At 36.7% G+C, this 62,126-nt stretch overlaps 5 protein-coding genes across 5 annotated transcripts; all 5 read right to left on the bottom strand.

Annotated features, from left to right (window-relative positions):
- Window positions 1-1,912: 1,912 nt before the first annotated feature.
- On the bottom strand, window positions 1,913-2,863 carry LOC118528779 (olfactory receptor 52A5-like). Its single transcript, XM_036081408.1, is given in 3 exon segments — window positions 1,913-2,191; window positions 2,193-2,824; window positions 2,827-2,863. Coding segments are annotated over 3 exon segments (948 nt in total).
- Window positions 2,864-12,821: 9,958 nt separating this feature from the next.
- Window positions 12,822-13,760, bottom strand: LOC118528780 (olfactory receptor 52A1). The gene has a single exon (XM_036081409.2). The coding sequence runs from the start codon at window positions 13,758-13,760 to the stop codon at window positions 12,822-12,824; it is 939 nt and encodes a 312-aa protein (XP_035937302.1).
- Window positions 13,761-33,297: 19,537 nt separating this feature from the next.
- On the bottom strand, window positions 33,298-34,233 carry LOC118528795 (olfactory receptor 52A1-like). Its single transcript, XM_036081422.2, has one exon. It carries the CDS (start codon window positions 34,231-34,233, stop codon window positions 33,298-33,300), a length of 936 nt encoding a protein of 311 aa, XP_035937315.1.
- A 9,670-nt stretch (window positions 34,234-43,903) lies between these two features.
- Window positions 43,904-44,864, bottom strand: LOC118528777 (olfactory receptor 51I2). Its single transcript, XM_036081405.2, is given in 2 exon segments — window positions 43,904-44,531; window positions 44,533-44,864. Coding segments are annotated over 2 exon segments (960 nt in total).
- A 7,497-nt stretch (window positions 44,865-52,361) lies between these two features.
- Window positions 52,362-53,321, bottom strand: LOC118528778 (olfactory receptor 52Z1P-like). The gene is given in 3 exon segments (XM_036081407.2): window positions 52,362-52,723; window positions 52,726-53,075; window positions 53,077-53,321. Coding segments are annotated over 3 exon segments (957 nt in total).
- Window positions 53,322-62,126: the final 8,805 nt, after the last annotated feature.

Raw genomic sequence — 62,126 nt, 5'->3', positions numbered from 1 at the left:
GATAAAATGTTGGTTGAAAAAGGGAAAAAGAAAAATTCAAAAAAAAAAAAAGAGTTTAAAAAAAAATAACTTTGAAAGACTAAAGAATCATGGTAAAAAAGCCATGGATTCTATGTGCAGTATTCCCCTAGTGCTGGAGTTCTGCCGTTCTCATTGATTGGTAAAGTTGGTCTGGGCTGGCTGTTCTTGCTGATCTTCTGGGGGAGTGGCCTGTTGCCCTGGTTCCCAAATATCTTTGCCGGAGGCGGAATTGCCCCGCCCTTGCCGGGTCTGGGCTAAGTAATCTGCTCGGGTTTGCTCTTGGGAGCTTTTGTTCCCTGCAAGCTTTCAGTACAGCTTTGGAGGCCGAGAGTGAAAATGGCAGCCTCTCAATCTCCGCCCTGGAGAAGCCGAGAACTCGGGGCCCCACTCCTCAGTGCACCCCCAGAGAAAAGCAGTCAGTCACTCCCGTCTCCCCTGTCTCCGGCCGCACTCCGTGCTCACCCGGCCTGTGACTGAGCGTTTCTATCTCTGGTACACGACCCCGTGTGGAGTCTCCAAACCCTGCAGATCCCTGCAGTGCGCTCCCGCACCGCTCCTTCCCGGGGAGGAAGGGGAGTCTCCCCGGATCTGCCGCTTTTTGGGTCCCTGCTGGAAGAGCAGTGGCCCGACTGTGCTGCGGATCACGGTGTATGGCAACCCTGAGCTGAGAGCCCGCGCCCGGCTCTGTCTCTGCAGCTGGCTTCCCTGCTCCGATACCTGGGAACTCTGCTGCACTCAGGCACCCCCAGACTTTCTGTGACCCCGAGGGTCCTGAGACCACACAGTCCCACGAGGGTTCCACCCCTCGCTTAGCTACTGGATTGACGTCCCTCAGCGGAGCGGACTTCTAAAAGTTCCGATTTTGTGCTCCGCTGCTCTATCACTTGCCAGAAGCAGCTGACGGAGGCCCCCTCCCCTACCGTCTATCCTCCCAAATATCACCTCGGATTCACTTCTCCTCACATCCTACCTTCCAGAAAGTAGTCGCTTTTCTGTTCAGAGAATTGTTGCTATTCTTTTCTTCAATCTCCTGTTGAGTTTGTAGGTGTCCAGAATGGTTTGATCCCCACCCAGCTGAATTCCTGAGACCAGGCGAAATCCAGGTCTCCTACTCCTCCACCATCTTGCTCTGCCCCCACCAATTTGAGAATATTGATGTATGACATGATCCTTGGAAGAAACTGGAATTGTGCTATTTTCTGTAATTTTGTTTCTATGTATGTCTTAGTGTTGCCAGAGAGGAACCCCTACATTTAAACAAATAGGACAAAAACACAGGAATAACAGAAAATTGTGAATTCAGGCCATAAGAGAATTTTTTTCTTATATGAATAGCAAACCATTGTTCTTAACTATTTCATAGTTGTTGAACACCTCATTCAATTATGAGCATCTAAATTTTTTTCTCATTAAATGTCAGTTTTTATTTATTTTTTCATTTTTTATTATGTTATGCTAGTCACTGTACAATACATCATTAGTTTTTGATGTAGTGTTCCATGATTCATTGTTTGTATATAATACCCATTGCTCCATGCAATAGTGCCCTCCTTAATACCCATCACTGGGCTAACCCATCCCCACGCCCCTAAAACCCTCAATTTGTTTCTCGGAGTCCATAGTCTTTCACTGTTCAGCTTCCCCTCTGATTCCCCCCCCTTCATTTTTCCCTTCCTTCTCCCAATGTCCTCCATGCTATTCCTTATGTTCCACAAATAACTGAAACCATATGATAACTGACTTTCTCTGCCTGACTTATTTCACTTAGCATAATCTCCTAAAATTAAGTATTTTTTTAACTTAAATGTTTCTGGAAGATATTAACTTTTCACCATATTGATGTTCCTACATTAGATCAACCTAAAATGTCTATAGAAGGAGCCAATAATGATCAAGATGGATTTTTGGAGAAAAATATTTTCAGGACATGGTCACAAATTTGTTTGGTCTTCACGCCATAGACTATAGGGTTGAGGAAAGGAGGGACTAACAGGTACAGGTTTGATAAGAGAATGTGAACATATGGTGGTATGTGAGCACCAAACCTATGTGTGAAGAAAGAGAAGAAGGCAAGGAGGTAGAACTGTAGGAAGACACAGATGTGGGCAATGCAGGTATTAAAGGCCTTGAATCGTGCCTCCTTCTGGGGCAACTGAAACACAGTGATAAAAGATTTGAATGTAAGACAAAGTGATGAAGATTATGTCAAACCCTAAGATACTGAAGGCAACAAAAAGACCATATATCTTGTTGATCCGGACATCTTCAGTGGCCAGCTTCACGATGGCCATGTGCTCACAATAAGTATGGGAGATGACTGTAGTTCGGTAGAGTTTAAGACGACATTTGATGAGCACAATGGATGGTGCTATAAGAATAGCAGCCCTGAGTGTCACCCCAACTGCAATGTGAGTCAAGGATTGTTGGGAGAAGATGGTGGCGTGTCTCAAGGGGATACAGATGACCACATGGCGATCTAGGGCCATTGCCAGTAGGATGCCTGATTCAATTGCCTGGAATGAGTGAATAAACCACATTTGTAGAAGGCAGGCTGCAAAGGAAATCTCTGGCAAATGAAACCAGAAGATGCTTAACATTTTGGGAAGAATGCAAGTGCTAAGTGCAATGTCTGTGGCCCCCAGCATGGCCCAAAATATGTATATGGGCTTATGGAGGCTGTGCTCATATTTGATTATACCTAAAATTAGGGAATTCCCAATCACAGCAAGGAAATACATGACACAGAATGAAATCCCAATCCAATGCTGCACTAACTCCAGCCCAGGAATCCCAGTGAGTGTTAGGATGCAGGCATGAAGACAGAACCATTGGGTATGAGCATGATGATTTGGGCTGTAGAATCAAGTAATAGTGTTGCTGTTTCATCTTCTATTCCCTGTCAAGACATGGGAATATTATTTTTACATGAATAAAAAATAAGAAGAAATTACTTTATTTTAGCAAAGTATACTTTAGTTAGGTAAAGCATATTCTATCTTCTCCTTCCTTTATTTATCAAAATTAAAATAAGACTACATGCTTTATTTTAGCAAAGCATACTTTAGTTAGATAAATGATGGTAATCTTCTCATTCCTTTTTTTATTATTGAATTACAGGTGACATTGAACATTTTCTAAGCTTAAGGTGCACAACATGTTGATCTGATACATTCACATATTGCAATGTGAGTGCCATTATAGTTTAGCTAACATATCACATCACATTATTCTATTTTCTTTTTTGTGGTGGAAATGATTAAGATCTAGTCTCTTAACAAGTTTGATGCTTTTGATGTAATATTATTGTTTATAGTTACTATCCTGTACATTAGATCTCTAGGACTTATTTATATACTAATAAAATATCTCCTGTGTTTCCTCTCCCCTCAGTCCCTGGTATCCACAATCGTATCTGTTTTTATGAGTTTGGTTATTTGTTATTATTGAAATGTAATTGATACATAATACTTTAGTTTCAGATACACAACATAGTAATTCAACAAGTCTATACATACACTATGCTTTGCTCACCACTCATGTAGCTACTACATGTCACCATACAACCTATTACAAACCATTGACTATAATCCCCATGCTGTACTTTTTATCCATGTAATTTACTCATCTCATCATTGCAAGCCTGTGTCTCCCACTCCCCTTCACCAAATCGGCCACCCTCAAGACCCTGCCTCTCTGGCAACCATCAGTTAATTTTCTGTATTTATGGATCTGTTTCTGCTTTTTATTTGCTTATTCATTTGCTTTGTTTTTTAGATTCCATATACGTGGAATCATATGGAGTTCAGCTGTTTTAAGATTCCACTTACATATAGGTGATATCATACATTATTTGCCTTTCTCTCTTTGACTAATCTCACAGCATAATGTACTCAAAGTTTATTACAATTGTCACAAATAAGAGGGTTTCCTTCTTTCTCATGTCTAACTAAATTAATAATCAGACAAATGTAAGTCAAAACCACAATGAGATATCACCTCACTCCAGTTAGAAGACCTGTCAACAATGAGTCAAAAGATAATAAGTATTGGGGAGATTTATGAAAAAGGAACCATCACACTTAATTGGTGGGAATGCAGCAACTATGGAAAGCAATATGAGGGTTCAATGAAAATTTTGAAAAAATGATCTACATATAATCTGGCAATTCCACTTCTGGGTATATATCCAAAGGACAGGAAAACAGAATATTGAAAAGATATATACAATCCCATGTTTACTGCAGCATTATTTACAGTAGCCAAGATATGGAAACAACCTTAGTGCCCATCAGCATATGAATGGATAAAGAAGATGTGGCATATATGTGCAATGGAATATTATTCATCTTATTTTTTCCTTTAATGACTCCTTTCAGATTTTCTCTTTTCACAAAGTCATTGTAAGAACAACCATCAGGTTCTGTGTTTCTGCATGCCTTAATCATTTTCAATGACAAAAATTAAATGGATCATATGGTTTCTTTCTAGTCCATGACTAGTGGACCAAACAGATGCTTTTTATCTTATGTTTACTCCTCATCACCTATGCTTATTGTGTGACTTGAATACTGGCATTGAGAAAAAATTATTTAATACAGAACATACACATTTTAAGAACTGGACTCCACCTGGGCTAACATAAAGCATCCACAGGGATGGTAGAAATTCTGCTGCTCATAATCAGAAGACAAATTTGACCAGAATATTTTTCAGTTTTGCAACTCACCAGCTTGACTTCTCAGGATAGTGTCTTCATAGTCTGATCCTTCTCCAATAGCCTCAGAATGTTTCCAACCTAATTTGTCAAACTTTCTATGTTTTTCCAAAGCCCATCCATATATCATGCAAGCTTTCCAATTTATTCTCTCTGAAGATAAATCAATCCTGACTGTTTTCTTTGGCAGTCCCTGTCAGATCTTGTTCTTACTATGCCCTGCTATTCTCATACATCTTGTATTTAATCCCAAGCACCAGTCTGTGTCCTCTGCTCTTCTCTCTCCCCAACAACAACCACCATTACCCCCCTAAGCCTGAAAAAGCATTGATTCTTAAATATTTTATATAACATAGATTATCTATGAACTTAGATTCTCTCTAACCATATAAGATTACCTAGAATTCACCTCAGGTCAACTGCAGGTACATTCCTTTTCTTCAAATGTATTCAACTCTAAGAGAGGCTTTCCTTTTTTTTTTTTTTTTTTAATTATGTTATGTCAGTCACCATACAGTGCATCATTAGTTTTTATTAAATACGTACTATATCATTCATCGTCATAAAATCTTCAGACATTTTAGGGTATTTTATCTTGTTAACTTATGATATTGATGTTATGACCCTATATTATATTAATGGAAAACTAAGACTTTTTGTTGTAATAGGTGAATCTGCTTGGATCCAAATTGCATGGCACACTGATTGAGAAAGAACAAAAAATAGTGTGTGTCATATGAGATTTTATAATTATGCTTCAGTAAGGATATGGAATATATATCAGTGTGTAACTTTATCAGGGGAGTTGTACAAAAACATACAGCAAATTTTAATCAGTTTCTGCCTGTTTAAATTCTGATGGGAAAAAACTCCCACATACCCTCCATATTTTTACCAAATAATTATAATACATACATTACACACATTTACAGTATGTTACATGTCTGATATAAAATCACATTTTCAATGCCATATCATCCACATACTGGCTAACACTCTCTGCAGTTTGGCTCAAAAGTGTATGCTACTGTCTTTATCAGCAACATTCATTTGGGAGACTTAACATGACCATGTGGGTCAGAGTTGTCCTAGAGAATCCTTACAGGATAGTGTGCAAAATGAAGCTCGATAGCAGTATGTATCATGAGTAATCAGAAAAAGAGAAAGAAAATGAAGAAGGTAGAAAATAAACAAAGGAGCAGGTAAATAAAATAGAAAAGCATGCCTTCAACCTAACAGATGAAAAATCATGTGAAAAAGGTAGTTACTTTTCTTCCTGATGGTTTTATAACTCCAACTTCATGAGGCCTAATTGATATTCTTCTAAAACAGGTTTTCTCCTTCTCAGCACAACTGGCATTTTTAGTCAGATAAATTTTGTGTCCTGGGGTAATTTTCTATATTGTAGGAGGCTTAGCAGCATCCCTGACTCCCACCCACTAGATGCCAGTTGTTCTTTCTTGTCATGAAAATAAAAAATGTCCCAGGCATTGCCAAATGTCACCTGCGTGTATGGGGCCCAGATCCTTCTCTAGGGTCTTCCTCTAGTCAGGTCTACTTTAAAATCTATCACCCATTGTGTGATCAACTGACTCAGAAATATTCTGAACAGCAACATGAAACAAAATATTCATGTTTGAGAAATCAGCTATTGTAAGACTCCTGCTTTTTTATCATCCTGCCATCTTCTTGGATCATAAAAGGGTTTGTGTTCTCTTTGAAACCAATCCTCCATTTTCCCACACTCAGTGCAGAATCTAAGGCTCAAAGACTTACCTGGAATCATCTGTGGTAACATATGTAGAAGCCACAGAGTGAAAATCTTTTGGTGTTTCAGATAGTGAGGATGGCTGTTTTGTACTATAGGAGCCACCTGGGGGATTTTTTGCACCAGTCACTGATGGGCTTTAAATTAGCCTGGGACAAGGGTGAAAAGCAGGCAAAATATGGTTCAAAACCCAGAAGAATTTATCTCATAGCTGATCTGCATCTAATAAAAACTCTCAAATCCTGGTGTCCTTGGGGACTGGGAGCCAAACTGACCATCCTTTCAGAAACTTCTAAGACAAGACAGTGCCCTAGGACAACACAAATAGTCAATTACACTTTTATACAAAATAATGAGCCAATGAAGGGAAATGAAAACATCTCAAGGTATTCAGACTAATCAGTATAGACATGCTGACAGAGAGCTAAATGGAATATTTCTATGTGATATAGAAATTAAACCCTCTTACACTGTTGGTGGGGATGCAAGTTGGTACAGCCACTCTGGAAAACAGTATGGAGGTTCCTCAAAAAAGTTGAAAATAGAGCTACCCTATGACCCAGCAATTGCACTACTGGATATTTACCCCAAAGATACAGATGTAGTGAAACGAAGGGGCACCTGCACCCCAATGTTCATAGCAGCAATGTCCACAATAGACAAACTGTGGAAGGAGCTGAGATGTCCTTCAACAGATGAATGGATAAAGAAGATGTGGTTTATATGTACAATGGAATATTACTCAGCCATCAGAAAGGAGGTATACCTACCATTTGCACTGACATGGATGGAAGTACAGGGTATTATGCTAAGCAAAATAAGTCAATCAAAGAAAGACAATTATCATATGGTTTCACTAATATGTGGGATATAAGAAATAGTTCAGAGGATCATAAGGGAATGGAGGGAAAAGTGAATGGTTAAGAATTCAGAGGGAGCCAAACCATGAGAGACTCTTAACTCTGGGAAAAAAACTGAGCGTTGCTGAAGGGGAGGTGGGTGGGGGAATGGGGTAAATGGGTGATGGGCATTAAGGAGGGCACGTGATGTGATAAGCACTGGGTGTTATAGGCAACTGATGAATTATTGAACACTACATCTGAAACTAATGATGTACTATATGTTGGAAAATTGCATTTAAATAAAAAAAGAAATTGTCCCATTCATTTAAGACTCTCATGAAATGATATTATGCATTTTCAGATTTTAGTGCCAGTCACTTTATATATATCAACTTCCCAGCTATGAACTATTATGGCAAGTGTTTACTTAGTTGACAAAAAAGGGGGGGTTGTGATTTTAAGCTTTGATAGCAGGAGGAAATGAAAAGATTCTGAATCTGTGTGGTGCAAGGAGAAGTCTAACAAGAATGCATTACATGCATCTGCCTAAGAGACATGATGGTCTTACTTAGAGTTAGATGGTTTTTGTCCTGTGTCATTGCATCTGGCATTATTTAGCAGACATATTCTTCATGCACTGAAAGATTCTCTGACTCCCATCTTGCTTTTAAACTGCCACAAAATTATCTTCATCCTAGAATATGGCTGCTTTGTGTACTGGGTTACTTCACAGTGGCTTAGGGGAGTTAGTTGTGTGTATTTCTTTCCAGCTCTGCACTCAGTGATGTCACATGGTAGACTGAAATCAACCACAGCATAAATATGTAAATCAAAAAACAAAGTATATCAGAATGCCAGCCACCCAACAGAGTAGCACCTAATGAACTCAAAATAAAGTAAGATATTTTCAAAGAAAACAAAAGAAATAGTTTTCAGATAGAGTATGAAGTAGGCTGAGGTGAGGTCAGCAGGTTCTGAAATTGATGCACTACTCTCTGTATAGAGAATTATAATATTATAAACATATTGAATGACCCACAAGATACCTTTGGGAAATGCAAAAAAATTTTTGAACCTCATAGAATCATAATGCTACTGAATGTTGGAGACAAAATTACTCTTAGATACTGTTTAGTTAAAACCCGTGAGAACTAAAGGGGAATAGGATTTTTTAGAAACAATGTGACTCCTTATTTGGTGACAGATACAATTCCTTAGGACTCCTACATTAATAAAAATAATTACTTCAGAGTAATGTAATAGGAGCTACAGAGTGCAAATTTTCAGAAGTGGCTCTTCATTCTACATGTGTTCTAGAGAAAACAAGAAACAAAAGTTTAATTTTTATTTATTTTTTTAAAGATTTTATTTATTTATTTGAGAGAGAGAGCGAATGAGAGAGAGTATGAGAGATGAGAGGGTCAGAGGGAGAAGCAGACTCCCTGCTCAGTGGGGAGCCCAATGCAAGACATAATCCTGGGACTCCAGGATCATGACCTGAGCCAAAGGCAGTTGCTTAAACAACTGAGCCACCCAGGTGCCCAAAAGTTTAATTTTTAATACAACAGTGTTAGAAATGAAGTTGAATAGCTTTTACTGCAATGGTTAATAAAATTTATCAAGCGAGAAGTTACAAGTTTAAATGAATTATGGCAAATACAAATAGCAGGACCTGGCCATGCCTATATTATTTGTGGAATTGTCTGATTTAAAATGGGAGTCCTTACCATGCAGAGAGGAGAAGATCATGTGGCCAGAGTCCTGACTGCCAGGTGCAAGAGTAGACTCAGATACATATGTGCAATGACATTCATTCACAAAAGAATAAAAAGAAGTTCTGATATGCTACAACATAGCTGAACTTGAAAACTTTATGCTATGTGGAAGAACCCAGACATAAAATGCCATGTATTATATGATATATTTTCTTGAAATGTCCAGACTAGTCAAATCCATAGAGTCAGAAGGTAGATGTGTGGTTTTCATAAACTGGGGACAGGATGAGTGGCTAGTGCCTGGTGATGGAATGGGGTATCTTTATGGGATCACAAAAATGTTATGGAATTAGAGAAGAGAGAGTAACACAATTTTTTGAATATACTAAAAACCAGCGTCTTGTACACATTAAAGGGTGAATTTTACAGTAGTCCATGGACACTTTTCTACCAAGAAGAAGAAGGGTGGAGAGGAGCCAATGTTGCAAGTTATTCTGCCTAAATGCAGGGCCTGCAAAAAGCCAAAAGGGTCAATACATTATTGCTCCTTCATCTGAAAGCAAACACTAAGAGTGAAAGTCAACTCCAGCACCTGATGTGTCAAAACTCAATATTATGAAGACCCCTTTCTGCTTCTGAAATCACTCTTGAGGAATAAAGCCCTTGAAAATATTAATTCAATATATTTTTATCAGATTTTAAACACACAATAAAAAATGAACACAAATCAGAAAATGATCAAATGAAACAATAAAGTAATTCAACAAAAGGATATACAAGTGGAAAAAAGCTGCAGTTATTGCACTCTTTATTAATGTTAATTATAAAGAGAATCATATTTCACCCAGCAGACCATCAAAAGCTTAAAAATCTCAATCACAACCAGTGTTTGAGGATTCAGACATAAAGTGCTATTAGTCATTGTTATAATTAATGCAATCTCTTTGAAGGATCATTTTGAAGTTTCTAGAAATCATTAAAATTACCAATACAAAATATATTTTTCTTTTTCAGGCAATTTCCCGTTCGAGAATGTATTCTATAATTGTCTCAGCCCATGTGTGGGAGGATAGAGAGTCCTGGTTATCCTCTTGTCCTTGCAATGACCCATTTGTTTTCCTTTTTTCCCTTTTCAGGTCTCAGATTGGAGCTGGTCCTGATAATTTGAAGGCCACAATAATGGGACAATCTGGACTCTAGACCAGATATTTTATGCCATATTGACAATTGAGGATGGAAGAAATAATTTCCAGTTTCACATTCTGTCTCCCCATTGCTTTCCTATTCCCACTATTTTTAGGATCACCATCAGGACTAGTAATTGTTAGATATATTTCAAACTTCTCCAGATAAGCTTGGAATTAGAGTGGACCACCTATCCTGGCCTGCTGTTTGTTTTTGGATAGCCCACTAGCTGAGAACAGTTTTTACAGATGAACTCTTGAGATCAATGTGGTGATGAGGAAAGTCTAACTTTCAGTCCCACTTAAGCAGAGTGTTATCCCTCAGAAAAAAAAAAAATGAATTCCATTCTTCTACTTTAGACTAAATTATAGAAAAACTACCCAATTAGGATTATCATTACCCATATAAGATTTTGAATATCATTAAAATTTTTGTGCAAATATGTTTTCTCTCTTGCTATCCAAATACCTACTTAGTAGTTTTGAATTGCCTCTTTGCCCACAAAGCTTAAGTTATGTATTTGTTTCTTTTCATAGAAGGTTGCTGAACCCTGGCTAAAACATTAAGAAATTACGTCTGATACTATCTCAGTTTTATTCCTAAAGAAACTATGTTATCTAAAAACAACAATCCTACTGACAATCCATTATAATAATATCATACATTAATCATATAACAAATATTGACATTGAAAACATTTTTCAAAAGATGTCCCAAGACATCCCCTAGATTTACAAATAGTAACCCTCAGCAGTCATTGATATGTGATGAGCCTGAATCCATTAAACAAGCCAGAGTATCACCCATTTATATGACATGCAGTCTATTTTATAGATGCATTGATTTTAATGCCATAAATCAAATTGTGGCTATCTGCACACATATGCATATTTTCCATCATTGTTCAGTATATGATCTATGATCTGGAGTTTTCAGGAATAGTCCACTAGCCTTAAGCTCTGAAATTGTTAATCTTAGTTAAAATACCCCATATCTTCATTAATTTAGTAGCCTTATCTGATTAAAAAGCATGATGCCTTATATCCACCGAGAAGATATGCCATCACATGCCTGATAGATACACACACACACACACACACAGACATTTACATTTATACATGCACACAAAAAACATGTGCTTACCTTATGGAGAAAACCTTTAATGACACATAATACTTTCAGAATAAAGTTCAACATCTTTGCAGAGTGTCCTTGGTCATTCCATTTTTTTTTTTTACTTGGAGTATAGCTGACACACATGTTACATTATTTCCAGGGGTACAGAATGGTGATTCAGCAAGTCTAAACCTTATGGTGTACTCACAGCAAGTGTAGCTACCATCTGTCACCCTACAAAGCTGTTAGAATACCCTTGACTCTGTTCCTAATGCTGTACTTTTTATCCCTGTGACTTATTCATCCCATAAGTAGGAGCTGTATCTCCTGCTCCCCTTTACCCAGTTTGCCCTCCATGACCATGTTTGATATCATAGTATCTGTGTCTCTCCTAATCGTATCTTAACATTGAAAAAAAAATCTGTGTTGTTACATTAAGCACATTCTCTAGTTCATGTCTCCTCTATCATCTACATGGCATGGTGTGTCCTTCCTTACTGGGCCAACCATTCATTATTTCTCAGGAACCAGGCTTCCTAATTAAAAACCAAAAAACATAATTTTAACTCTCCTGCTGCTGCTTTCAGTTGGATTTCAATGTTCCCTTACCTCTCACTCAGTGCATACAACTACAACTTCTTGTTCCTTTCCCTCTCTCTTTGTTTCTCTCTTCTTCCCTCCCCAAAATACAAGGAAACAAATCCATGAAACTTAAGCATTGTGTCAAATTTACCATTCTGCCACTATTCCCTCTTACAATATTTAATATACTGTGCTTTAATAACACTTGACGAAGTAATAAAGAAAGAACTGGTGTAGGTAAAGAAAAGTATGGATGTGCAAAATGGAGCACTTGATTTCTCATGATTTTTGCATCTGGAAATTCCTGAATGACTCTAGAGATATACTGAAATTTTTATATTATTATCTCATTACATCTATAAAGGTTTGGTTTTTGTTTTTACATTTGTTTGTTTGTTTTGACACAACATACTTAAAATACACTTCCTCAAAAAATTTTTTTAGAGGACTAAAACATTCAAGACATACCAACACTTTGTTTTTATTGAGTACATGGACACTCTAGAACAATGGGTTTGGATGCATTTAATTCAGTAATAGATGCATATTTGTAAATCCTTTGGGAGAAGAATCCATAGAAGAGGAAGCTAAACTAGGGACTAAAAAATAGAAGAGAAAAGGAAACATCATATCTTCACTATTTTGTCTTTGTGTTTCTCCTCTCATTATGCAGTAGCATCCAGAAACCCACTGAGTGATAGTTGTCACAGAGTATGATGATGTGAAAACAATCTAAAATGCAGGCAAATTTCACAAAAGAATTAAATAGAAAACGAAGCCACCTCAATTAATGTTGTTTTTGAAATATTTTATGAAGTTTTGGGATATTGTTTCTATTGCATGAAGGGGAAAGCTGCTGGTGTTAATCACAGTAGATTTTATGAACACAACATCTTTACCACATGAATGTGGATCTGCTTGGTCTTGGCACCATAGACAAGTGGATTGAGAAATGGGGGGACCAGCAAGTAGAGGCTAGAAAAGAGGATATGGATATAAGGGGGAACATGAGCACCAAACCTATGTGCGAAGAAAGAGAAGAAGGCGAGGAGGTAGAACTGGAGGAAGACACAGATGTGGGCGATGCAGGTATTGAGTGCTTTCCACCGAGCCTTCTTCTGGGGCAAACGAAAAACTGTGATAAATATCTGTATGTAGGACAAAGTGATGAAGGTGAGGTCGAACCCAGCAACAGCAAATGCCACAAACAAACCATAGATTTTGTTGACCCGCACATTTTCTGCAGCCAGTTTCACGATGGCCATATGCTCACAGTAGGAGTGGGAGATGATGGTTGTATGGTAAAATTGAAACCGGCACTTTATGAGTACTAGGCATGGGGCTACCAGAATGGCAGCCCTGAGTGTTACCATAGCCCCTATTTTGGTAATCAGCTGGTGGGTGAAGATGGTACCATGTCTTAGTGGATAACAGATGGCCACATAACGGTCCAGGGCCATGGCCAGGAGGATGCCTGACTCTATGCACTGAAATGAGTGGATGAGCCACATTTGAAGCAAGCAAGAATCAAAATAAATCTCTGGCACATGAAACCAGAATATGCCAAGCATCTTGGGCATAATGGTGGTTGCAAGTGCAATATCTGTGACTCCTAGCATGCCTATGAAAATGTACATGGGCTCATGGAGGCTGCTCTCTGACTTGATGGTGATCAGAAGCATGGAATTTCCAATCATAGCAATGAAATATATGGCACAGAATGGAATCCCGATCCAGCACTGCACAGACTCTAGGCCTGGGATCCCTATTAGTGTCAATACAGAAGGCATGAAGACTGTAATATTGGAGATGGGCATAATGTCTTTGCGTCTCCAGAAGCAAATGAAAGAATTATCTCAGTCAGTGGTGCTTTCTCTTCTACTCCTCTATTTTTTATCCGAAGTCATCATAGTGAGTCTCTCTGATTTTGGCTGAACTCTAAGATTATATCATCCATCTCATTTATATTATTGAAGGAAAAATATCCATAGATAAACCCCACTGTTTTCAGGAAGGACATCCAGAAGCACTGTAGCACAATAGTGATTATGTGCATGGCAGGCGAACTGCATTAGAACCAGCCAGGTCACATGGGTAATGGGACTAAACTGATGACATGTTATGTCATTCTGGACTGTGGACAAAATAATTACACTTGTTTATTTTGCTTGGAAAGGGCATTTGAGGTCAGAGTTTGATGAATTTCTCCATATCCCACATTCCGGCTACCCAATAGTACTGTTACTTCCCACTGTCTCTGGGTCTGGAACTGACACCTTGGACCAGCAAATCCTACTCTGACCAGTACATTAGTAGAAAAAACTGCCTATGAAAAGAAGAGAGAAACAGCTGACACCTAAGAGCACAATATATTTAGATATCTTTATCTATTTATATCATTTGTACCTATGTAATATTGGATGTCCTTTCAAAAGAAAGTAAAGGAACAACTTTGGAAAAGATCATCCAAACCCTTGCAGTTTTGATGAGAATGGGTCAAAATTTCATGCCATTTTTACATCTCTAGTATGAATGTATTTTATTTTTCCCATATACAAAGAACTGAATTCCTGAAAATTTGTTGTGTGCTTAAAATACCTGACATTCTGTAAAACACATTTCCGAACACCTAGAGGGGAAGAAGAATCTCTAGAAAGCAAGGAAGTTCAGAGTGACAAAATATACAGGCAAGAGAACTCATTCTTGATGACTACAGGGTATAGGAAAATGAGTAAATTGGTTATTCATGGAATAGAGGCTGGATCTTGGGTTTGAACTGTTCAGAGCTACAATTAGCGTGAAATTGGCCAAATTAGGTTTATTAATTCTTAATGAAATATAGATCATTTGAACACTTAAATCATTTTGTGAGCTCAGTCACAAGAAATGAATAGAAAGTAAAGGGGTGAAAGGATAGGTTCCCCAACAGGAGTCATATATAGAAGTACAAATACAAGACAGAGAGTGGATTTGGGATAGCAGAAAGATTCAGGAGAGGGCTATAGAGCAACTAATGAAAATTTAATCACCTCAGTTGATGACAGAATTTTCTGAAAACTGGGCTCTTAGTTCTTATATGAGAGTTCTTCTCTGATAAAGATCAGTATTGCATGGAGCACTGGGTGTTATACGAAAACAATGAATCATGAACATTACATCAAGAACTAATGATGTGCTGTATGGTGACTAACATAACATAATAAAATAAAATTTTAAAAAGATAAAAAATAAATTTAAAAAATTGCATATCTGGGGCACCTGGGTGGCTCAGTCAATTAAGCATCTGCCTTCGGCTCAGGTCATGATGTTGGGGTCCTGGGATCAAGTTCCATATCAGGCTCCCTGCTCAGCGGGGAGTCTGCTTCTCCCTCTGCCACTCCCCACCCCTCTTGTGCTCTCTCTCTCAAATAAATAAATAAATAAGCTTTAAAATTTACAAATCTAAAATCATGAAATTCTCAAGTTGTACAATAGAAATATTTGCTACCCTGTAAAAAACAGGGTTCAGTTCTGTCATTCTTTCCTAGACTCTCCAACAGTGTTGCTTTATTTCAGCAAGCTCATGATCACCTAACCTTATACTGAATGTCACCAAATATGCCAGTTACTCAAGAATAGCTGTGGTTTATGCAGCTAAAACTCTAGTGAAGGGTCATAGTCAGAGTGATCATTTATGAAAAAAGGTGGTATTCAGCCAACATGTATTTAGGATAGACTAATCAGTCAGTCAGCTAAGTTTTGATTTCCACTGTTTTGCTCTCCAGTGCTTCATTCTACACATCTGTAGATCACAGATTGCTTCTCATAGGATTGACTTTTTCCTTTCTCATAGTTAATCAGATTTAGAATAGGAATCCTTTAGTAACAATCCCATTGTCTGACTTATTCAAGAGAAGGAACTGCCATGGGAGCACTACCTGTACTATATGCTCAGATGGTACAGACGGTGGGGAGGCAGGTGGGAGAGGACATAAGTGAGTACAGGGCAGATGGGAAAGAGTGCTTATCTTTAGAAATGCTGGTAGTGAAACATTAAGGGGTAAACTTCCTCTCCCTTTGTTGTTGGGAACGAGTTATGCTCTTACCAGACACCTGAAGACCATCGTCAATCTTCATAGCATCATCACTCATTGCTCAGCTGTCATCCACTCTTCCTCCTCCTGAGATTCCCATCTCATTCCCTTGTATTTGTGCTGGTAATGCCCCTTTCTTCTATCTGCACCTTCTAGAACAGCCCCTTGTAAACATCATGAACTCTGATCCATTTGCTACTGGGACTATCTGCTAATATGTGGATATCTCTGGGATAGCATTTCCTGCTTTTTTTCTGTCCCTGCAAAGCAGACCTGCTCTTTCTTCTGTAAGTCTGTCTGAGATCATGTGGGTGAGTTCATCCTCCAACAAAACTCAAAGCAAGTTCTGTAATTTGCTAGACACAGCATAAATTTATTAAGCTTAAATTGGCCACCAATTATAATGTTTCCCAGTGAATGTGGAGAAGGAGGAGGGCTGAACATGAGATTTCCTAACCACTAGCCCAAGCCACCAGGGACCCACTAGCTCAGAATGAAGTTCTCTTGGGTCCATCCACAGCTAATATCTCTGAAGTCAATTTAACAACTTGCAGAGTCATCTTGGTTTCCTCATTTCTTTTTCCCCACAAGGTAAATGCAGAGAAATTAATACACTCAATTTATATTTTTAAAGTTTCTTACAAGATAAGGAAATGTGTAAAAAGTAAGTAATAAAACTTACTTTTGTCAGTTTTTTGCTGCTGTCCTCATTTGGAAAAAAATCTAAAGAACACTTAAATGTAGGCTGTTCCTATGCCAATGAATTCTATATAAATAAGTATCCTTGTGACCCTTCTTTCATTGAGACATTTCTGGAAAGGAAATCTGCATCCACAATGGCTCTTTACCACACATTTAACTCTCATTCTCCTGCAGTCTCATTCATTGGATTTTTATCTTATTGAAGCTATTTTTGTGAATTCAGTAATATTCTCAGAATGACCAGTTATGATGGACATTTCTAAATCCTTCTGTACTGAGCTCTGAGCCAATTATTGCACATTTGATGAAATTTTTCTCCATCCCTCCCTTTGTGACTTTCTCCTTCTTTTCTTCCACTCTTCCTTCAGAATGCAGGTGTTTTATGCCTCATAGATATGGAGGAATCATGCCATTTACTCTTGATGCAAGTAAAAAGAAGATATGATAAATGCATTACAAATTTTAGAAATTTGGGGAGAAGAATTCATATATCTTTTATTATGAGAACAAATGATGAATTCAAAGAAACACTTATGCACATAGTACCTTTCTCCTTGACATGATTCACCTGGTTTCTAGACTTGTGTGTTGCTAACCTTAAGAGGTACTTGAGGTAATGTTGAGATGCTGGCAAATTTAGGAAGTAAATACTTTCATCAATTACTGATTCAATTTCTTTGCTAGTTTTGAGTCTGTTCAAGTTTTATATTTCTTCCTGTTTCAGTTTTGGTAGTTTATATGTTTCTAGGAATTTATACATTTCTTCCAGGTTGTCCAATTTGTTGGCATATAGTTTTTCATATTTTCATAATATTCTCTTATAATTATTTGTATTTCTGTGGTGTTGGTTGTTATATCTCCTTTCTTGTTTGTGAATTTATTTATTTGGGTCCTTTCTCTTTTCTTTTTGATAAGTCTGGCTAGAGGTTTATCAATATTATTAATTTTTTTCACAGAACAAACGCCTGGTTTCATTGATGTGTTCTATTGTTTTCTTAGTTTCTGTATCATTTATTTATGCTCTAATTTGTATTATTTCCTTCTTTCTGCTTGTTTTAGGCTTCATCTGTTGTCCTTTTTCTAGCTCCTTTAGGTATAAGAATAGGTTGTTGGAGATTTTTCTGGCTTCTTGAGGATAGGCCAAATACTTTCCTCTTATGACCACTTTTACTGCATCCCAAAGGTTTTGAGCCATTGTGTTTTCATTTTCATTTGTTTTTATGTATTTTTTTTATTTCTTCTTTGATTTCCTGGCTGACCCATTCATTTTTTTATTCTGTTCTGTTAGCCAACATATAATGCAGCATTAGTTTTTCATGTAGTATTCAACGATTGATTTGTTGCGTATAACACTCAGTGCTCATCACATGTGCCCTCCTTAATACCCATCACCCGGTTACCCCATCCCCCATCCCTATCCCTTCTGTAACCCTCAGCTTGTTTCCCAGAGTCCAGAGTCTCTCATGGTTTGTCTCCCTCTCTAATTTCTTCCCATTCAGTTTTCCCTCCCTTCCCTCATTGTCCTCTGTGCTATTCCTTATGTTCAACATATTAGTGAAACCATATGATAATTGTCTTTCTCTGCTTGACTTATTTCACTTAGCCAATCCCCTCCAGTTCCATCCATGTCAATGCAAATGGTGGGTATTCATCCTTTCTCATGGCTGAGTAATTATCCATTGTATATGTGGTTCATACCACATTCAATTTTTAGTAGCATATTGTTTAACCTCTGTGTATATGTGGTTTTACCAATTTTTTTCTGCTGGTTGACTTTTAGTTTTAAACATTGTGGTCAGAAAAGGTGCATGGTATGATCTCAATCTTTTTTGCATTTGTTGAGGTCTGTTTTTTGACCTAATATGTGATCTGTTCTGGAGAATGTTGCATGTGCACTCAAAAAGAATGTGTATTCTCCTGTTTTAAGATGGAATGTTCTGAATATATCTATTAAGTCCGTCTGGTCAGTAGGATGGAGGAGAGCATTTGTAATTTCAGGTAAAATAAGGGATAGAGACAAAAGGGTAACGGACCTTAAAAGCTTTTTCCAGAATTTTCTATGTGAAGGAGAGAGATACAATGGTACTGATTCTTGTTGAATGGAATTGATTCAGAGGTCAGATTGACATGTGAGCTAATAATCACCTTATTCTTGAGTCACCAATGAATAATTTAGACTAGTTTATCATTTCCTACCTTATTTTTCTCTTCTATGGATTTTATTTAAATTTTGACACTCTCCAAAGTTTTATCCTCGGTTCTTTTTACCCTCAAACTAATTTGCTTGTAATTCTATCTACTCCATATAATGTAGTTATCAACTTCCTTATAGCAACTTCTATAACAATATTTCCAACATGAATTTTCTCACTCCATTTATTTTGTACCAGAGACATAGGTTCAGTATATATTATCCAACTTCAATTTATGCTGCATATACTTTGAAAAACTATCCCTGATCACCTCATTTAGCATCACAGTGGGTAAAAAATACTTTTCCACTTTATCATAATTTTTGGAAGTAACTTGAAACTTAGATCAATACTTAATATATTTTTGCTTCTTTCCTTCTCTTTTTTCTTCTTCCTTTCTTTCTTTCTTTCTTTCTTTCTTTCTTTCTTTCTTTCTTTCTTTCTTTCTTCTTCTTCCTATCTTTCCTCTTTCTTCCTTTCTTCCTTTTTTGGTTAGGCTAGTGAATATTATCCTAAGTAAAAGGTCATCATCATATCTTGTTTACCAAAAATGTATATAAGTATTTATTATGAATGCCATATCAATGTGGCAATCCATGTCTTCAGCAGAGTAAAATCCATTAGACCCAATATAAGTTCATCTCTTCTTTTAACAAAACTGCAGTCAATAAAAGATTCATATTGCCAAAATCACTAACAGATTATATGGAATATAGTCAACAAAATAACTCTAATGTTACTTTCCATAAATTAAAAGGTGATGATTTTATTCAATACACTACTTAAGTACTCACTATGTTCCAGGTATTTTTTGGAAGCAATTGAAGAATAAGTAAAATATATTTATTCCATATTTTGAAAAATCTAGATTGTGCTGAGAGCTTGAAATTCAAAACTAATATTTGCCATTTATAGACTATGTACTATATCATTCACCTTCATAAAATCTTTAGACATTTTAGGGTATTTTATCTTCTTTAACATATGGTATTGGCATTATTAGCGTATACTATATTAATGAAAAACTAACATTTTTGTTGTAATAGGTGAATCTACTTGGATCCAATTCCATGGCATACTGATTCAGAAGGAACCAAAAATAATTTTTGTCATCTGAGATTTTACAATTGTACAAGGATATGGGATATACATCAGTGGGTAACTATACCAGGCAAAGTTGTACAGAAACATACAGCAAATTTCAATCAGTTTGGGGCACTTGGTTGACTCAATTGGTTAAGCTTCTGCCTTTGGCTAAGGTCATGGTCTCAGAGTCCTGTGATTGAGCCCCATGTCATCGGGCTCCTGCTCAGCAGGGAGTCTGCTTCTCCTTCTCCCTCTGCTCTTCCCCACAGCTTGTGCTCACTTTCTCTCTCAAATAAATAAATAAAATATTTAAAAAGTGTTTAAACCAGTTTGTGCCTGTTTAAATTCTGATGGGAAAAAACTCCCACATACCCTCCATATTTTTACCAAATAATTATAATACATACATTACACACATTTACAGTATGTTACATGTCTGATATAAAATCACATTTTCAATGCCATATCATCCACATACTGGCTAACACTCTCTGCAATTTGGCTCAAAAGTGTATGCTACTGTCTTTATCAGCAACATTCATTTGGGAGACTTAACATGACCATGTGGGTCAGAGTTGTCCTAGAGAATCCTTACAGGATAGTGTGCAAAATGAAGCTCGATAGCAGTATGTATCATGAGTAATCAGAAAAAGAGAAAGAAAATGAAGAAGGTAGAAAATAAACAAAGGAGCAGGTAAATAAAATAGAAAAGCATGCCTTCAACCTAACAGATGAAAAATCATGTGAAAAAGGTAGTTACTTTTCTTCCTGATGGTTTTATAACTCCAACTTCATGAGGCCTAATTGATATTCTTCTAAAACAGGTTTTCTCCTTCTCAGCACAACTGGCATTTTTAGTCAGATAAATTTTGTGTCCTGGGGTAATTTTCTATATTGTAGGAGGCTTAGCAGCATCCCTGACTCCCACCCACTAGATGCCAGTTGTTCTTTCTTGTCATGAAAATAAAAAATGTCCCAGGCATTGCCAAATGTCACCTGCGTGTATGGGGAGGGACACAACATACCTGGTTACTAACCATTGTTCTAGAGTCTTACATTGGAGAAGAATAGTCTTTAATTAAATGAGAATCAATGTTTTGTAGCTTTATTCAAAATAGGCAGAATAAATCTGGCTAGCAAGGGGACTCATTCTTCAATAGGTCTTAGCCAGATAAAAGAGATGGAAGGACATTCCCAGAGGAAATATTTTGGACAAAATCAAAGAAGCATAAAACATACAGTGGGATTGCAAATCAATAAGTAATTTTCACATGTCAATTGTTTCATAAACAGATGATGGTTGTTGAGGCTAAGAAAAAGGGAAGAATAACAAGTGTAAGGTTCCAATTTTATAATAATAATTTCAAAAACTTAGGTGGAATAACAAGGTTTTTTTTTTTCCTTTAAAAATCCACTCTGCCCTTTAACAGATGAATGGATAAAGAAGATGTGGTTCATATATACAATGGAATATTACTCAGCCATCAGAAAGGATTAGTACCAACCATTTGCATTGACATGAATGGAACTGGAGAGGATTAGGCTAAGTGAAATAAGTCAAGCAGAGAAAGACAGTTATCATATGGTTTCACTCATATGTGGAACATAAGGAATAGTGCGGAGGACCACAGGGGAAGGGAAGGAAAACTGAATGGGAAGAAATCAGAGAGGGAGACAAACCATGAAAGACTCTGGACTCTGGGAAACAAACTGAGGATTACAGAAGGGATAGGGATGAAGGGATGGGGTAATCAGGTGATGGATATTAAGGAAGGCACATTTGGTGATGAGCACTGGGTGTTATATGGAACTAATGAATCATTGAACACTACATCAAAAACTAATGATGTATTATATGTTGACTAATTGAACATAATAAAAAATAATAAAATAAAATAAAATAAAATAAAAAATAAAAATCCACTCTTCTAGTAGATTGGTAAGTAGCTTAAAAGATGAGAGCTGGCATAGAGAGATGAAGTTAGAAGGATACTTGTCATAGTCCAGATGGGATAGGATGAAGTGAACTGCCCACATTAGAGGAGTAACATGGAAACAATATTTGTGCTGCTTGATGACTTCGTGGATGGAAATCATGGGAGGTGAGACTAAGATGTCCCTGGGCTGAGGGTAACAGTACTGGATGAGAAAGACAAGCTGGAAGCAATCGTGTGTGTACAAATATGTACATGTTTAGAAGAGGGAGGAGACATCTTCAACCCTTGAAATTCAGGGGCCAGGAAAACAATCAGGGGTCTCATTTTCAGAATGAGCCCTGAATCATTAGTGTTACTTACAACTCCAATTCTGACTCAGGCTGATTCCCAGAACCTAAAAGAATGAAAGGATTAAGGTCTAAATCCACTCTCCCTACAATCTCTGGAAACTGGTCCCTCTACATGGTCTCTAACATTCACCCTTTGATCTCTGCCTCAAGCCCCCAGGGATAGATTCTCTTTGTTTCTGAGATAGCTTGTCTAGTGCAGGACAGCTCCAAATGTCAGGTAGGTTTTCTTCCTAGTGAGCCTCCCTCTTCATTTCTCATAAAAGTCCTCAATCCACCTTCCAAAGATGCACATCACCTGTGGCACATGGTGGTTAATTGAGGGTATCTGAAGTCAGTCAGGACAGTTTAAATCCTTAGGATACTCCTTAGCTTCGCATGCTCTTCAGGCAGTTCTAAAACTTGTCATTGTTTCAATTCTTTATTACTGAGGAAAAGTTAACAGGTAGAAACACACTATATGGTGACTGTGAGGATGAAATGATGCAATACATTTAAAATACTTAGAAAGGAACATAAAATGTATTATTCTGCCTGAATGCCAGCGATTCATTCATAGAAATTACTCTGTCCTTCCCATGACTAACTTCAGATACTTGATGAGCATGTCACTAGATGAGATTTACCCTGAATGACTTGAGGGCATCATTTCTATTGAATCTTTTCCAGTCTAAACATGTATAATTTCCTGACCTTTACCCAAGAAGCTTTCTGTGCATTGATCAACCCTGATCCTTCTCTATGATCCTCCTATGTGTCAGACTCGCTTTAAAATTTGTCACCCATTGGGTGATTAACTGACTCAAAAATATTCTGAACAGCCTGAGAAAAAATCTTCTTCACATTTGAACAGTCAGCTACTGTAAGATTCCATTGCTTTTTTTATCATCCTGGCATCTTCTTGGATCACATAGGTTATATGTTCTCTTTGAAACCAATGTTCCATTTCCCCACATTCAGTGCAGAATCTCAAGCCCAAAGACTTACCAAGGATCATCTGTGGTATCATACATAGAAGTCCTAAAGTGGGAATCTTGGCAGTTCAGATAGTGGGGATGGCTGTTTTGTACTAAAGGAAACAGCTGGGTGATTGGTTTTCACCAATGGCTGGTGAGCCTTTAGGTTGGTGAAAAAGGAGGAACAATATGACTCAACTTAGAAGATTGATTGTCTGAATGCAATTCTGCATCTTTAAAATTCTCAAACTGGTCTCTCTTTGGGACTGGGAACCAAAATGACCCTCCTTTTAAAGATTCCTAAAGAAGACAGTGCCCCAAGACAACACAAAACAAGATAATGACATTTATTTATAAAAACAATGAGCCAATAAAAACAAATTGAAACATCCTGAGATATTTAGACATCACTTTAGAAAAGCTGACAGAATTTAAACAAATATTTCTGTAATCTAATTACAGTCAGAGAAATACTGATTTCTTATTTAGGCTTCATAAAAGGGGTTGACCTAGGAAAGTTCACCTCAGAGCTTCAATAATCTTTTACTTTCTGAGTTTCTCCCACATGAACTTTGGTGACACAAATCTTTCCTTTATCAAATGAGCTCATCAAATTGTCCCAGTAATGTTCAAAATTCTAATTAAATGATGATACTCATTTTCAAAAATTTTAGTGTCATTCACAATATCTATATCAACTTCCCAGCTGGGAACTATAATTCATGGCCAGTATCTACTTAGTTGAAAGATGTTTATGCCTTACAAAAGGGATATAATTTTTATTGTCAAATAGAAGGAGGGAAAAGATTCAATTTCTCTGCATAGTACCAGAGCAAGCATCACAACACTGCATTACATGCATCTGCCTGAAAGACTTGATAGCCTTACTTGGAGTCAGACTGTTTTTGTCCTGTGTCATTGGGTCTGGCCCTATTTAGTAGACCTGTTCTTTTTGCACTGAAAGAATCTCTGCCTCCAAACTTGTCATTAAGCTGCCACAAAATTATATTCATCCTAGAAAAATAAATGGTATAGATTGAGGGCATTGTGTGCTGGGTCAGCTCACACTGGCTTAAGAGAGCTGGTTGTGTACATCTCTTCCCAGTTCTGGAATCAGTGATGTCATGTGGTTGTTTGAAATCATCCATAGCTTAATTAGTTACACTAGAAAAAAGAACAAACAATGTATATCTGGGTGCCAACCACCCAACAGAGTAGCAACACATGGGCTCAAAATAAAATAAGATGTTTTCAGAGAAAATCAAATGAATAATTTTCAGATGGATTATGAAGTATGTTGAGGTGTGGTCAGCAGGTTCATGAACACTGTATACTACTCTTCATATAGAGTGTAGTTAACAATGTAGACTTATTGAGTGACTGCCAAGGTACTTTTGGAATAATGCAAAAAAAACCTTAAACCTCATAGAATCACAATGTTGTTGAATCTTAGGGACAAAAACTTGTTAGATACTACTTTGTAAAGCCCATTGGGGCTCTAGGGGAATGAGATGTTTTAGAAACAATGCAACTCCTTATTTCTGGCAGATATAGTTCCTTAAAACTCCCAATATATGAAATAGAAATAATTACCTTTGTAAGCATTTTAATATAACTCTGTTTCTCCAAGAAATGCAGTAGAAATAAAGAAATAAAATGTTCAGAAGAAGCTCTTATTTCTGCATGTCATCCAGAGAAAACCAGAAACAAAACACTTAAGCTTTTAAAATAACAGTTAATAAAATAACAGTTAAAAATCCAAATTGAATAGCTTTTATTATGCTGGTTGATAAAATTAATCAAGTGAGAAGAGGTAAGTGTACATGAAAAATGGAAAATAGAAAATAAAAGGGGCCTGGTCATGATATTATTTGTGGAATGTCTGACTTAAGATGAAAGTCCTTACCACACAGAGAGGGGAGGGATCATGCAAAAGCTTGTGTGGCCAGAGTTTTGTGCTGCCAGGTGCCAAGACTAGACTTGGGTACATTCATGCAATGGAATTTCATTCAGAAATAAAAAAGAAGTGAATTTCTGATTGATGCTACAACGCGGATGAACCTTGAAAACTTCATACTATATGAAAGAAGCTAGACATAAAATAATACCATGTAACTTATGATGTACTTACTTGAAATGTCCAGAATAGTCAAATTCATAAAGACAGAAAGTAGAAAAGTGGTTGCCAGAGACTGAGGATAGGATGAGTGGGAAGTGACTGCCAATCTGAATGGGGTATCTTTATCGGGGTGATGAGAACATTCCGGAATTAGTAGTGATAGTTACACAATTTTTGAATGTACTAAAAACCAGTGCCTTGTGTGCTTTGAAGGGTGAGTTTGATGGTATTAAGTTATATCTCAATTAAAAAAGAAAAACTTATTTTTTAGTTCAATGATTTTCTCTTTTTCTTGATCAAGTCTCATATTGAATTCCTATAGACAATTTTTTCAATTCAATTATTGTATTCTTCAGCTCCAAAATTTGTTTGATTTTTTAAGCTGTTTTTTATCACTGTTTATATTGTCACTTTGTTCACTGGACATCTTTATGATGGTTATTTTTGTTTTGTTTTGTTTTTGTTTTTTACTTATTTTTAAGTTTTTAAATTCCAGTTAATTAACATACAGTGCAACATTAGTTTCAGGTGTACAATATAGTGATTCAACATTTCCATACATGTGCTGCTTTTTTTCAATTCCCTGTCAGTTAATTCATATAATTCTGTTTCTTTAAGATTTTTCTGACAATTTATTTTGTTCTGATTGAGCCAAGTTTTCATGTTTTTCCATGAGCCTTGCGACTTTGTGCTAGGATCTACACCCCAATGTTCATAGCAGCTACACATTTGAAAGAACAGCCACCTCTTCCAGTTTTCTACTGTGAACAACCTTCATCATTTAACCTGGCTAGAGATTCTAATATTATAATCTATGATCATTATTACTATTATGATTTTTCTACACTGGGCTTGACAGAGTTTTTTTCAGACTAGTTTGTGGGTCTTTTTGATATGTCCCAATCACATTTTGAACAGTTTCTTACTTTCTGGCACAGTATTATTATTCTAACTTATATTATGCTTTCCCAGTTCAGGATCCCCAAAACAAGGGTTTTCCTTGCTACTGATTTATCATGCTATTAGTTCTCTTCAGTGGACAGAGCTAAGGAAATATATTTATAAAAATAAATGTACATACACACAGAAATATATAATTATATAATTATGTTTATATGTACATATTTATGTATCTCTCTATTAAAAATAATTACCATGCTTATAATTCCAATCAGGATCCAAATATTCAATGTTCATTCTAGACCCATCTCTTTGCATGTCAGTAACTGTCAATACTTCCATACACACCTGCTGCTCATCATGACAAGTGCCCTCCTTAAATCCATCACCTATTCAACCCATCCCCCCACCCACTTCCCCTCTGATAACCATCAGTTTGTTCTCTATAGTGAAGTGTCTGTTTCTTAGTTTCCTGCTCTCTTTTTTCTTCCTTTGTTCATTTGTTTTGTTTTTTAAATTCTACATATGAGTGAAATCATGTGGTATTTGTCTTTCTCTGACTGACTTATTTCACTTAGCATAGTACTCTCTAGCTCTATCCACATCGTTACAAATGGCAAGATTTCATTCTTTTAGATGGCTGAGTAATATTCCTTTATATATATATACATATATATATATCTTTTCTTTATCCATTCATCAGTCGATGGATATTTGGGCTTTTTCCATAATTTGGTTATGTTGATAATGCTACTATGAACATTGGGGTGCATGTATCCCTTCAAATTAGTATTTTTGTATCCTTTGGGTAAATACCTAATAGTACAATTGCTGGATCATAGTGTAGTTCTATTTTTAACTTTTGAGGAAACTTCATACTGTTTTTCAGAGTGGCTGCACCAGTTTGCATTCCCCTTCTTCTGGATCCTCACCAATATCTCTTGTTTCTTGTCTTATGTTGTTAATTTTAGCGATTCTGACAGGTGTGAAGTTATATCTCATTGTAGTTTTGATTTGTATTTCTCTGATGATGAATGATGTTGAGAATTTAAGCTTATCTTTTGATACATGTGCTACCTACAACTCCATCAAGATATAGAACATTTCCATCACTTCAGAAATTTCCCTTTTCAAGCTCCTTCCCAATCAATGTCTACTACCTCCCACCCTTGCAGAAGAAACCACTACTTTATTTTTCCCCTTATATTAATTTTGCCTGCTCCAGATCACCTATAAATAGAATCATAAAAATATGAACTGTTTGTCTTATTTACTCAAAAACTTTTTTTTTGTATTTAGATGTTATTGGGTGTGTTAGTCTGATCAAGAATTGTGTCCACTTTTGTGTTTTTATTATGGAGTTGTAAGACTTATTTCTGTAATTTAGACTCAAGTGTTTTGTTAGTATATATCATATGTATATTCATATATATTCATATATATATGAAACAATCTCACAATCTGGGTATTGCTTATTAATTTTTTCAAACTATGCTTTTCTTGCAGTAAAGATTATTAAAAAGATGGTAGCTTGGGGCACCTGGGTGGCTCAGTTGGTTAAGCAACTGCCTTCGGCTCAGGTCATGATCCCGGAGTCCTCGGATTGAGTCCCGCATCGGGCTCCCTGCTCAGTGGGGAGTCTGCTTCTCCCTCTGACCCTCCTCCCTCTCATGCTCTCTCTCTCTCAAATAAATAAATAAAAATAAATAAATAAATAAATAAAAATAAAAATAAAAAGATGGTAGCTTATAGCTTTCTGTGTCCTAATAAGGAAATCTTTGCCTATCCTCCAGTCATCTAGATATTCTATTTTTTTCTAGAAGCTCTATTTTTAATTTATCACTACTTTGTATGGGTATAAGACAATCAAGATATTATACACATATTATATATATAATATACAAAAATATATTTATATATATAACATAAAAATTTATATACATATATTTAATAATTGTTGCAGTTCCATTTGTTGAAAAGGCTTTCTATATTCCATTGAATTGATTTAGCATCTCTGTAGAAAGTCAATTGACTATACAAATGTGGGTTAGGTTGAAGATTATTCTGTTTCATTAACCTATGTCCTTATCCTTATGCTGATACTACACTGTCTTGATTATTATAGTTTTATAGTAAATACTAATTTCAGGTATTGTAAATGCTCAAAATATATTCTGCTTTTTAAGATTGCTTTGTGTATAGCCCCTTTGTATACCTTGTAGAGTATATAGAATTAGTTTCTCAATCATGACAAAAAAGTTTGCTAAAATTCTCTTCAGGACTCTTGAATCTTTATTTTTTAAATAACTTATTTTATTTAAATTCAATTAGTTAATGTATAGTGTATCATTAGTTTCAGATGTAGAGTTCAGTTATTCATCAGTTGCATATAACACTTAGTGCTCATTACATCATGTACCCTCCTTAATGCCCATCACCCAGTTATCTCATCCCCCCACCCACCTCCCCTTCAGCAACCCTCAGTTTGTTTCTTATACTTAAGAGTCTCTTATGGTTTGTCTCCCTCTCTGATTTCTTCTTATTTTTCCCTTCCTCCTATGATCCTCTGTTTTTTTTCTTAAATTCCACATATGAGTGAAAGCATATGATAATTGTTTTTCTCTGATTTGTTTAGCATGATACCTTCTAGTTCCATCCATGTCATTGTAAATGGTAAGATTTCATCATTTTTTATGGCTGAATAATATTCCTCTGTGTGTGTGTGTGTGTGTGTGTGTGTGTGTGTGTGTGTGACATCTTCTTTATCCATTCACCTGTCGATGGACATCTGGGCTCTTTCTATAGTTTGGCTATTGTGGACATCGCTGCTATAAACATTGGGGCGCAGGTGCCCCTTTGGATCACAATGTTTGTACCCAAAGGACTTCTGAATCTTTAGATAAGTTTACGAAGAATTGACATCTTAACAAAATTGAGATTTCCAATCCAGGAACGTGGTATAGGTCTCTATTTCTTTATCTTGTCTACTTTCTCTCAGCAATGTTTTGTAACTTACAGTAGGGAATCCTTGCAAATCTGACTAATAGAGGTTCTCAACAATTTTAGAAATTATACGTAGAAGTAGTAAATGGAAGACAAAATATCTATTTTTTTCAAGTTTTTATTTAAATTCTAGTTAGTTAACACATAGTATAATATTGGTTTCAGGAGTAGAATTTAATGATTCATCACTTACATATAACATCCAGTGCTCATCATAAGTGCTCTCTTTAATGCCCATAACTCATTTAGCCCATCCCCCACCGACCTCTCCTCCAGCCATGCTCTCTATAGTTTGTTCTCTATAGTTAAGAGAGATTTTACCTCCCTCTCCTTTTTTTTCTTTCCCTTATGTTATACTGTTTAAATGTAAGTATACAGTTTAGTATGAAGGCCAAATGGACCTGTTAAGTAAATCCCAAATGTGGCTGATTTACTCATCAAGTGTCGGAATGGTACCCCCACATTAGAGTAGAAACTAATCCAGGAAGGTCAGTTCAAAAGGCCTGCAGCTTATGAGAAATTCTCTACAGAGGAGAAGAAGGGAGGAGATAGGCAAATGCTGCAAGTTATTCTTCCAAATTGAACCTTCAGATAAGGGACTGCAAAAAACCAGAAGGATCAATGCATTATTCCTCCCTCACCTGAAATCCAACTCTGGGAGCAAGAGTCAACTCCCACACCTGATGTGTCAGAATTCACTGTTATAAAGACCTCTTTCTTCATCTGAAGTGATTACTTAGGAAATATCCATGGCATAATCAAGGGCTCTTGTGAAGTCCTGAGGAAAAAGTCCTTGAAAATATTAATTCAATATTTATTCACCAGATTTTAAACTGAAGATGAAAAATACCAGGCGTGATCAAAGGAACAGTAAAGTACTTCATAAAAAGGATATATTAATGGAAAAGCCAGTAAGTCTTTGTTAAGTGCTGATTGTAAAGAAAATCATATTTCACCTATGAAGTTAAAAATGTCAATCATAACCAGTGTTCTTGAAAATTCAACCAAACAAGTTATTTTAGTCATTGTTGAAATTGATGCAATCCCCTTGAAGATTAATTTTGAAATTTCTAGAAATCATTAAAATTACCCTTTACAAAGGTATTTTTTCTTTTTCAAGCAGTTTTATGTTTAAGAATTTATCCTCTAATTGTCCTGGCTTATGTATGGGAGGATAGAGAGTCCTGACTATCCTTTTCTTCTTACAAAGATCCATTTTTTTTTTCTCATTTTTAGGTCTTAATTTGGAACTGGTGCTGGTAATTTAAAGCCCAAAATAACTGAATAATCTAGACTCTAGACTAGATATTTTATGGGATATTATTAATAATTGAATATGGTGGAAATATCTCCTACTTTCACATTCTGCCTCTAGGTTGATCTTATATCATGCATATTTTCAGGAAAACTGCCAGAAGTAGTAATTTTGGGCATACTTCAAAATTCCCCAAATAAGCTTAGAATTAAAGTGAACTATCCAAAGCTGATCTGCTGCCTGTTTTTGTATAGCCCAGTAGTTAAGAAAAATGGTTTTTACAGATGAATTTTTGCAATCAATTTGATGTTAGGGAAAATCTAACTTTCAGCCACACTTAAGCAGAATGTTATCCCCTAGAACAAAATGAATTCCATTCTACCAATTGGTAGACTCTCATTACAGAAAACTACACAAGTGTGTTTATTATTATTAATATTGTCAATTATAAATGATACATCATTATATAGAATTTCACCAAAATTTTTGAGGAAATATGCTTTGTCTTTTTTTTATGTAAATACCTAAAAAATACTCTTTAATTGTCTCAGCCCCCATAGCCCAAGCTATTTATTTGGCCCTCTGCATAAAAGTTTGTGAACTCCTTCCAAAACATTAAGAAATTACCTCTGAGACTCTTAATCATAGGAAAAAGAAACTGAGCGTTGCTGGAGGGGTAGGTGTGGGGAGATGGGGTAACTGGGTGATGGACATTAAGGAGAGGGCATGTGATGTAATGAGCACTGGGTATTATATAAGACTGATGAATCACTGAACTCTACTTTTGAGACTAATAATACATTATATGTTAATTGATTGAATTTAAATTGAAAAGGAAAAAAAAGAAATTACTTCTGATTTTTTTTAGTTTTTTTTTTTTTATTCCAAAGACACTGTTATCAAAGACAACAACTACTACTGGCAATCCAATCAAATCCTATCTAATAAATACTGACATTTAACAGCATCAAAAGATGCCTCAGGATAGCCTCTAGATTTATAAAGTAATCATCTTCAACAGTCATCTGATAAAGCCCAGTCCATAAAACAAAGCCAGAATATCCACACCCATGTGACATGCAACTACCTAATATTTTTATATATACATTGATTTTAATGTCATAAATCAAAGTATGGACATCTGCACATATGTGAATATTTTCCATAATCTTTAAAAAGGTGATCTATGAGCTGAGGTTTTCAGGAACAGCCAACAAGCCTTAAGTTCTCAAGCCATTAATTTAGAGAGAACACTCTATATACTCATTAATACAATAGTCTTGAGTGATTAAAAAGCATAATGTTTTATATCCACTGAGAAGATATGCTGCCAAATGCCAAGTAGATACACACGACACACACACACACACACACCTGCCTTTCTTATAGTAAAAAGCACACCAATGACATATGATAGCTTTCAAAATAAAGTTCAACAAGTTGGCACAATGTCCATAATCATTCTTGATATTTGTATTTGTCTTATCTCTACAAAATGTACATTACACTGAAAAAAACCTGTGCAGTTTCTTGATTCTCTATTTAATCTCCAATATCATCTACCTGTCACAAATGCCTTACCTGCTTAGCCATTCATTTGTCTTTCCTTAAGAATCAGACTCCTTACAGAGAAAGACAAATACCATATGATTTCATTCATATGTGGAACTTAAGGAAAAAAACAAACAAGCAAAAGGAAAAAATAAGAGAGAGAGAGAGAGAACTCAAGAAAGAGATTCAACTACAGAGAACAAACTGATGGTTACCAGAGGGGAGGTGGGTGGGGGGATGGGTGAAATAGCTGATGGGGAGTAAGGAGTACACTTGCTGAGATGAGCAAAGTGATGTATACAAATGTTGAATACCATATTGTATACCTGAAGCTATAACACTGTATGTTAAATAACTGGAATTAAAATTTAAAAAAAAGAAGAATCAGACTCCCTAATTAAAAAAACAAAGAAAATAAAAATAACTCTACAGACTGCTGCTTTCAGTTGAATTTCAGTGCTTCACTCTCTTTGCTAACCCACGTTCCATTGGTACCCCTACTACTTTTCTCTCATTTTCCTCTCTCTGTCTCTTTCTTTCTCCCAGAAATATAAAGCTATGGTGGCTATAAAATAAAAAAATGTAAACACTATGTCAAATTTACCATTATGCCTCTATTCTTTAGTATAGCATTTACAATATTGTAGGTTTTTTATAACACTTGATGAATTAAGAAATAAGTAATGGTGAGGGTGCAGAAAAAGTAGTGAAGTGTTAAAAGGAAAACTGGATTGCTCAGGATTTTTGTATCTTAATGCCCTGAATGACACTGCAAATGTTGAAATTTGAAGACTATGTCTCATCAGACACATGGAGTTTTTACTTCTTTATTTGGGTTTTTTTGTTTGAGTAAGAATTAAAAAAAAAAAAACTGAGTCATGGATGCATTTAAATTCATTAAGAGATACATCTCTGTTAATCCTTCTGGAGAAGGATACTTAAAGGAGAAAGTTCAAGCAGGAACTAAAAATTAAGAAAAAAGGAAATGATACATGTTCACTATTTTGCTCTTTCTACATTACTTAATCTCATTACCCAGTAGGATCTAAATCCCATGACCAATAGGTATCATGCTATGATGTAACAACCATCTAAAAGGCAGGCAAATTTCACAAAAGAAATAGAAAACTCAAGCATCACAATTAGCATGCATTTTTTGCTGTTTTATTTAGTTTTGAGAGATTGTTACTATTGCATAAAGGGGAAGGCTGTGGGTGTTAATCACAGTGGATTTTATGAACACAACTTTACCACATGAATGCGGATCTGCTTCGTCTTGGCACCATAGACAAGTGGATTGAGAAATGGGGGGACCAGCAAGTAGAGGCTAGAAAAGAGGATATGGATATAAGGGGGAACATGAGCACCAAACCTATGAGTGCAGAAGGAGAAGAAGGCAAGGAAGTAGAGCTGGAGGAAGACACAGATGTGGGCGATGCAGGTATTGAGTGCTTTCCACTGAGCCTCCTTCTGGGGCAAACGAAAAACTGTGATAAATATCTGTATATAGGACAAAGTGATGAAGATGAGGTTGAACCCTGCAACAGCAAATGCCACAAACAAACCATAGATTTTGTTGACCCGCACATTTTCTGCAGCCAGTTTCACGATGGCCATATGCTCACAGTAGGAGTGGGAGATGACGGTTGTATGGTAAAATTGAAACTGGCACTTTATGAGTACTAGGCATGGGGCTACCAGAATGGCAGCCCTGAGTATTACCACAGCCCCTATTTGGGTGACCAGCTGGTGAGTGAAAATGGCAGTATATCTTAGTGGATAACAGATGGCCACATAACGGTCCAGAGCCATGGCCAGGAGGATGCCTGACTCTATGCACTCAAACGTGTGGATGAACCCCATTTGAAGCAAGCAAGAATCAAAATAAATCTCTGGTACATGAAACCAGAATATGCCAAGCATCTTGGGCACAATGCTTGTGCCAAGTACAATATCTGTGACTCCTAGCATGCTTAGGAAAATGTACATGGGCTCATGGAGACTACGCTCTGAAATGATGATGATGAGAAGCAAGGAATTTCCAATCAAAGCAAAGAGATACGTGGCACAGAATGGAATCCCAATCCAGCACTGCACAGACTCTAGACCTGGGATTCCTATTAGTGTCAACAGAGAAGGCATGAAGACTGTAATGTTGGAGATGGACATAATGTCTTTGGGTCTCCAGAAGAAAATGAAAGAAGTATCTCAGTCAGTGGTACCCTTCTTCTCTACTCCTTTTTTCATCCAAAGTCATCATAGTGAGTCTCTCTGATTTTGGCTGAAGTCTAAGACCATATCATCCATTTCACATATATTATTGATGGAAAAAAACTGACCCATAGATGCATATCACTGTTTGGACAAGGACATCCCCACGCACTAGTCCATAAGAAGAGGTTATGTGCATGGCAGGCCAAATGCATTAGAACCACCAGATCATCTGAGTAAGGCAATCAACTGCTGACCTTTCTATATGTCCTTCTGGACCTGTGGACAAAATAATAATGCTTGTTTATTTTGTTTGTAAGTTGTACATTAATCAGATTTTCATAAATCTCTCCCTATCCAAAATTGCAGCTAATCCTTAGTGCTCTATTTTTTTTCCACTGTCCCTGAGTCAGGAACTGTTAGTTTAGACAAGCAACTAATCAGACTCTAACCTGTATACTGGTATGAAAAGCTTCTTATGGAAGAGAAGAATGATAGAAACAGCTTCACCCAAGAGCATAATACACTTAGATATCTATGTCTATATATTACATATCTGCATAAGAATGGGTGTCCTTTTAAAATAATGTGAGGTAGAGCTTGGGAAAAGATGATTCAAATCCATGTAATTTTTACAATCTGGATCAAAGTTCCGTGCTATTTTTTACATTACTAGTAAAACTGTATTTTATTTTGTCTCTATTACTAACATGGAATTCCTTACAATGAGTGGCATGCTTAAAATAGCAGAAATTCTGTAATACACATTTCACAATTACTAGAGGCAAGAAATATCTAGGAGGCAAGGAAAATCTGAGAAACAATGTAGAGGAAAGTGGACTCATTCTTGCTTACTAAAGGACATAGGTAAATGGGTAACCTAGCCAGAATAGAGGTTAGTTTCTAGGGTTTAAAGTGTTCAGAGTTATCATTAGCAAAAGATTGGTAAATTTAAGCTTGTTGATGTTTAAGAATATACACATCATTTGAATGCTTTGATCATTTTGGAGCTCAAGCTTCAAAAATGAATAGAAAATAAAGGGGTGAAAAGATAGTTTCCTTAAAAGGGAGTCCAATCTAGAAGTAGAAAAGGAAGACAGAGGGCAGAACTTGGGACACCAGAAATGATTCAGGAAAGGGCTGTAAAGCAACTAAGGATAATTTGATCACCACAATTCACTGATGACTGAATATTCTAAAAATTTGGGCTCTAAGTCCCCAAATGAGTGTTCTTCTCTGATAAAGATCATTGCTTTGAAAAATTGCATATCTAGAATCATGAAATTCTCAAGTTGTACAATAGAAAAATATTTGCTATCCTTTAAAAAACAGGGTTCAGTTATGTCATGCTTTCCTAGACTCTCCAACACTGTTGCTTTATGTCAGCAAGCTCACAATCACCTAACCATATAATGAATGTCACCAAATATGCCAGTTATTCAAGAACAGCTGTGGTTTATGCAGCTAAAACTCTAGTGAGGGATCATAGTCAGGGTGATCATTTATGAAGAAAGGTTGTATTCAGCCAACATGTATTTAGGATAGATTAGTCAGTCAGCGAAGTCCTTGATTTCCACAGCTTTGCTTTCCCGTGCTTCATATTACAAATCCAGAGGTCACAGATTGTTTCTCATAAGGTTGACTTTTTCTTTCCTCATAGTTAATCAGAATTAGAATAGGAATCCTTTAGTAACAATCTCATTGTCTGGCTTATTCAAGAGAAAGGAGCTGCCATGGGAGCATTACCTGATAGGTACAGACGGTGGGAAGGCAGGTGGGAGAGGACATAAGTGAGTACAGGGCAGGTGGGAGGGAGTGCTTATCATTGGAAAAACCAGTAGTGAAGCATTATGAGGTAAATTTGGGGATAGTGAGACTTCCTTGCCCTTTGTTGTTGGGAACCAGTTCTGCTCTTATCAGACACCTGAAGACCATCATCAGTCTTCATAGCACTATCCCTCTTTACTTACCTCTCATCCATCTTTCTTCCTCCTGAGATTCTGGTCTCATTCCCTGGTATCATGTGCTGGACAGTGCCTCTTCTGTCTGCACCCTCAGTAACAGAACTTCGTCAATGTCATGAACTCTGATCCATTTGCTGCTGGTGCTATATCCAATATACGGACATCTCTGGGATAGCCTTCCCTGCTTTTGTTCTGTCCCTGCAAAGCAAATTTGACCCTATTCTGTAAGTCTGTCTGAGATCATGTTGGTAGATTCATCCTCCAACAGAACTCACAGCAAGGTCTGTTTCATGCTGAGGCAGCAGCATAAATTTATTGAGCTTCAATTATAGAAGAAAGCTGCTGACTACCAGTTAAAATGTTTCCCAGTGAATGTGGGGAAGGAGGAGTTCTGAATATGAACTGAGATATTTCCTCACCACTAGCCCAGTCCAGGAGGGGCCCAGCAGCCCAAAATGATACACTTTTGGGTCCATCCACACCTAATGCCTCTGAAATAATTTCTATAACTTGCAGAATCTCATTGCTCTTCTCTTTTCTCTTTCCCCAAAGGGTAAATTAATATACACAAGTTGTATTTTTATGAGTTCAGTTCCTTTTTTGTTGTCCTCATTTGCAAAAAACATCTATTTATGAATGACATATAAGATAAAGGGCTAGTATCTAAAATCTATAAAGAACATATCAAAATCAAAAGCCAAAGAACAAATAATCCAATCAAGAAATGGGCAGAAGACATGAACAGACCTTTCTCCAAAGAAGACATATAAATGGCCAACAAACACATGAAAAAATTTTTGCTCAAGGTCACTCGGCATCAGGGAAATACAAATCAAAACCACAATGAGATACTACCTCACACCAATCAGAATAGCTAAAATTAACAAGTCAGGAAACAACAGATGTTGGCGAAAATGGGGAGAAAAGGGAATCCTCTTACACTATTGGTGGAAATGCAAGCTGGTGCAGCCACTCTGGAAAACAACATGGAAGTTTCTCAAAACGTTGAAAATAGAGGTAACCTATGACCCAGCAATTGCACTACTGGGTATTTATCCCAAAGATACAAACATAGTGATTGGAAGGTGCACCTGCACCCCAATGTTTATAGCAACAATGTCCACAATAGCCAAACTAAGGAAAGAGCCCATAGTGTGTGCACACACAAAAAATGGAATACTTCTCAGCCACCAAAAAATGAAGTCCTGCCATTTGCAATGATTGGATGGAACTAGAGGGTTTTATGCTAAGTAAAATAAGTTAATCAGAGAAAGACAATTATATGATCTCACTGGTATGTGGAATTTAAGAAACATAGGATCATAATGGAAGAGAGGAAAAAATAAAACAAGACGAATACAGAGAGGGAGACAAACCATAAGGGACGCTTAATCATAGGAAACAAACTAAGGGTTGCTGAAGGGGATGGGGTGATGGGGTAATTAGGTGTTGGACATTAAGGAAGGCACGTGATGTAATGAGCACTGAGTGTTATATAAGACTGATGAATCACTGACTTCTACCTCTGAAACCAATAATACATTATATGTTAATTGAATTTAAATTAAAAAAAATGGAAAACAATTAAAAATAAAGTAAAACATAAAAAAATAAATCTAAAAAAACAAACTAAAAAACAAAGAAACAAAAACAAAGTGGTTATATCATTTTACACTCTCATCAGTAATATATGGAAAAACATCCAAAGAACACTTAGATGTGGGCATGTTCCTATTGCATGTATTCTATAAATATCCTTATGACCCTTCTTTCACTGAGACACTTCTGGAAAAAAAATCTGTATCTACAATGGCTCTTTACCATACATTTAACTCTCATTCTCTTGTAGTCTCATTCCTCAGATTTTTATTTTGTTGAAGCTAAGTTTGTAAATTCAGTAATATTTTCAGAATGTCCAGCTATGATGGATATTTCTAAATCCTTCTGTACTGAGCTCTGAGCCGGTTGTTGCCCATTTGATGAAATTTTTCTCCATCCCTCCCTTTCTACCTTCCTCCCTCTTTTCTTCCACTCTTCCCTCAGAATGCAGGTGTTTTATACCTCATAGATGTGGAGGAATCATGTCATCTGCTCTTGATGCAAGTAAAAAGAAGATATCATATATACTTTCAATGTTTTAGAAATATGGGAAGAAGGATGGATATATCTTTCATCATTAGAACAAATTATGAATTCTAAGAAATATTTATGCACATGGTACCTTTCTCCTTGACATGATTCACCTGGTTTCTAGACTTTCTTGTATGTTGCTAACTTAAGAGGTACTTGAGGTAAATGTTAAAACACTGGTGAATTTAGGAAGAATCCTTTCAGGAGGATGGAGGAGGCATTCACAGTGGATTTCAGGGAGAAGAAGAGATAGAGGTAAAAGGGCAAGGGACTTTAAATGCTCTTTCTAGAATTTCGTCTGTGAAGGAGACAGATACAATGGTACTGATTCATGTTGAATAGAATTGATTCAGAGGTCGGACTGGCACATGTTAACTAATCATTAGCTCATTCTTGAGTTACCAAAGAACAATTCAGGCTAGTGTATCATTTTGTTTCCCTCCTCTTCTTCTCTTCTACTGATTTTATTTAAATTTTGGTCCCCCGCCCCCAATATTCTATCCTGGGTCCCTTTCACTCTCAAACTATATATTATTGCTTGTAATTTAATCTCTCAAAATAACTGAGGTATCAATTTTATTATGCCAACTCTTATAACAATATTTTCAGCACATATCCTGATTCTCTGCCTGGTTTGGCATGTCATATCCAAATTTCAGTTCATGTTAAACATATTTTGAAAGACGGTCCTGACCATTTCCTTTGCCTGAAGAAGGGAAACAACTTTTTTCCACTTTATTGTAATACCTGGAAATACCTTCACAAATAGATCAATACCTATTTATTTTCCTTTTTGTCTGAATTTCATGGGTTTTTTTGGGGGGGGTAGGCTAATGAACAATCTCTAAAGGATCATCATTCAAAATTTTTTCTTAAAAAAATTGATATGTATTCATTTTGAAGCATACATCACTATGACAATACAGTTTTTTAGCAGAGTAAAATCAATTACATCTATTTCCTGGCCATCTTTTTTTTTAAAGTAATCTAGTCATTAAGTGATTCATATTGTCAAAATCACTGATAAATCATATGGAATACAGACTCAAGAAATTAATGTCTATCTATGAGGTCAATTGATTCTCAAAAACAATATCAAGGCTGTTCAATAGAGAAAGACTAGTCTTCTCTACAAATAATACTGAAACAACTGGATATCCATATCAAAAAAATCAACTTTTTTTCTATACAACAATTAACTTGAAATGGATTATAAACCTAAGCAAAATATCTAAAATTATAAAATTGCGAGAAGAATCCAGAACAGTTTTTGTGACCTTATAATTATGCAAACATTTCTTAGAAAGGACCAAAAAGCATAAACTAAGAGAAATAAATGATAAATTAGACTTCATTACAATTTAAAAATACATTGTCCTTTCAAAGATGCTATTAAGAAGATCAAAACAAGCCATGGACTGGAGAAAGTACGTATAAAACACATATCTAATCAATTATTTGTACCTAGGATAGATAAAAACATTTTCAATAAAAAAGACAAAGTCAATTTTTCTCTAAAATTTTTCTTTAGTAACTCTTTAAATCTATTTTCTCATTATCCCGTGATATCGGTGGCACAGCAGAGAGCATATTGCTAAGACAGGTTATCATCTCAAAATGAAAAATCTAGAGACAAACTAACTTAAATTTTATTTATGGAGCTAGAAATATTTAGTCTATTTAGATATATTTAGGAATATTTATTAAGCTATGCCCAAAAGATTTGAAGTTACTGCACATACACACACAAAAAGATAATGAATCGGTCATAAGCTCATGAAAAGAGTCTCAGCATATTCAGTCATTAGAGAATGCTAATGAAAATCACAATGAGGTGGGGCACCTCGGTGGCTCAGTCGGTTAAGGGTCTGCCTTTGGTTCAGGTCATGATCTCAGGGTCCTGGGATAGAGCCCCACATCCAAAGGGCTCCCTGCTCAGCAGGGAGTCTGTTTCTCCCTCTGCCCTTTCTCACCACCTGTGCTCTCTTTCTCTCTCTCTCAAATAAATAACAAAATCTTTAAAAAAAAATCACAGAGAGATGTATCTACACACCAGCTACGACAGATGAAATTAAAGACTGATTTTGCTGAGTACTGGTGATAATGTGGAACATCTGGAACTCTCACATGCTGCTGATGGGAATGTAAAATTGTGGAGCCACTTAGAAAGTGGTTTGAAATTTGTTTTAAAAGTTATCCTTACACATAGCATAAGACTCAGCATTCCCACTCCTGGCACTTACCCAAGAGCCATAAAAATGCTAGCTTGTGCAGGATTTCTACCCAAATTATCATAACAATATTGTTCATAGCAGCCTAAAATGTTGGACATGTGGTTTCTTTTCAAAAATGTGTTAACATTGGGCTTTTATTCCTAAAAGGTAAAAGTCGTCTGGAACTGAGTAGTATCGCCTTCTTCATAAAGGGAAATGCCTCTTCATTCTGCTTCATCCTCACTAGTTTCTAATCTGTTTCATTTTTGTGATGTTTCTGGGCTTGTTAGTATTTTAGTTTTTTTTTTTTTTCCTCCTGCCTTTTCAGATTGGGATGATAAATATAATTTTGGCATCATGTTCCCTCCGTGCCACTGACAGCATCTTATGCTGCAAACAAGTTCAGTGAACTTCTGACATAGTTATATCCTCTTTTCCTGTCAGAACTTGATGGCCTGTTTGCACTCACACACTCAAGCTGTTTACCAGTATTTCTTGGTTTCCCTCTCTTCTCTGCTCATCTATAAATTTGTGGCTTTTCAACTTCCTCTGCATAAGTGAATATGAGCCCAACTCATGTGTCACTTACAGATGAAAGCATTAGCATTCTGGTGTTTACTCACCATCTTTTCATTCTCCTGCAGCATCTATTCTAAGAGCTTCGATTGAAATGTTAAGAGGTTCCATCAACTTCTCTTACTGATACTTATTTGGTGCATAAATTCACCCCCCACCCTCTACCCACATTGTAAATGTAGCTGAGAGAGAGAGAAATTTTATGATTAGTCCCTTGAGATTTGGGGGCTATTTGTTACTGTAGCATAAATTAGCCTAAACTGATTTGTACAACAATGAGATGAGGCAGATTCTTGGTGCGATCCTCAGAGTAAATTAAGTAGGTCACCTGCAAGAACTAAACTCACAATGAATGACATGTAATAAAACATTACAAATAAAATTGAGTTGCTATTTTCAACATTTCTCTATCATCAGTGTAAGAATAGAAGTTTGACCCACAGGATCATGGGTGATGTTTCTGGTGGTTACGGGATTGAAGAAGAAGAAGAGAATCCCTCGGAAGCCAGACTGGTTTAAGTGGAGACCCACTGTATAAAGATCCTCTTGAAGAAATATTTAGGGGTCATCATTACAGGTTATAATTAATCATGATTAATTATATTATATTTGAATTTTAAGATATGGAACTACTCATAATATGATTGGTTGAAAAATTTAGTTTTTTGTTTGTCTAGTTTAGAATCCAGATTCTGCCACAGGCTAACTGTGATTTGGAGCATTACACTTGACTTCTCTATGTTTCTATTTCCATATCTGCATGATGGAGAAAATACTGAAAATGGTTTTATATATCTATTCTATGGATTAAATGGTCTTCATCTATGTAAATCACTTAGTATGGTACCACATATAGAGCTTCTGTCAAATAAATGCAGGATTTTAATTATGATGTTTTTGAACTTAAAATTAGGATATAGAGCTACTATCGGGCAGTGTGAAATTTAACGGGGTGTTTCATACATTTCTATCAGGTATTGTGAGAAAGTAATGACTAATAAAATCTAAGTACTTATGGAGAAAATTCTACCAGGAACTTTACTAATTGCTTTATTCACATCATTGTATTTAATTTTTAAACCCTCAAAATGCAACTCTATTTTATTCCCCTATTTACAAATGAGGAAATTTAATTCAAACAGGTCAAATCACAGAAAAGTCCCACACATATTGAGTTAAATAGCTAGAATTTGGACTTAACTATATCTGATTCAATCATCCAACTTCAAATTACAGACTTAGTTCTTGCAAGTACCACCTTTTCACTGTGTGTCTTCAATCAAGTTACATAAATTCTCTCAACTTCTTAATTTATATAATGAGAATAATAATACTAATGAATTCACAGGATTGTCATGGAGATCACCACTAATTATTATTATGGAATGGCTTCTGAACTACCTTGAAAAATTAAGAACTAGGTCAGTAAAAAATATCCTTGTCCATTTTCATGATTCCACTGAATTGAGTACTTTCAAAGATAGATACCTAAAAAATGGAAGAGAACTCAATAAATCGAGTGAATTGGTTAAAAACTGAAAAATAAATGATATAAATAATGCCACCCATCACCTTATATACTTATCACTTGGTTCTAAGACAGGGATCTGTCTTAAATCCTTGGCTGACTGGTAATTAGCCAAGACTCTGTTTATGAAGATATTCATTCTGGTTTGTGAAAAATCAAAACCATGTGGAAAAAGAAGTTGAATCTTGCAGACCCTGTCTAGGAAGTTTACCTCAAGTTGTTCCTTCCCTCCCTGCCTTCCTGTTGATCACAAGCATGTCTACTAATGTCTACTACTGAGTGATTCATGTTAACCAAAGCTATTACAAAAGTTAAGGAAGGCACGTGATGCGATGAGCACTGGGTGTTACATGCAACTAATGTATCATTGAACAGTATATCAAAAACTAATGATGTACTATATGCTGGATATTTGAATTTAAATTAAAAAAAGTAGAGGCTTATTTTTTTGAGTCGTTTCCTACTGAAACCACTATTTTCGGGTCATTGTTTTTTGAAGCCATTGGCTAATTAAAAATAAAATGGTTTCTTAAAGTCAATTTTTTTTTACTTTATATATTTGTTGTGTGGATTAAATTATCTTAATCTATGTAAATCACTTAGTAAGCTACCAGTTGAAAGTTATCTCTGCTTCATGACACACATTCAATGAATACTTAATATCAGCACAGTATGTTTTTAAAATTTTTTATTGCAAAAGCTTTGAACATGCACAAAACCAACATTATAATTAAACTCCATCTACCCATCATCCAGCTTCTATAATTGGCAACGTTACGCTGTTCTTCTTCTATCTCCCACACTCCATATACTCCCATACTGTACACACTCTTTTGTGTCCTCACAAAATGTATCACAAATATGTATCACTAAATTGTGTGTATTTGGAAATACAAACCTCCCTAGGATGCATTCTACTTATTCCCAAGGGGAAAAACAAGTGAATCAAGTATTTAAGGTTTGAATAGTCAAACAGTGTCCTCACCAGGGTAAAACCTGGGGACTGTGCCTCCTTCTATAAGCTTACATCAAAGTAATGACATTCTGTATTTTCAGGGAGAAAGGGTGAGGCTATTTTTCTTTTCTCCATCTACTAAAGCTCACAACTTTCTCATAAACAATAATAAAGTATGAATTTTTTCCCATTTGCTGGACTAATATCCAGGCAATAAGGTCTGATCCAAATTCCTACGTTCTTAGGGTATTACTTGTCTGGATTAGACCCCACGCCTCTTTCTAGGCAGTGTACGAACAATGCTATTGTGAATTTCCTTGGTTTTCATACTATAGACAATGGGGTTGACCACAGGTGGGAAGAAGAGGTAGGCATTGGCCATGACAGTCTGGAGAAGTGGAGGTAAGTGCCGTCCAAAGTGATGCAGCAAGGAGAGGCTGATCATGGGCACATAGTACACAAGAACAGCACAGATGTGTGACACACATGTGTTGAGTACCCTCCACTGCCCAGCCCCAGAGGCTATTCCCCATACCGTGTGAAGAATCAACACATAAGAAACCACAATGAGCAATGAGTCCAGCCCAAATGTGGAGGTAACGACAAACAGACCCAGGATGCTATTGGGGTGGGTGTCTCCACAGGGCAATTTGATTAGATCCGAATGGAGACAGTAAGAGTGTGTGAGGGTATTGTGGCAACAGAAAGGCAGGCTCTTCAGGGGGAAGAGCAGTGGGAACATGAGCACCACACTTCAAAAGGCAATGGTGACACCCATCCCAATGATGCGGGGAATTGTCAAGATGGTTGTGTAGTGCAGTGGGCTGCAGATGGCCACAAAACGGTCTACAGACATAGCCAGAAGGACACCTGACTCCATGATGGTAAAAGTGCATGGAAAACATCTGGAGCAGACAACCACCAAAACTGATATTAATTCCATAGAGGAAAATTCCTAGCACAGTGGGCATAGTGGAAGCAGAGACCCCAAGTTCAACAAAGGCTAGCATGCCCAAAAAGAAGTACATGGGCTGATGCAAACCGGGGTCAATCTGGATGATATGAAGAATGATGCAGTTTCCTAGGAAGATGATGATGTACATCAGGCAGAAAGGGATAGATACCCAGACGTGCTCTGCCTCTAGCCCTGGAATGCCAACAAGAGTGGATTTCGCAGGTGTGAACGCAGTAGACCCATTGAAAATATCATGGTGAGACTTCATTCAAAGACACAGGGAAGCACATGGGGAGTGGAGAATATAAACCTCTGGTCTGTTATTATACATGAAATTTCAAGCTCTTGATAGTCTTATTTAAAACATTTCCTTACCAAAGAGATGGAAAACTTATTTCTGAAACAAGGACACATGGAAACCACCCTTTGTGGAAGAGAAATCTGTTTAGATATGTGGAAGAGTATTTCTCCATGGGCTACATGCCAAACACAAAAGGCGTGAACAGAAATCTCCACTGGGCCATTTGTGGCAGTGAAAGGCAGTGATGATAAGCATGGAAATGACAGCTTTCCATTGGAAATTGAAGACTGAAGAAGGATCTGGTAATTTTCTGCAGTTTGTACAGGAGTGAGTGTAAGTAGCAAAAGGAATATAACACAGTAATAAAGAGAATTCATTGTTCTAACACTTAATAGACTTGTGATCTTGGGAGAGCCACTTAAGTGTCTGAGATCCAGGTATTTGATATAAACACAATAATAGTTACATAGGATAATGTATGTAAATTGTTTGTCATTATATTTGGAACAGTAAATACTCAACACAGGAAATAAAAGGAACAATTAAGTATTAGAAAACAGGGCTAGTTTCTCCCAGTTTTTAGTATTTTCCAATGTCTTTTTTTTAACTTACCAGTTCACTTTTTCTCCACCTACTATCCATGGATGATGGGGAAAGCTTCTCTGTCTCCTGCTGGAACCTGGGGTCCAAAGCCTTCAGGATCTCACAAGCTGAATATGATGGCAAGGATGGAGGTTAGGGCTATAGTTCTTTATCTGGGAATAAGTTCATTAACACTAAACTCTACTCATCTGTAACAGAGCCTTGGGTGTGAAATGAGGAACCAGAGGTAGAATTCAGGATGAAGCTTGGGATAGAGATGGTGCATGAAGTTGAAGTCTTTTTCTCATACTGGGCTGGTGCTCTTGGTTAGGTATAACCAGTGGAGTGCTAATAAATGTTTAAAAACCAGCTCTCTCAGTAAAATGACCTGATGTGTACCAGTTACCAATTTCTTTAGTTTAAACACTCACACTGTGAGCAATTGCAAGCTACCTATGTGATGCCACCAAATGGAGACCTGAGATATTTATAAGCAGCTTTCCCAACTTGGTGCAAGGCAGTTACCGGGATAACATTAAACATAACTCAACTGATCCTAGATATCAGATACTTTCTTACCAGGTGAACTGGCAGCAAGCATATCAATCCATGCCGCCCTTTTCTTGCTGTTTCCTTCTAACCAGGCCATAAGCATAGTTACTACTTTCCTTTATATGCACTTAACTGATCAGCATGGGAGGCAGGATGAGACAGAATTCTTCAGGGAGCAATTAACCAAGAATAATTATCCTTGGAAATTTCATCTGGATTCCAGAGAAGGGGAGAGAACAAGTCCTGCTGACAGGCTTGCCAAGAAATATATGTTAAGGGTATATAGATACAAAAGAAGAAAAAGAAACAACAAATAATTAATTTTATCATTAATTATTATTTAAATAGAATATTTGTTTGCATTTTTAATGTTTTTTTCTGTTGTCTTTTGATTTTTTGTCCTATAAAATATATATAGCATACGTAATTTTTATGTAGTAAACATTTTTCTTTATGACAAATACTTTTTATTCTTAAATATATTTTTTTATTCTTAAATAGCTATTCCATACACAAATTCAAAATAGATACAATTATGAAGATATAAAGATAGAACTGCAGACGGAGATGGGAAGTGATCTAGACAGTTGATAGAGTGACAGTAACAGTGATAGAGACTTTAATAGAATTGAGAGAAAGTGAGGAGAGAGGAGAGAACTTTAATTCCATCTGGAATTTGTTTAGGGGACATGGGTAACTAAGGATTTCATTTAATTATTCACAAATATAGAAATCATTTTAATACATGTATTAATAGATAATCTGGTGTTTCCTCAACCAGTTTGCAGGAATATATGTTTTATTTTAAATTTGTATATTAATATGGATCTATGTCTTGACTCTGTATTCTGCCTTTGGCTCTAAACATCTATTATGTCATATTCACACTGCTGCAATTATTCTTTTTATAATGTATAAGTTCATATCTAACTGGTCAAGTAATTTTTAAAAAATTTCTTACTAATGTCTATGTTTCTTCTTTTAAATAAACAGTACAGGGCACCTGGGTGGCTCAGTCGTTGGGCGTCTGCATTCGGCTCAGGTCATGATCCCAGGGTCCTGGGATGGAGCCCCGCATCGGGCTCCCTGCTCCGCGGGAAGCCTGCTTCTCCCTCTCCCACTCCCCCTGCTTGTGTTCCCTCTCTTGCTGTGTCTCTCTGTGTCAAATAAATAAATAAAATCTTTAAATAAATAAATAAATAAATAAATAAATAAATAAATAAACAAACAAACAGTACAACCCAGCATGTATAAAAATAGAGCAATGGCACATATATAAACATTAAAACCATAAAATTCTTAGGAAAAAACATAGAGGTAAGCTGTCATGACCTTCGATTGGACAATAGGTTCTCAAATGTGACACCAAAGCATGAACAACAAAATAAAAACCATAGATAAATTGGATTTCATCAGAATTAAAAATTTTGACATTATCAGATGACAGTATCAAAAAATAAAATGATAACCTACAAAATGGGAGAAATATGTGCAAATGATATATCTGATAAGGGTTTAATACCCAGAGTACATAAAGAACTCAAACAACTCAAAACCAAGAAGACAAACAACCCAATTTAAAAATAGGCAGAGGACTTGGATCAGTATTTTGCTAAAGAAAGTATAGAAATGATCAATGACACATGAAATAAAAATTAAAACCACAATGAAATACTACTTCACACTTACTAAAATGTCTAGAATTTAAAAAATTAAAAACTAGTAAGTTGTGGCAAAGATAGGGAAAATTGGAACCATCATACATTGCTGGTGGGAATGTAAAATGGTGCAAATTCTGTGGAAAACTGCCTGGCAGGTTCTAAAATAATTAGGCATAGAATTACATATAATGTAGTAATTCCACTCCTAAGTATGTACCCCTAAATTAAAAAGAGGTACTCAAACAAATACTTTTATATGGTTGTTCACTGTAGCATTATTTACAATAGCCATATGGCGGAAATAACCAAAGTGTACATCAACAGATTAATGTATAAAACAATGTATATACATACAAATGGGACATTTTTCATCCATATAATGGAATACAGTATGGATACATGCTACAAGATGGTTGAACTTTGAAAACATTATGTTGAGTGAAATAAGCCAGACACAAAACATAAATATTATATTATTCCACTTATACAAGTAAGCAAATTCATAAAAATGTAAAGTAGATTAGAGGTTACCAGGGGGATGAAGCGTTATTGATTAAGAGGTATAGTTTCTCGAAGCAATCTGATCTGTCAATCAAAGGAAGACAAATAGCATATGATTTCACCGGTATATGGAATTTAGGAAACAAAACAGATGAACGTGTGGGTAGGGAAAAAAAAAAAAGAAGAAGAAAGGAGAGAGGGGGAGACAAACTATAAGAGACTCTCAATGATAGGTAACGAACTGAGGGTTGATGGAGGTAGGTAGGTGGGGATGGGCTGGATGGGTGATGGGTATCGAGGAGGGCACTTGTTGTGATGAGCCCTGGGTGTTATATGTAAGTGATGAATCACTGAATTCTACTCCTGAAACCAATATTGCAGTGTATGTTAACTAGAATTTAAGTAAAAATTTGGAAGAAAAAAAAAGAAAAAAAATGTGAGTGTTTCTTTGTTTTAATAAAAATGTATTTCTTCCCCCCAGCCCTGAAAAAAGAAAAAGAGGTATAGAGTTTCTATTTTGGGTGATGAAATATTTTGGAATTGGTGGTGATAGTTATATAACATTGTAAATATTACTAATTTCACTGAATTGTACACTTAAAAATTAGAGGGGATGGGGTGGGGGGCGGGTTAGCCTTGTGATGGGTATTAAAGAGGGCATGTACTGAAAGGAGCAAACAATGAATCATGGAACACTACATCAAAAACTAATGATGTAATGTATGGTGATTAATGTAACATAATAAAAAACAAATAAAAAAAGAAGGAAAAAGTTATCATTATAACAAATGTTATGGCACATATATTTCACCACAATAAAAACATTTTAAAAAAATCAGGATGCAAGCAATAAAATAGATTAGCATTTAATTGGAATTATGTTGAATTTACAGGTTGTTTTGGAGTCAATATTATTACAATGAACAATATGCAATGAACATTTCCTACATTTATTTCAAACACACATACATTTTTGCTTACTAATTCATTTATTTAATTTATTTTTTATTTTTTAAGATTTTATTTATTTATTTGAGAGAGAAAGAGTGGGCAAGAGCAAGAACATGAGCGGGGGGGGGGGGGGACAAAGGGAGAGGGAGAAGCAGACTCCCTGCTGAGCAGGGAGCTCTGACACAGGGCTGGATCCCAGGACCCTGGGATCATGACCTGACTTGAAAACAGACACTTAACCAGCTGAGCCACCCAGGCATCCCTTGTTTACCATTTTAAATGACATCATTTTCTATTTAATTTTTCCATTCATTATAGCTGCTGTAAAACATTATTGACTTTCCCCCAGCTTTGTTGAGGATAATTGACAATAAAAAATCGCTTATATTGGATGTGTGTAACTGATGACCCAATATAGGTATACATTATGAAATATTCACCAAAACCAAGCCAATCAACATATCCATCATTTCACACCTGTACCATTTCCTATTTTTTCTCTTTTGTGATGAGAATATCCAAGATCTACCCTCTCAGCAAATTTCAAGTACACAATACAGTATAAAAATTTATGGATTTGTATGCTGCTTTTGTGGAACTCCATTGACTTTCCTATGCTTTATAAAGACTAGGAAAATAAGTAAATAAATAAACAAATAAAAATCAATTGATAAAATCTAGAATTTTTTTTTCTTCCCCAATTCTTATATTTCTTTAACTTGTATTAGCTAAAACCCCAATTATAATACGATATTCTGCAACAGTCTTGACACTGGGTATACTAGCCTATTTAGCCTCTTCACACTTTGGGATACATTTTCTTGACGCCCTATTCTTTATGTCACTGAATTTCACCATAGCTGAGACCACTTAGGGCAGAGCAAAAACCGTAAGAAGGAAGATTTATTCTTCTGACTCTGTAGTCTCTCTAAATCTACCTCTGGGGAAAGCTATTGCTCAGCTACCCAGATGACATATTCTTTAATTCTCTGGGTCTCAAAGTCTGATATTAAATTACCCAGCCTCCTCCTCTTATGAAAGACTGTTCTCACTTTAACAATCTCTTAGTGCCCTGTTTGTTTAATTGCATCTGCAAGAGTATGTCAGTTTTCTTTAAGCTCCTCCAGAGCTCTCCATTTCTATCTTGTGTGGTATTCCATCTTTCTTAGTCATTGTTATCCAGCTGAAGATTTAGTGGTCAGGAGACAGTAGGATACAGAGCATCACCTTCAAAATTTCCGGGGCAATAACTCAGTAATGGTGCCTCCAGCAGCTAAGCACAGACAGAGGTCTCCTAACTCCTTCAGCATCTACACATCCCTGAGCCTTCAACCTGGAAGTTTCTTAAAATTAAGGCTGTCAAGAACCATGAGAGACTATGGACTCTGAGAAACAAACTGAGGGTTCTAGAGGAGAGGGGGCTGGGGGGATGGGTTAGCCTGGTAATGGGTATTAAAGAGGGCACGTACTGAATAGAGCACTGGGTGTTATACGCAAACAATGAATCATGGAACACTACATCAAAAACTAATGATGTAATGTATGGTGATTAACATAACATAATAAAAAAAATAATGATGATGATAAAAAAATTAAGACTGTCAATTCAATCATCGTTTATCCTATCATATTTCATACATTCTGGGTGGGAAATTGGCATTTTCTTAATTCCCCACTGCCAAAATCAATCATTAAAAAGTCTTCTTCTCTAAGGCTCACTTAAACCACTCATTTAAGCAAATATTTTGTCAGCATATTATAATCTATTTACTCTCCAACTGCCCTTCATTCCTTGGAGAATTTGTCCCTGAACCAGAATCTTATTTGTTGCAACTTTTTGTCAACATTTTATGTGACTTCCATATCTATGATGACGACCCATTCCAACCATTTTTCTACGACTTATTGTTAGCAAGGCTTGGTTCAGTTTGGTGGGTTGGGTTCTTTAGAGTTTCTGTTCATAAAAATTACCATCATCATCAAAATAAAATTTATATTTATTAAATGCCAAGTACATCATATGTCATATTTCATTTAATTATCAATCCAATAAAGAAGGTACTAAAATAATTCCATTTTATCAGTCAAAAACCAATAGTTACATAACAGGACAATTTTATACAGTTAGTGTGGGACAGGCAAACAAGGATTTCTAATATCAGAATATTTTTTAACTCCTAAAATAGATTTCCTTACTGAAATTCAAGTGAATATAGCATATATTTCAATCCAAGATAATTATCCAGGATTCCAAGGGTCAGATTTCACATTCTCACAGCATGTGATACGCCTTGAAAAGGAGAGATTATAAAAATATTTACTTACTTTTTCAGATTGTGAGAATATCTTCTTGAATGAAGAAATTATGATACAGCCTGGAGACAAATTGTAGAAAATTATATTTGGTGTGATAAGATGATAAGAGCCTTTTTATGTAAGATTAAGTGTAAACATCCTATTTAATCTTTTATTGCCTTTTAATTTTGGCTTGGGTATGGCATTTTTAATCTTTTACTTTCTCCCTCAGTGATGCTTCATTGATGATTTGGGCCTGAAGCCCCCAAAATATATGGAAGAAAGTGTTAACTTTTAAGGTGTCTACATTGTCTCAGATGGGTTCATTTAATTTATTATTTGTTTTAATTCAGTATTATCTGTTCATACAATAAACCTATACTCTGTACCTATTTCATTGAGTAGACTTTATATAAATGAGTCAGAAAATATCTCATTTTAGAACTCACATTTTAATTTGAGAAAACAGTGCAGATAATTATAGTTTAGTAGCTTCATGCTACTGGCCCAAGTGTTTCCTGATTGCAGTGGGAGTGTTTAATATTTCAGCAAAATTTCAACTGTCTTTACAAAAGCTCAGCAACTCACCATTTTCACTTCCCAGCTCTACCCAAGAAAGTTCCATTTGGGTTCAACCCTAAAATATATACTTCTTTACTCAGAGTTCTCTTATGTTTGCTTAAGAATAAGTTACAATGCAAGATAATAGCATGTCTAAGAGAATTGAGAATATCATTATTTTTTCAAAGTCTTTAAGTGCTTTAGGAAAATGCATTGGTAACTTTGGCATTTACTGTCCTTTTAAGTGTTAAGGATTATTTATGGATTTCATTTATTCCCATTACTCATTGAAATAGTGTGTGTGTGTGTGTGTGTGTGTGTGTGTGTGTGTGTTTTCTTGAGAAATATCCAGCATTAGGCATTAATTGATGTGGGAGAAAAGCAAAATTACTCGGTCTTGAATCTGTTTGGTCTTGACCCCATAAATGATGGGGTTTAGCATAGGGGGCACCACCACATAGAGGTTGGCTACTAGGATGTGGACATGGTGAGGGATGGTTTTCCCCCCAAAACGATGGGCAAAAAATGAAAAGAATGCTGGGGCATAGAACATAAGGATGACACAGATGTGGGAAGCACATGTGTTGAGGGCCTTGAATCTGGCAGCCCAGGAAGGTATCTGAAACACTGTGCAAAGGATCATGGTGTATGACATGATGACGAACACAATATCCAGTCCTGTAGACAGTAGGGCCACAGTCAGGCCATAGATGATGTTGACCTGATATTGTCACATGCCAATCTGGCAATACCCATGTGCTCACAGTAAGAATGAGGAACGATGTTTCTCCCACAATACCTAAGTCGGTGTACCAGGAAGATGAATGGAAGGCAGATGATAAAGCTCCTGACCACAGCTGCTATGCCAATCTTCCCAGTGACTGAAGAGGTTAAGATTGTGGTGTATCTCAGTGGGTGACAGACGGCCACATGGCAGTCAAATGCCATGGCCAGGAGAATAGCAGATTCTGCCACAAAGATGAAATGTATGAAGAACATCTGGGACACACAGCAACCAAACGATATATCCATGGACTGGAACCAGAAGATGGCCAGCATCTTGGGGGCTGTGGCTGGAGAGAAGTACATCTGCCGAGGCCAGCATGGAAAGGAAGATATACATGGGCTCATGGAGACTGCGCTCAGTCACAATCATGAAGATCAAGAAGACATTGCCTATGAGAGCCAAAACATACATAGAACAGATAGGGATGGAGATCCAGGTGTGAGAATCTTCCAGTCCTGGGATCCCAGTCAGGACATACCACATATCCTGAGGACTGGTGTGATTATAAGAGGAAGGAGGAATCTGTGGCAGCATATTCCACACCTAGTACCTTGAATAAAAACCACAGGGCTGACTGAGGATTAAGGAGCACCACCTTAGGGTGAATTATGTCTGATCAGATTTTTTCCCTCAATATGTTCTTCTCCGTGGAAGGACAAGTAGATGTATTAACTAGCCTAAAATTGTACTCTGACCCTTTCCATGGAAGAATTAACACCTATCTTGAAAAAAAAAATGTTAACATTTAGTAAGTGCTTAGTATGTCTCATAGTACTTGCCAAATATAGCTCATTAAATCTTCACAATAGATTGTTGAAAAGACCTTTACAATAATCCTTCACATGGATATTGTTATTATTCCTATAAATGAAAAACTCCCACAGACTTCTTGGCCTAGATCCCATTGGATTCAGAGTCAAACAGCATAAATTTGAAAGCTCTGATCTCAGCCACCATTCAATACTGCCTATAGAAATAAAACTAGATACAAAAACATGTCATCAAAATTTTCACTGATGATGTCCCTGATTAAAATAGATACATGTGAAATTGGTCATACTGCTTATGGCAGAGAGAGGGAATTTTTTTATCAAAATAGTTTCCAGGCATTATATACACATAGGCCCTCTTCAGCATTGATTGACCACTGAACTGATGCTAAGGCCTATGTTGGGCATTGAGGATCCACAGGTGAATTAATTGAGTCTGGTCTGCTAATCAACATGTTTCTTAAAATTATAGGATGAACATTAAAAACCTAAAGTATATACAATGTCAAACTCAGTTAGATTCTTAAATGGATATGCCCTGCACGTGGTGAGGAAAACTATTCTTTCCCTTTTGGATTACTGATTAAAAATTAGACAACATATTTGTTATTTCAAAATACCCCACAGCAGCAAATACTAATATTTCACATTATGAGGTAGAGGTCCACAGTCCTTCAATAAAAGGGAGGGAAGGTAATTTATTGGTTACTCTTTTTCTGTAGTTCCAAAAGAATGTGGATAAAATCAGGAGAGAATGTGGGTGAAAAGCAGGCTAGGAGATGAAACATGTGAGTGGGATGCGTGCGTGAGGGGGTGTATACATATTAACACACACATATAAATGAGGGTAGAGACATGGATCCAAACAAGTGGATGACAAGTGACTTCCATCCTCCCCCAAAACCCCATTCTCAAATAAAACCTAGCTCAACTCATTTGCTGAAGAGGAACATGGACTTTTGGGATGTTTGCCTTTTCATCCCTTGGTTGCACTGGAGTCAGATCATTGTACACTCTCATTTTACCATCTATGCATTTATTTTTTAATTAAGTGGTCAATGTTCTGGCACTTCATTTCATAGGATTAAAATGTGTGAACACCATTTATTTCTTTTCTTTTTTTAATTTGAAGTATAATTTATATACAATGTTGCATTAGTTTCACGTGTACCACACCGTGATTGGACTATTCTATATTTTAGGTTATACTCACCACAAGGATACTTCTCATATGTCACCATGCAACGCCATTACAATACCACCGGCTATATTCCCTAAGCTTGACTTTTATTCCTGTGACTTATTAATTCCACAACTGAAAGTTTCTATGTCCCACTACCCTTCACCCATTTTACCCACCCTCTGTCCCCCTGCCCCTTCTAACAACCATTAGTTTGTTCTCAATAGTTAATTAAACCCCATGTTTTGAGTTATAGTGTAGAATATATAATACGGAAATGGTCACCCCATTAGGCCTTTCCTTAAGTTGATCTGTGATTCTTTAAAAATACTGTAATATAATGTTGAGATGCTTAAGTCTCTGGATCTCCTTTGATTACATATACCAATTGTTTAACCATTTCACATATAGCTAAAATTAATTGTTGAAAATTTCTTTTAAATGGGATTGTGGGGTTCAGAGGGTGAGAGAAAAGATTAATGTGGGAGTATGCCTGACCCAGACCTATGCCACAGTCATGCATGTGAGTCACGTCCAGCTATGGGGAGGGGTGTGTAGTGAGCGGGGCTTCATAAGGACATCAGAGATGGGGAAGAAGAGAGTCTAAGTGTTGAAAGAAACACAGAAATGGAAGTCAAAGAGAAATAAAACAAATTTTGCTTCTTCTGATCTTTTGGGACACCAGTGATCTGATTTATTTTATTTGGTTTCATTTTGGCATAGCATTATCACCTGCAGCTACCTAACTTATAGCTCTGGGGCTCCCTGAAACATTTCTTTATAATATTCCTATTGTCTATTCTGACTGAATCATGAATATATGCATGGAGGCAGTGTGGGGCTATTAGGGACCATGTAAGTCTGGGGCCCATAGACTGGATTTAAATACTGGTTGAGTCATATTCTGACTGCATTACTATTAAAAATTACTTAATTTGAAGCTTAGTCTTCATATATAAAATACCTAAAATAAACATCAATTTAAAAAGTGAGTCAATTCTGAAGTTAGTATTGTAGGATGGTTGCTATATAAATCGGACACATTTTTATCTGAGATACACCCAGCCACAGATGAAATTAGGGCACTTCCAAAATTATCATCATTAAGATCAAAATCGTTGTTACTATGAACTAAGTTCAATTTTTGGGGCTTCAGGCTTATGATCCACTGGACAAAGATTGAACTGGTTAGAGTAGCCACACAGTCCAAGACACTTTCTCACACTAGACACATGATACCAACTGCAATTTTCACCCCAAATTGGTCATGTTAGTTTTATAAGGGGCAGGCAGTTCAGCACGGTGAACTTAGTGGGCTTAGAAATGGAGTTTTATTGTTGCCCCAGCACCAGAGTACATCTTTGTTATATAGGGAGGGGAGCCCAAATCTGAGCCTCAGCTTCTTACTCTGTGCTGAGCCCAGCACCTGCTATATGGTGAATATCTAGTTAACCCTATGGAAGAAAATGCATGCATGGATTTGTGTATACACACATATCCGTGGTCTTCAACTACTAGGCTTGCTTATCTCCTGAGCCTTATTCTTATTACTGGACCTTATAAATTCACTGCATCTATGCCCAACATTCAGAGTCACATAACAAAGATAAACAACCAGTGCATAAATATATTCAGAAAGAATAAAATATACTTGTGCTCTTTGCAGATGACCCATTTAGGAAAAGAGCCTCAGAGGCCCTACAATTGCTTGGGCAGTCCAATCACCTCCGCACACAGTACCTCAGAGCTCAGGGTTGAGAGAAATGCAAGATGATCCAGTTCTAGAAAGACCGAGCAGCTTCTGTGGTTTCCTAAGATTTTCTTCCTTTCCTTTCCTTTCTTTTCCTTTTCCTGGTGTCTTTTTCTACATGTCCTTGCTGAGCAAAATTCAGCTTCTTATCTATGTTTTCTACGATCCTGAAGATATTTAAGTAGTGGAGAGGGAAAAAAGAAAAGCCAGACGATGTTAGCAACATGGTGAGGAAATGGGGAGCTGGGTATTTATACCTCCTCTGGGCATTTCTCGGGCCCAGGATCTTCAGCCCCCAGAGGACAGAACTTGACTCACTCATGGAAGGAGAGGGCCCAGAGCTGGCTTCGGGAAGAAGCGCCCCCAGTCGTCTCCATGTACTGTGTGTGCAGGTTGTCCTCTGCAGAGCACTCTCGCACACCCAAGTTGACACACACATGCCATTAAATATTCAGGTCCTTTGCGTGGCAGAAACTCCTTCTAGTGCAGTTACAGCCTGTTGCCATGGAAGCATCTGCAAATGGAGATGGTCAAGGCCACATGTGGAAGCATTGTATGGTTTTTTTTTTTTTCTTTTTCTCTTCCCTGTGATTTTCTTTTTTTTATTATGTTAATCACCATACATTACATCATTAGTTTTTGATGTAGTGTTCCATGATTCATTGTTTGTGCATAACACCCAGTGCTCCATTCAACACGTGCCCTCTTTTTTTTTCAATACGTGCCCTCTTTAACACCCATCACCAGGCTAACCCATTTCCCCACCCCCCTCCCCTCTAGAACCCTAGAGTTTGTTTTTCAGAGTCCATAGTCTCTCATGGTTCTTATCCCCTCCGATTTCCCCCCCTTCATTCTTCCCCTCCTGCTATCTTCTTCTTTTTTTTTTTTTTTAACATATAATGTATTATTTGTTTCAGAGGTACAGATCTGTGATTCAACAGTCTTAAACAATTCATAGCGCCCACCATAGCACATACCCTCCCCAATGTCTATCACCCAGCCACCCCATCCCTCCCACCCCCCACCACTCCAGCAACCCTCAGTTTGTTTCCTGAGATTAAGAATTCCTCATATCAGTGAGGTCATATGATACATGTCTTTCTCTGATTGACTTATTTCACTCAGCATGATACCCTCCAGTTCCATCCACGTCGTTGCAAATGGCAAGATTTCATTCCTTTTGATGGCTGCATAATATTCCATTGTATATATATACCACATCTTCTTGCATTGTATGCTTTTTAGAAGGCTCCTAAAACTGCATTCTGGCATCTCATTTACGTTAACATTTTAAGGCTCCTTGGCTTTCTCTCTCTTCCATTGGTCACATGGTAGAATTAGCATCAGAAGGGTCAAAAATGACATTAGCTACTTATAAAGATCTTTATTTGGATTTTTTTTATTTAAATTCAATTTAGACAGAATATACTACATCATTAGTTTCAGATGTAGTGTTGCTTAATGCTCATCACCCAGTTTATTTGGATTTCTATGTTCTCTGCCTGAGCTTCTTTTTCTATTTCTTTTCCTTTTTAAACTTTCTCAGTCCTTATAACTATTCTTTAAATGCTTTGGGATTATCTGGGTTTTTTGACAAACGTTATAATTATAATCTTAGGTTCAGTTTTGTTTTATTGTTTGGTTTTGCTCTTATTACTTTTCAGAGAATCCTTTCCTACATGTCTAAAACCTTTTTGTCTTTATCTATCACTGACCCTTATACTACTTTTTTCTCTCTTGGTTATTATTCTTTCTCAATCCCTATTACAATATTTTCACCAATCTCTTTTGGACACTGTGGAAGGTAATCTGAGAAGCAGACTGTAATCACTCCCTTCTCTATGGGTGCATGCCTCTGCTATATAGGGGAGCCTGGGTCTCCTCTCCTTGAACCTGGGATGACAGTTGTTTTGACCAAATAAAGTAGCAGGAATGATGGTGATGTTCTCAGGTTCCTGAGCCAAAGTAATAAGTCTGGCAACTTCGACCTTGTTTTTTGTTCAAAGCCAGCCACCCATGTTAGGAATAGGACCACATTGGGGTTATACCAATAATATGAAGAAGCTATCCTCATGGGGAGAGTATGACTATGTGGATGAGTCAGAAGGCACCAGGCATGGGAATAAAATCTGTGGACCTTTCAACTCAGTGGAGTTCCTAGCCAAATGCTGCCTACTGAATGACCAAAGTCATTCCTCATAGAAACAAAACCATATGGTCAAGCCCTACCAGGATTGTTGACCCACAGAATTGTGAGAAAGGATAAAGCATTGTTGTTTGAGGCCCTCAGTTTTGGGGTGATGTGTTACACAGCAGAAAACAATAAAAATATAGTAAATACTTCTGATATGATTTTGCATTTTTCTTTCTGTCCTCACTTCAAATAGTCCTTAAATCATATGATCTATTTCTTGTCTATTTCTGTTCTGTCTTTATTTTCTTATTTTATTCCCATGTCTACAAATTATTCCTAAAGATAGATTTGAGAGATATATTATACTTTCTCTATGACATATGTGTGTGTGATTGTGTGTATGTGTTTTCAGGTAGGGGAGATGGAACATTTATCAGCAGAAGCATTTTCATTTTAATTATATATTTTCTATAGAAACTATTCCTTGGAAAGGTCTCATGGTTTCCTGGAATGTCAAACACAGTCCTACATAGAAGGGTCGGGGGATTTACAAGTTTATCATCTCCTTTAACTGACATATAGTTCTTTAAAAAAAATTGTTAATTAATTAATTAATAATTTATGTCAGAAAAAGGGAGCACATGAGTGGGGGAGGAGCAAAGGGAGAGGGAGGGAGAATCTTCAAGAAGACTCCCTGCTGAGTACAGAGCCTAACTTAGGGCTCCATCTCAACCCTGAGATCATGACCTCAGCTGAAATCAAGTTTCAGATGCTTAACGGACCATGCCACCCAGGCGCCCCTACACCAATTTCTGTCATCGTTTGTCCTGCCACAAAATCAATACTTTCTTTTTTTGGCTGTTATTTTTTTTATTATGTTATGTTAATCACCATACATTACATCATTAGTTTTTTTATTATTATTATGTTATGTTAATCACCATACACCACATCATTAGTTTTTGATGTACTGTTCCATGATTCATTGTTTGCATATAACACCCAGTGCTCCATTCAACACATGCCCTCTTTAATACCCATCACCAAGCTAACTCATCCCCCACCCCCTCCCCTCTAGAACCCTCAGTTTGTTTCTCAGAGTCCATAGTCTCTCATGGTTCATCTCCCCTTCTGATGTCCCCCTTCATTTTTCCCTTCCTTCTCCTAATATCCTCCATGCTATTCCTTATGTTCCACAAATAAGTGAAACCATATGACAATTGACTTTCTCTGCTTGACTTATTTCACTTAGCATAATCTCCTCCAGTCCCATCCTTGTTGATGTGAAAGTTGGGTATTCATCCTTTCTGATGGCTGAGTAATATTCCATTGTATATATGGACCACATCTTCTTTATCCATTCATCCATTGAAGGGCACCTCGGCTCTTTCCACAGTTTGGCTATTGCGGGCTTTGCTGCTATGAACATTGGGGTGCATATGGCCCTTCTTTTCACTACATCTGTGTCTTTGGGGTAAATACCCAGGAGTGCAATTGCTGGCTCATAGGGTAGCTCTATTTTTAATTTTTTGAGGAACCTCCACACTGTTTTCCAAAGTGGCTGTACCAAATTGCATTCCCACCAACAATGTAAGAGGGTTCCCCATTCTCCACAACCTCTCCAACATTTGTTGTTTCTTGCCCTGTCAATTTTTGCCATTCTAACTAGTGTAAGGTGGTATCTCAATGTGGTTTTGATTTGAATTTCCCTGATGGCTAATGATGATGAACATTTTTTCATGTGTCTGTTAGCCATTTGTATGTCTTCTTTGGAGAAGTGTCTGTTCATGTCTTCTGCCCATTTTTTGACTTGATTATTTGTTTTTTGGGTGTTGAGTTTGAGAAGTTCTTTATAGAACTTGGATACCATCCCTTTATCTGTAGTGTCATTTGCAAATATCTTCTCCCATTCTGTGGGTTGCCTCCTTGTTTTGTTGACTGTTTCCTTTGCTGTGCAGAAGCTTTTTATCTTGATGAAGTCCCAAAAGTTTGTTTTTGCTTTTGTTTCCCTTGCCTTTGGAGTCATGCCTTACATAAGTTGCTGTGGCCGATGTTGAAGAGGTTACTGCCTCTGTTTTTCTCTAGGATTTTGATGGATTCTTGTCTCACATTGAGGTCTTTCATCCATTTTGAGCTTATCTTTGTGTATGGTGTAAGAGAATGTCGAGTTTCATTCTTCTGTATAAAGCTGTCCAATTTTCCCAGCATCATTTATTGAAGAGACTGTCTTTTTTCCTGCTTTGTCGAAGATTATTTGGCCATAGAGTTGAAGGCCCATATTTGGGCTCTCTATTTTGTTCCATTGGTGTATGTGTCTGTTTTTGTGCCAGTACCATGCTCTCTTGGTGATCACAGCTTTGTAATATAGCTTGAAATCAGGCAATGTAATGCTCCCAGCTTTGTTTTTCTTTTTCAACATTTCCTTGGCAAATTGGGGTCTTTTCTGATTCCATACAAATTTTAGGATTATTTGTTCCAGCATTTTGAAAAATATCATTCGTATTTTTATCGGGATGGCGTTGAAGGTGTAGATTGCTCAGGGCAGCATAGACATTTTAACAAAGTTTATTCCTCCAATCCAAGAGCATGAAATGTTTTTCCCTCTTTTTGTGTCTTCTTCAATTTCTTGCATGAGTATTCTGTAGTTCCTAGAGTATAAGTCCTTTACCTCTTTGGTTAGGTTTATTCCAAGGTATCTTATGGTTTTTGGTGGTATTGTAAGTGGAATCGATTCTCTATATTCTCTTTCTACAGTTACATTGTTAGTGTATAAGAAAGCAACTGATTTCTGTGCATTGATTTTGTATCCTTCCACATCACTGAATTGCTGTATGAGTTCTAGTAATTTGGGGATGAAGTCTTTTGGGTTTGCCACATAAAGTATCATGTCATCTGCAAAGAGAGGGAGTTTGATTTCTTCTTAAATGAAACATAGGAAGGTACATATGTAGATAAATTTTGTCTACTTACCACAAACTTGACAAAAACCTATAACCAACATTGTGACCAGTAAAGGGAACACTGCCAGCCTCCCCAAAGCCAATAGAAATTCCAGTTCCATAGGGCTGGACTAGAGCTCTAGAATATGCATTTCCTACAAGCTCCCAGGTGGTGCTGAGGCTGCAGGACAAGAAAGCACACTTTCAGGAGAAAAGCTTTAGGACACCAATTTCCACTGCAAAGGGATTCTGAACTGGGTTGGTGTAATTTTTAAAATTCTAAGAGAGTATTCTCAGAACATGGGACTATTTCCATCTCTCATCAGGAGGTCTCTATTCATTCTTCTAGCAGATTCTCCCTTTTTGAAGTAGTGGTCGCAAATATCCTAGGAAACAGAGATACAGCATCAGGTAGAAAATCGTCTAAGTCTATTCAACAGTAAAGTTCTGAGAGACCTAAGAAAATTAGGATGTATAGTATACAGTGAACATCAGCCTGTGGATTTATTACCAGGGGATTATTTTCACTAAAAACATGTTCCCTCACTTCTAAGAATCACTAATCT

This window comes from Halichoerus grypus, chromosome 11 (assembly GCF_964656455.1).
Source record: "Halichoerus grypus chromosome 11, mHalGry1.hap1.1, whole genome shotgun sequence".
In the NCBI taxonomy this organism is placed as follows: domain Eukaryota; kingdom Metazoa; phylum Chordata; class Mammalia; order Carnivora; family Phocidae; genus Halichoerus; species Halichoerus grypus.
The sequence above is the reverse complement of the archived record's forward strand: the minus strand, read 5'-3'. Positions and strand labels throughout refer to the sequence as shown.

Excerpts from the sequence above, each read along its gene's own strand:
- LOC118528780 (XM_036081409.2), bottom strand. The coding sequence starts at position 13,760 with ATGCCCATCTCCAATATTACAGTCTTCATGCCTTCTGTATTGACACTA.
- LOC118528795 (XM_036081422.2), bottom strand. The coding sequence starts at position 34,233 with ATGTCCATCTCCAACATTACAGTCTTCATGCCTTCTCTGTTGACACTA.